This window comes from Seriola aureovittata, chromosome 2 (genome assembly GCF_021018895.1).
Source record: "Seriola aureovittata isolate HTS-2021-v1 ecotype China chromosome 2, ASM2101889v1, whole genome shotgun sequence".
Classification (NCBI taxonomy): Eukaryota; Metazoa; Chordata; class Actinopteri; order Carangiformes; family Carangidae; genus Seriola; species Seriola aureovittata.
In genome coordinates, this window is record NC_079365.1 from 747448 (window position 1) to 817960 (window position 70513).

General features: G+C 41.3%; 5 protein-coding genes across 5 annotated transcripts in view; all 5 read right to left on the reverse strand.

Moving 5' to 3' along the window:
• Positions 1-3746: 3746 nt before the first annotated feature.
• On the reverse strand, positions 3747-13978 carry LOC130184517 (dynein regulatory complex subunit 2-like). The gene is made up of 9 exons (XM_056400467.1): positions 13887-13978; positions 12400-12583; positions 7703-7870; positions 7437-7606; positions 6102-6252; positions 5834-5989; positions 4767-4985; positions 4542-4673; positions 3747-4421 (listed from the first exon to the last, which is right to left on the reverse strand). The coding sequence occupies exons 2-9, from the start codon at positions 12535-12537 to the stop codon at positions 4119-4121; spliced, it is 1437 nt and encodes a 478-aa protein (XP_056256442.1). The 5' UTR covers positions 12538-12583; positions 13887-13978; the 3' UTR covers positions 3747-4118.
• Positions 13979-17894: 3916 nt separating this feature from the next.
• Positions 17895-21685, reverse strand: LOC130184197 (acidic mammalian chitinase-like). Its single transcript, XM_056400071.1, has 11 exons — positions 21632-21685; positions 21509-21535; positions 21211-21415; positions 20913-20969; positions 20072-20237; positions 19842-19966; positions 19621-19744; positions 19286-19468; positions 19085-19201; positions 18863-18995; positions 17895-18218 (listed from the first exon to the last, which is right to left on the reverse strand). Exons 1-11 carry the CDS (start codon positions 21654-21656, stop codon positions 17971-17973), a joined length of 1410 nt encoding a protein of 469 aa, XP_056256046.1. The 5' UTR covers positions 21657-21685; the 3' UTR covers positions 17895-17970.
• A 3046-nt stretch (positions 21686-24731) lies between these two features.
• On the reverse strand, positions 24732-28475 carry LOC130184604 (chitinase-3-like protein 1). Its single transcript, XM_056400579.1, has 11 exons — positions 28451-28475; positions 28300-28326; positions 27962-28166; positions 27702-27758; positions 27079-27244; positions 26791-26915; positions 26562-26685; positions 25819-26001; positions 25602-25718; positions 25357-25489; positions 24732-25180 (listed from the first exon to the last, which is right to left on the reverse strand). The coding sequence occupies exons 1-11, from the start codon at positions 28473-28475 to the stop codon at positions 24849-24851; spliced, it is 1494 nt and encodes a 497-aa protein (XP_056256554.1). The 3' UTR covers positions 24732-24848.
• Positions 28476-36066: 7591 nt separating this feature from the next.
• Positions 36067-42923, reverse strand: chia.1 (chitinase, acidic.1). Its single transcript, XM_056400546.1, has 11 exons — positions 42862-42923; positions 41900-41929; positions 41598-41802; positions 40158-40214; positions 39899-40064; positions 38940-39064; positions 38558-38681; positions 37773-37955; positions 37438-37554; positions 36597-36723; positions 36067-36360 (listed from the first exon to the last, which is right to left on the reverse strand). The coding sequence occupies exons 1-11, from the start codon at positions 42878-42880 to the stop codon at positions 36152-36154; spliced, it is 1362 nt and encodes a 453-aa protein (XP_056256521.1). The 5' UTR covers positions 42881-42923; the 3' UTR covers positions 36067-36151.
• A 6316-nt stretch (positions 42924-49239) lies between these two features.
• cntn2 (contactin 2) overlaps positions 49240-70513 on the reverse strand; it is a 62832-nt gene continuing 41558 nt past the window's right edge. The window contains exons 10-23 of the mRNA XM_056400538.1: positions 69307-69436; positions 68957-69107; positions 65987-66114; positions 65712-65887; positions 62824-62944; positions 61114-61272; positions 60118-60267; positions 59134-59204; positions 58022-58256; positions 56572-56687; positions 54894-55080; positions 53078-53190; positions 51428-51596; positions 49240-49538 (exon numbers count right to left, since the gene is read on the reverse strand). Coding sequence (XP_056256513.1) covers positions 49432-49538; positions 51428-51596; positions 53078-53190; positions 54894-55080; positions 56572-56687; positions 58022-58256; positions 59134-59204; positions 60118-60267; positions 61114-61272; positions 62824-62944; positions 65712-65887; positions 65987-66114; positions 68957-69107; positions 69307-69436 — 2013 coding nt within the window. The 3' untranslated portion in view covers positions 49240-49431. The remainder of the gene's footprint in view (positions 49539-51427; positions 51597-53077; positions 53191-54893; positions 55081-56571; positions 56688-58021; positions 58257-59133; positions 59205-60117; positions 60268-61113; positions 61273-62823; positions 62945-65711; positions 65888-65986; positions 66115-68956; positions 69108-69306; positions 69437-70513) is intronic.

Consider the following 70513-nt stretch of genomic DNA (forward strand, 5'->3'; position numbering starts at 1 on the left):
GACACATGCGGGCAAATGGGAAACAGGTGGACACAATCAGGAATCAGGGAAGACACTCCGACAAGTGACACATGAGGAAGGGCAAGTGACCTGAAACGAGAGGAGAGTTACTTTTCAAAATAAAACAGGAAGGACAGGACAAAAACCCCAACTTGACCTCACCGCGTGACACAAATGTTAGACAGGATGGACATAGTTTTAATAGCTTTAGAAAAAAAGTTTTAATTCTATTTTTATGCAGCTCTTGATCATTATCAATAAACTGTAATACATTTTTGCCCTACAGATCTTTTCCAGAATATTTCAAGTCCAAGTCTAGGTAAAAAGAGGCGTTTAACTTCCACCAAGCAGCTTATAAAGGCAACCAGTAAGACTACTGCCTTCAATTTTTATCTGCTGCCAAAAAACACATCCCACACACCTTTGCCAGACGAGGAGATTGAACTCCTCCAAACTGGCATGGGAAGACAAACAGTGTCTCTTCCTGAAGACAGGGACCACACAGATGTAGTCCAGTTGTTTGACTAAGTATTAAAGGTGGTCATTGGAAGACACATTAACCTAACTCACTGTCAGTTTTCTCTCTCTCTCTCTCTTTACTTTGTTGTGAACTAAGATTTCAAGGCTCCTGGCTGAAACCTTTCCAAAAATGTAAATTCTTTGTGGAGTATGGCTCTTGCATAAGGTAACAGGTTTGTAGGATCAAGATTGTTTTTGTGTGCTTTTTGGATTATCACATCCCATACTTCAGTGTTGTTAGTGAAATGTGTGAGCACTTATACCACACTGATTACTAGTTGTATTAGAGATGGCAGACTGATGGCAAAATGTCATTTTTCCATTACTAAAACAGATTCCTTTTGGGGTTTTTTTCTTTCTTTTCTTTCTTTTTTCTCTTTCTCTCTCAATGAAGGTGGAAGTGGTCGACGAAAGCTCACTGTAATTCCACCAGAAACAGAGGGGTATTCTGTCAAAGCTCTCAACGCCACTTTTTACATAGTGCCACTTCAAAGACACTAGACACATCTCCACTGCCTCCTGACTCACAGCACTTTTCAAAGATGCTAAAGAAGACGTGTTACCAGTGTAACAAAGTGATGCCTGAGGTTGTTAAAAGCACAAATAGTTAAAGTTTAAAGCCAAATCAAATTTAACCAATAATAAGCAAAAACACAGGTTTCAAGTGGCACATGTATATCAGTATAATCAGTAGTGAGGTGAGTGCATGAATGTGTAAAACATGAAATCAATAAAGTGATAAAATAAAGATAAATCAAAACCAAACCACAACTTATCAGGGCCCTGCTTTCTGGGAGGGGAGAGAGAGAACTCCCAATATATATATTACCATGTATGTTGTTTTTATTAACTTGCATAAATAAATAAAATATATTATGTTCATACATAATTTTTCTATGTAAAAATGCATCACATAGATTAGAATAGACTTTTAATATATGTATACGTACAAATTTTACTATGGGCTGTTGGGTCTGAGCTCTACCTCATGAGCTGGACACCAAATATGTTGGATTTCGGTTGTTTATCAATTTATTGGCTATCATAAATTAAGAAAATATTAATATTAAAAATATTAATATTAAATCATAACTTTAAAATTAATTAAAGTTCACGGGGCACCAGCCTAAACTAATAGGCAAAATAGCCGATATGGTTTTAGTCTCAATTTATTACTATTAATCTGGAACTCTGATTAACCATTAGCTTATTAACTATAACCAAATTATCATATCAACAGTAAGTTCAAGTTGAAGGATTGGAATTCTACCAAGTAGAGGTTGGCAATATTCATGCTTGTGCAACATTAAACACACCAGTAGTTATACTTACAGGCATTTATTTACAATGGAGCAGAGTAAAACACAATGTCTAATCTAGTATATACAGGTGTGTGTATGTGTGCGTGTAGGTGTATGTGTGTGTGTCTGTGGGGACACAGACAAAGGCAAGATGGCCGATTCAAAGTGGTCACTGTGACCACATGACCTGAACAAAGAAGACTACACAAGATGGCAGTAAACAAAGAAACTACTCAAAATGGCCGCTGAGACCACCTGGTGTGTGTGTGGGAGGGAAGGTGTGAGTTTCTTTGTTAGCCTAGCTCATGTAATCTAAGTTACCAGGTTAGAGGGGGGAGGTTAGCTTCATGCAGGTTCTAGGACTGAGACGTACTGCTATGTGTGTGAACATACGAGTACTCGATTAACTGTATGACTGACTACGACCTAAGCAAACATTACAACAACAAGACATCAATCAACAAGTACATTAACAAGTTAAGACTTCTGCTGCTTAGCTATGCTGTGCTGTGCTGTGCTGTGCTGGGAAAGGTTAGGCCCAGTCAGTTAACGTTACCCAATCCTTGGAACAAGCAATGAGGTCCTTTCCAGTGTTGTTGTAAAGTCCAGTGAGTTGGGAGGCTTCCTGGTGGAGTAAAGTCCTGTCTGGCTGTGTTGCTTTGCTGTTATCTCCTTTGTTCTCCTCACAGAGTTAGCTGTTCCATGCTAACTCTGCTACGACTCCTGTTGCTTGGAAAATCAGCTGGCCTTGTGTTGTAGCTGCTGATTCTGAAGAGGATTTGGTTCACTCACAGTTAATCCGAAGCAGGTCGCTGCTGTTGAGGAGAAGAGTGTTTGCAGGCTGCTGGTAGCAGGCCGGCGAGGGAGCTGGTTTCTCAGGTAGCAGAGCTGACCTGGGCTGGGGCCTTGTTGCCCTTTGAAGAACTAAGAGGAGAGAGGTGGAGCTGCTCTCCAGAGCAAGCCGAGGAGAGAAGAGCGGGAGAAGAGGTCCAGAGGACTGGTTTTGTTTGGTGACACCCTTGGGGGTCACATGTCACACACTGACCCACACTGGCTGGCCAGTGGGGTCTGTGGGGGGAAGGGTCGTCGCCAGGTGTGAGCCGTGAGGAACTGTGGAGTGAGAGTTCCTTTGTCCAGTTGAGCAAAGAAACATTTGGTCTCTTGAATGGTGAGACACAACAGGGCATTTAATGTACATTATATACTAATATCGTCATATATCGTATGTACTGTATATATGTGATAATATATCCCGTTATAGGTGACATATATGGCAACATCACTCTTGATATAGGGACATATCATATATTACATGTCTGTATGTGATGCACTATTAATATTGTAGAATAGAAAAGCAACTCATAATCGTGGACAGCCATCACTGCAGCTCTCCACTGATCTGGGCTTTATGTCAGAGCTTCCAGACGAAGCCTCTCCTCAGTGATAGTTTGTAAAGATGCAGCTAAAAGACTCTGAGACTGAGAGAAAACAGATTCTTTGGTGTAATGAAACCAGGACTGAGGATTTTGGTCAAGCTTAAAATTGGGTGTTCTTCTGGAAGTTTCTCCGTCTCCACACAGGATCTCTGGAGCTCAGAGTGACCATCAGGTGAGTTTTAATTTGCCTGTTCAGGCACACTTTGTTTTAGTTCCCTCCACTGTTATTGCTTCTTGTGTGTATGATCGATCTCTGTTCATTTTTTCTCTGCATGCCCTCATAAATGCACAATCAGCTGTTTTTGAAAATTAAATGCTATTAAATAGGATATGTCTCATCACTATTAAAAATGTTTTATTTCCCATGATGATCTGTCCCCAGTTAAATTGTGGAGGAGCATTTTTTTTATTTAATCAACACAATACTAACCATGTTTGAAAATCAGTTCATATTTCTGTCAATTATGATACACAGAAAGTTCCTATGTTATTTTAAAAGTTTTAATTAAAGTTTGGACCAGTTATCTGTCTGTTTCCAAACTGCATACACTGAATAATTGATCAATTTAGAGAAAAATCAACAAAATAAATAGATCATTAAGATATTCTTAGCTGCATCACATCAATGGTCAAATTATCAGTTATTGTGTGTGTGTGTTTGTGTGTGTGTGTTGTGACTCCCTCCCTCTCTCAGGCGAGATTTCCTGGTTACAACCAAATGTTTGGTTTTATAATAAGGTCAGACAACCTTTACAGTTTTATTTATATATTTATCAAAGAAAAAAATGATCAGCAACACAATGCCAAAGTGTTTTTCTGGTGGTTGACAGACTGTTAATGATCATCATGTTTCACAGGTGCTTCAGATTTTTTTTGGAGAAGCTGTATGTTTGACGGCGTGAACAGCCCTGGTGATGTTGCGCCGGCTGGTGGTGTTCAGTGGGACCGCAGTGGTCGGGGCTCGGGATACAGTGAGCAAAGCATGGTGTGCATCCAGGGCGCGGTCGCTGGTGTTCATGTCGTCCACCTGCTGACGCAGCTGAAGCCTCAGCTGCTGGTTCTGTCGGCTCAGGTCCTCTCTCTGTTTCTTCAGAGCATGTCGAAGCAGCAGAGCCGTGTTCACGCGCTGCCTCAACTGCTGCAGCTCTGGAAACTCAGATGACTCCTACAGAGAGAGACACAGAGCTCAGTTTGGCCTGTCTGTCTATCTGCCTGTCTGTCTGTCTATCTGTCTGTCTGTCTGTCCAACAGGAAGACCCCAGACCCAGCCTAGATCACAGCCTACCTTTGCAGGTTCCTCCTCCTCAGTCACAGATCTGTGATTCTCTGCTGCTGCTGATGATGATGATGTCAGGACCTTTTCATGCTTCCTCTCCAGCTTCCGACACATTTCAGCGACACGTAAAACCTTTTCCCCCTAAAGCAGCAGAGTGAGGTCAGAGTGAGAACAGATGGATCACACAGTTGTACTGTAGCTCTGTCAGCAGACAGACAGTGTGACAGATTTCACCTTGGCAATCACTGCCTGGAGTTTCCTGATGGCGTTGTTGCTCTGTATGGTGAGGTGCATGAGCTGCTTCCTGGCTGCTGAGCGACCCTGACTCAGCTGCTGGCGAAGCTCGTCAGTCTTTTTATTCACCTCGTTGCTGGAGGCCATCAGATCTTGTTCCTTTGACTCATTTTCTGTCTGACTGGAGTTCAGCTTCTCCCTCAGCTGAATAACTGATTCCTGGCAGAGCAAAGACACAAAGCGACAATAACACATCATATTTCATCATCCAGATGATCAGAAGAGTCCACAAGGATCATCTCCACCACTTTTCACTGTCACTGCAGCCAATCATCACACAGAAACCAGGAGACGAGTTCTTACAACTATCTGTGTGATTTTGTGCGACGTTGTACTTTGTGTTTGTATGTGTGTGAAGTACACAACTTTGCTCACTTTGTATCACTTTTAATCAATCCTCAGAATTTTTTTTGGAAAGTTTTGGAGGTAAAGACATAATAGGGCGCTGCAGGGATGGTGTCTTTCGGATTATTATAGAAAAGAAATGAAAGTTTCTGATCCTGACAGGTTTTGTTCAGCAGGATCATCTTCACTAATGAACACTACTTTATGATGTTCAAAATACAATCAGTAAAAAGATAATGTTAGGCTATAAACCAATTACACCAAAGACACATGACTTTAACATCACCAACACTAAACTTCAACGTGTAGTTTGATTTAGCTCTGACCTCCTCTACAAAAGCCTTTCCTGTAAAGGTGGACTGGTGAGTAAATCTGAACAACCTCTGTAGTCTCATTTAGACATTTGTTAGCAACTGAGATGTAAAAGCTTCATGAAATGAGGAGTGGGGTAATTACTGACTGATTTTATGTTGGAGAATGAAACGTTAATATGTCTTGAGCTTCTGTTAACCACAAACAACCTTATTCCTGCAGAACTACAGTATATATCTATATATGAAACACAAATGTGGCCGTGAATCGTATGCTTTATACATATATACCGTATATATGATATACCAGTCAACAGGTATAATAGATATATGTTCCCTCTCTGCCCTGACCTGCAGCTCTTTAACCTCCTTCATGTTTTCAGCTGTTATGTGAAAGTAAAGCTGCTCTCTGGTGACCAGGTTTTCCACCTCTTCTTTTTTTCTGCAGCAGAACAGCAGAGCCTCCTGGATCTGAAGACTCTCCTCCTTCAGCGTCTCCTTGCCATCCTGGACCAAAACAGTGAGAGGAAGAGACAGGAGACAAACCTCAGAGACTCAGTTGGGACACCTGTCATATACCTGACTCAGTAAGGTTGAGAGAACTGGTTGTGTGTGATACCCTCTGCTTTAGAGCCTTCTCATACGCTCCAATACAGTTACTGTGCAGACTGTGGATTTCAACCATCACTTCTTTGTGTTGCTGCTCCACAGTGAGCACTGCGTCTTCCAGATCAGCTCGCTGCTGCTGAGAGTGTGCTGACATCTGCTTCCTGAAACACACACCATTCACACATAGATTATGAGCATAATGAAGCAGTAGATAATCCATAATGGTTTTGGTGACACCTCCACTTGCACACAACAAATATCAACATCTAAACCTCTCTTTGTAGTCATTTTGTCTCTTTGTAGTCATTTTGTCTCTTTGTAGTCATTTTGTGTCTCTTTATAGTAAGTTAGTCTCTTTTTAGTCATTTTGTGTCTCTTTGCAGTTATTTTATCTCTTTGTAGTCATTGCGTCTCTTGGTAGTCATTTTGTGTGCCTTTGTAGTTATTTTATCTCTTTGTAGTCATTGTGTCTCTTTGTAGTCATTCTGTGTCTCTTTGTAGTCATTTTTTGTCTCTTTGTAGTTATTCAGTCTCTTTGTAGTCATTCTGTGTCTCTTTGTAGTCATTTTGTGTCTCTTTGTAGTCATTCTGTGTCTCTTTGTAGTCATTTTGTGTCTCTTTGTAGTTATTTTATCTCTTTGTAGTCATTGTGTCTCTTTGTAGTCATTTTGTGTCTCTTTGTAGTTATTCAGTCTCTTTGTAGTCATTTTGTGTCTCTTTGTAGTCATTGTGTCTCTTTGTAGTCATTCTGTGTCTCTTTGTAGTCATTTTGTGTCTCTTTGTATTGATTGTGTCTCTTTGTAGTCGCTGTGTCTCTTTGTAGTCATTCTGTCTCTTTGTAGTCAATCTGTGTCTCTTTGTAGTCATTTAGTCTCTCGGTTGTCATTCTGTCTCTTTGTAGTCATTTTGTGTCTTTTTGTAGTCATTTTATCTCTTTGTAGTCATTTTGTCTCTTTGTAGTGATTCGTTCTCGCTTTGTAGTCATTTTGTGTCTCTTTGTATTGATTGTGTCTCTTTGTAGTCGCTGTGTCTCTTTGTAGTCATTCTGTGTCTCTTTGTAGTCATTTAGTCGCTTTGTAGTCACTGTGTCTCCTTGTAGTCATTCTGTCTCTTTGTAGTCAATCTGTGTCTCTTTGTAGTCATTTAGTCTCTCGGTTGTCATTTTGTCTTTTTGCAGTCATTGTGTGAAATGTGTGGTCAGTAACACTGTGGTCAGTAGCAAAACAGTCAGCTCACTCATTAAACACACAGTCTTTGCCGTGATGCAGCTCCACTATAAATCACTGAAGGAAAACCTAAATGATGAGTATTTTGTTTTGTGTTTAGGGGAGCTCCTCAGACTGACCCCTCAGAGTTAAACCTGGAGCTCAGCTGCTGCATGCCATTCTCCCAGTGGTGCTGCACAAACATCATCCATTTTTCATGCAGAGCCCACAGATGCTCCAAACGTTGCAGGTGAGCCCGGCGCCCATGAGCCGACTGACGCTCCTTCTCCTGCAAGTCACACACCAGGTCCTGCACAACAAACAAGGAAACAGGAAGTGGTGTACTAAGAGCAAAGACGTTAATGTCAGTGTGAAGGACAGGTTGAATCGCGCAGCAGCGGCCCACCTTGATGACGCTGTCCAAGCCCTCCAGCTGCCGCTCAAAAGTCTGACTGAAGATAGAGATTTCTTGACGAAGCTCAGGGTCTCGAGTCTGACGGAGAATTGCCCTCCAGCCTTCATTCAGCTTCCGCAGGTTCTCTGCAGTGTTCTTCTCCTCCTTCTCCAACTTGTCCTGATCCACACAGAGAACAATGATGTGTTCAGTAGATAATGATGGAAGAGCTGATCGCCACAAAGTTTTCAATCATATATTACACACTTTGTTTGGCTGCTTTATTGATTTGCCGACATGTTAAGTAGACACCACTTATTTCTAACAAGAAGTAGCTGAAGTTTTAGTAGAAAACTCCCACGGGACATTTTGGAGAGAATTGATAGTTGAACCATTCATGAAATTTATAGAAGAAAATACATTTCTCAGAGTCACACTGGCCTCCCATCAAATTCAAAATCCAGGTGAAGATTCTGCTGATGACATTCAGAGTCTTGCATGGCCAGCTACTTGTCTGTATCAAAGAGCCACTGCAGTCATCTGATTCCAGGATTTTAAGCCCCTCTGATCAGGGTTTGCTGGGTGTTCCTCGCTCCAGGATCAAGACTAAAGGAGGATCCTGAAGCTCCTGAATATTGGAACTCTCTCCCATTGGAATCAGGAGTATTTGTGTAGACTTGTTTGTCTCATTTGTTCTGTTTATTTATTTTTGTGTGTTTGTTCTGTTTTATTGTGAAGCTGATAAAAATTAAATTAAATTAAATGTACTGATGCTACCTTCCCTGGTGTTGATCAGAGATTATCCTTAGAATCAACTAATTTTCATTCTGTGGAGATGTTTGTTGTTCCCGTTGTTTACCATGTATCCATTTTGGTCCTGTTTTAATCACTGTGTGATATTTGCATTGTGGGAGAGGAGAGAGGGGTTGGGGCACTTTGATCCATCACCAATGATTGCCCTGACTGTCACCTCCTTAACATCTGGTATCAAACAACTAAAGCCAATGACACAACCACATGTCAGTCCAATTCAGAGCTGAATAAAGCTAGCAGACGTTCATCTGGATAAACAGCTGATCACCAAAAGTATCAAATATAAAGCTTCTTATCAGCAGATTTTCTGGCTCTGAACTTATTTCAGAGTTATTGTTCAAATCCATAATACTGAAGCAGAAACTGTAGAAAAGACACAAAGACACAAGTGTCACTGTCTGAGCTGCAGAGAAACTGATAAACACATCCTCAAATGTTTCCAGTTTTTACAGTGTATACATGTGTATTACTTGCAAAGTTTTTTTTGTTTTGTTTTTAAAATGATACGCTGACAACACGTAGCAGGAAGTCCACATGGCTTATAGTTTTTTGCAATATATTTGTATATATTAGGATATTTTTTGTCGATTGATTTTTTTTCAATTCTACGTCGTTTCGTCTGACGATGGAGAAAATAATGCACACGAAGGAAGAACTCCTGGCTTTAAAGTTTACCAGATGTGGAGTTAAACATCCCATACTGGCTGAGCTGAAGAAGCCGTACCGTGGATGCAGAGCCGGGGCTAAGCTAAAGGCTAGGAAATGGAGATGTAAGCCTTTTCTACCATCGATCCTCATGGGAAATGTCAACTCCCTGGCTAACAAGTATGATGAACTGGAGGCACTTGTGAAGAGCCAGCGAGCACATTGTGAGTGTAGTCTCATGTGTTTCATGGAGACCTGGTTAAAGACAACACCCCTGACCGTTGTGTGGATTTACCCAGCTTTCACTGCAGTATGAGTGGACCGGGACGCCGGAGCACCCTGATGCATTCAATGCAATATCAGGGGTTTTTAACCATGTCACTCTCACCTCTCACCTGACTGGGTTCACTCAGTATGTTGACTGTCCCACAAGGGAAGGAGTCACAGGAAAATGATAACAGCAAGGACCGTGACCTTGATAGAATGGTTGAATGTACCACAGACAACATTAACTTCTGTATGGACACTGTAATACCAGCAAGGACTGTACACTGCTTTCCAAACAACAAACCCTGGATCACAAGTAACATCAAGACCCTCCTCAACCAGAAAAAGGAGGCCTTCAGGGATGGAGACAGGGAGAAGCTCAGGTTTGTGCAACATGAGCTGAAGAGAAGATTAAAGCAGGAGGATGACTACAAAAAGAAAGTAGAGAGGAAGCTGCAGCACAACAACACCAGAGAGGTGTGGAAGGGGATGAGGACCATCACTGGCTATAAAGAGAAGAACAGCCAGGCAACATCAGGTGATGTGGACAAGACGAATGAGTTCAACCTGTTCTACAACAGGTTTGACACAGCCTCACCTGTTATCTCTCCCCTGGAGCTTCTCCTATGGCATCTCTTCCACAACCTGACACTGCAGCTGCAACACCCTGGGATCAAGTCTCCCGTCCTTTACAGCGGAGGAGGTGAGGGTGGAGCTCAAGAGGCTACATCATGGAAAGGCAGCAGGCCTGGATGGTGTGAGTCCGAGGCTGTTAAAGTACTGTGCAGTCCAGCTGGCTGAGTCTCTCCAGAGGATCTTCAACTTAAGTCTAAAACAGGGAGGGTCCTGTTGAAAACATCATGTTGCGTTCCAGGCATAATTAGGGCGCCCAGCTGAGATAAATGACTACAGACCAGTGGCCCTCACATCACACATCATGAAGACCCTGGAGTGGCTGCTTCTCCACCTTCTGAGGCCACAGGTTCAACATGCACTAGACCCCCTACAGTTCGCCTACAAAGAACATATTGGAGTGGATGATGCCATCCTTTACATGCGCCACCGGATGAGCTTTACTTGGATGAGCCAGGTGGTTACATGAGGATTATGTTCTTTGATTTCTCAAGTGCATTTAACACCATCCAACCCCCCATCCTTAAAGACAAGCTGGAAGGGATGGGGGTGGATCCCTGCTTTACGTCCTGGATTGTGGATTACCCGAAAAGACGATCACAGTACGTCAGGCTGTGAACTGTGTCTCAGGGACAGTGATGAGCAGCACTGGGTCTCCACAAGGGACTGTTTTGGCTCCATTCCTGTTCACCCTGTATACGGCAGACTTAAAATACAACTCTGAGTCCTGCCACATCCAGAAATACTCGGATGACAGTGAAGGGATATGTTATCTTTGTGACTGTATGCATTGTATGATTAAAAAGGCAAATCAGCCTTGAACTGATGATTATGATTGTTTATGAACATTGTGACACTGATTGCCGTTTGAGATTGCAGAATGATGTACAGGGACAGACAAGAAAGTACGACATGTTTAGATAACAGGTTCAGGTCAGAGTGGTGTGAGGAGAGAAGAGGCGGAGTGACCCGGTTACACAGAGAATGTGTGTATAAGAATGAATGTCTGAAACAAGGAAGTACTGCATGCTGCTTAGACGAGACGAGAGCAGGGTGGTCCAGAGCTCTGTAAGCAATCTCAAACTTATCTGCTTGACTATACTTTTAATAAATTAGACGTGTTGAACTTTATCTGTTGTCCTGCATACTTCATCAAACGAATGCGCGAGTCCTGTTTGGTTATATATAAAAGGGTAAAATGAATCTGGACTCAACAACAGCTATTGTGGCATGTATCAGGAACGGGCAGGAAGAGGAGTACAGGGATCTGATGATGGCATCAGTGAATGGAGCGACAAGAACTGCCTCCTTCTAAACACCTTCAAGACCAAGGACATGGTCATGGACTTTAGGAAGTTTAGCCCCACCCTTCAGCCAGTCAACATTTGAGGGAAGGACATTGAGGTGGTGCACACTTATAAACACCTAGGTGTGCACCTGGACAGTGAACTGGACTGGTCCCTGAACACGGATGCCATCTACCAGTAGGGGGCAGAGCTGGCTCTTTTTCCTCAGGAGGCTCAGGTCCTTTGACGTCTGCAGTGAAATGCTGCACATGTTTTGTCAGTCAGTGGTGGCCAGTGGACTCTTTTATGCTGCAGTCTGCTTGGGCAGAAGCATGTCCAACATAAACACCAGGAGACTGGACAAGCTGGTCAAAAAAGCTGGGTCTGTGCTTGGCAGGAGTCTGGACTCACTCAGTTGTGGAGAGATGCATGCAATGTAAGATGGAGGCCATCTTGGACAATACCAGCCATTCTCTCCACAACATTCTGGCAGGACAGAGAAGCAGCTACAGCTGCAGCAAACGTCTCATCTATCTGCGCTGCAGAACAGAGAGGTTCAGGAGATCCTTTGTTCCCACTGCCATCAGGCTATACAACACCTCAGCCAAAGGAAGTGGACTAATCTAATTATTATTGTTTATTTATTATGAACTGTTTTTGTTATTATTATCAACAATGAGCTAATGGACACATGAATTTCCCCTAGGGGATAAAAAAGTATCTATCTATCTATCTATCTATCTATCTATCTATCTATCTATCTATCTATCTATCTATCTATCTATTTAATATTTTGATGATCATTTCCACCGTTGCATTTAAAAATAAATACAAATTTCTACATTTGAATTCAAATAACAAACAATATATAACATTCCATTATATTCACATAGGAATTTATAACAGGAACAAATTCTCCATGAAAAGTTCAAATGTAGTTTTTGTGCTTAAGAAATAAGTCAGATGTAAAATACATGATGACACCTTCTCTCTCCATCTTTAACCACCGCAGCTCTCTTCATTATAGCAGATTAGTAGAGATTAATAGAGATCAATGAGAGTTACCTTCAGAAACTGAGCGAGTGTTTCTTCTCTTTTCTTGGCCATCTCCTCCTCAGCCTGAGCTCTCTGCTGCAGGAACTCCAGCCTCTCCGTCCTCCCACCACCCTTACCTCCTCCACCTTTCTTGGCTTTTTTCGGCATTGTTGCCTCCTCCTGCTCGTCACTCTGACACTGCTTTCTTTAATATCTGACCATCAAAATTAGAACATCACTGTTAGAATCAAAGCTTTTAAGACAGACAATTTCAGCTGATAGGCGTCACGTGTAGCAGGTGGACCAGGAGTTTTTTAAATGGGCTCACAGGGTGGGTGTGGAGGGGCTGACAGGCCTCAGGGTACATTAGTGACACAAGTTTCCTTCAGCAGGTTGCACTAAATAATGACGTGCTGTAATACAGTGGCCTCAGAAAGTCCTCAGACCCCATCACTTGCTGCACTTTACTGTTTAAAATGTTCTTTAAATTGATTAAATCGAGTGATTTGGTCATGAAATTCACAAACCATATGATATGTGTTTATAGAGGTGCTCAGACTCAGGAGCTTCCTGTTTCCTCTGATTATCCTGCAGATGTCTCTAGTCCACCTGTGGTAAATCCAACTGATTGGACACACACGCCTGTGTACAGAAGCTCACACAACTTACAGTGCTCACCTTTTTTTTTTCAAAAATGTCTGAAAACATTTTTGCTCTGTTGTTTTACATGAAGAATTAAGGTCAGTTTAATCCATGTGAAGTTAAAGTGTGTGAAGACGTCTTGAAGTCAATATTCACGTCCTCACTACCTCTGTGTCTGCAGCCCAGTATCGAGGAAATAAACCAGAGCTGAAACCATTGGGTGATTCATTGGTAAGTTTATAAATAGAAAATGAATTGGAAAACCATTGTTTCAATCATTTTTCATGCAAGAACCCCAAAATATCTCTGGTTCAAGCTGCTTCTTTGTGAGATCATTCCTGAAAGTGAAAATCTTTGGACTGTTGGTCGATAGAACCAGGCTTCTGAAGGTGTCAGCTACACGTTATAGACAGAATCATTCATTAATGAACTGAGGAGTCCATAATCGTTAGCTCCATCCCTGTTCTTCACAGTCATTGGATGGTTTAACATGCACAACTATTGAATGTTGCACCAGCTCTCAACAGCTCTCTATTTCCTTATGACAACATCATTTCCATCCCTCCAGAGGTAACACAGCTCCATCAGCTACTGTCCTGGAAATGATCAGAGGTGATGTTTTACACAGATCAGAGAGACGTCTCGCTTTACTGCTGCTGTTGTTACATTAGTTTCACAGAGACAGACTTTGACTGTATCTTAGATATAACAAATAGTCAGACTTAAGACACATGCCGAATTCATCCATTGTAGTTTTTTCCGCAGCGAACGTAAACGTGCATTGAATTACGCGTTAGACGGGGATTTGACGGCAGCCCACCGGAGTAGTATTTAACGGTATTTAACGGCACCGTGCATGAAGTCTTTAAACTCACCTTTGAAAACTGAGAGAAAAACACCTATAAACCTGTCGCACTTTTTGCAGTCTGTAGCAGCAGGCAGTGTGTTTGTCTCTGGTCTCCATAGCAACGCCTCTATTCGTCAAGTATGTCACGTGACCCCTATTGTTATTTATTCATGTTTTTTCGTTTTCTTTTATTCTAGAAAAAGATACATTTAAGAAGACATACTGTGTGAGGGTCCTATTCAAGTAACATAAAGAAGTCCAACAATCGCTTCTGTCCGTCATACATTTAAAGTGATTTTGTGAATAGATTAAGTTCATTTTTCCAACCAGTGATATGGGGCTTAACCTTTAAATATTTGCATCTGTGAATAAAATGCCTACCTAACATAACAAAATTATTTATCAGAAAATCTAAATTCTCCTTAATAAGTGCTCCAGCTTTAACCCAGATCAAATTTAGTAAGTGTAGAAAAATGTCTTTGGATTATAGCTAGCTCTGAAACAAAGCCAAAACTCATGGACAGGTCCACACTGAAAGGAAAATATACTCTACAGTCTCAGTATCTCTGTCACAAAATCCACAGGGATTGTTCCAATTAAATGTTATATGCAAGAAGTGATTGGATGGATAGATGTCATTCAAAATTTGAAATGTTATTTCTTTGGCTTTAGGCAGGACTAGGATAAATAATGTTTCCTTATTTTCTTTGCCTCTTCATCACTGTATTCTTGAAGAAAACAAAGATCAATGTGGAAACCATGAGGCCAAAAGCCAAAACAGCAGTTTCCCTCTTTAACCTATGGATGTATAGTCATATATAGAGAGACTGACAAATATCAATATCAATATGTACACGGACAGAGAAGAGGAATGAATGAATAACATTTATATATTACATCACATTGACTGAAGTAGAATGTCAGTGAAAGGTGAGGTATAGTAAAAGTACTACTACAGTGTAGTATTTATATATGATATCACTGGATTATTACTCATGCATTAATGTAAAAATAACATTTAACTGTCGCAGGTGGGTCAGGTGGATGTAACTGTAACTATTATTTTCATTATTGATTAATCTGCTACTCATTTTCTTGACCTTCTGGAGCCTTGTCAGTTTAAACACACACACACACATATATATATATATATATATATATATATATATATATATATATATATATATATATATATATATATATATATATATATATACACATATATACACACACACACACATACACACATGAGTTACCCTGTTTGATACCCCTGAGCATCAGTGAATGCTCCCCTGCTCTGCCCCTGTGGTACCAGGCTCCTTCCCTTGCCCAGTTACTTTCCTTCCTGTTAGACTGGCCCCTGGATCCCTCTTCCGGAATCTCTCCTCCCACCTGACTCAGTTGTTTTGTTCTGCTTTAGGGTCATCTGAAATCCTAGAACCACCGACTCAGGAACAAGGGACATGTCGACCGGAACCCCCGACGCTGGAACAGCTGATATGTCAGCCAGGGAGGTCAACGACTAAATAGACACAAGGGAGGGCAAGGGTGATTGAACACAGGTGAAACACATTAGGGCGGTGCAGACAATCAACAAGGAGGGAAACAGGACAAAGACAGGAAGTAAAAACATCAAGAGACACAGGGAAAGTAACTACAAAATAAAGCAGGAAATGACCAAACACAAAGTGCAAACAACACAAAAGTTCGAACATAAAATGTCCGTCATGGCGACCCATGACAACAACGACATCTCCAGTCCGGGTCAGCAGTTCTCCTCCCCCACTGAGCACAGCCTGGGTCAAGTCCTGCTTCCCCTTCCTGAGTCACCGAACAGTTTGCCAGAACTTCCTTAAGGCCAACTGAAAGTCCTCCTCCATAGCGTGGCCGAACTCCTCCCACACCTGAGTTTTTGCTTCTGCAACTTCCAAAGCCGCCCTTTTGGACATCTGGTACCCGTCTGCTGCTTCTGGAGACCCCTTGGCCAGCCAGGCCCTAAAGACCTCCTTCCTCACTTTGACTGCTTTCCTTACTGCTGGCGCCCACCAGCGGATCCTTAGGTTGCCACCTCGACAAGCACTGATGACCTTGAGGGCACAGCTCCTAACTGCCGCCTCTTCAATGGAGGCTTTGAACAGGGCCCACTCTGACTATATGTCCCCAACCTCCCCCGGGATGCACAAGAAACTCTCCCGGAGATGTACGTTGAAGATCTCACTGACAGAGGCCTCCACCTATGTTCCCAGTGCACCCTCACTACACGCTTGGGTTTACCAGGTCTGTCTGACTGCCTTCTCCGCCATCTGATCCAACTCACCACCAGGTGGTGATCAGTTGACAGCTTTGCCCCTTTCTTCACCTGACTGTCCAAAACATATGACCGCAGGTCTGATGATACACATTACTGTTCAAAGACGCTTTGTACGTACACAATTACAGGAACACTGTTTCATCCATTTGCTAGTTCAGGCAAATAAGATATGACAGAGTTATCAGATTATGGTCCTGTGAATCACAGCTGAGCTGAAAACAGGAGTTCAGCTGTTAAAAGCTCCTGGTTCAGTCAGTGGCAAAGATGATTCACTAGAGTCAGTCCAAAATTTGTTGACAGAGCTTTGTTTGCTCATGCACTGAAGACTGAATACCTCCACTCTGAATCTCTTTCATCTGAGTATCAAACAGTAACCCCCTGTAGAGCTGAATTTAGATTTAATTAACACTTACTCCATTGTTGACCCAGAGTCACAAGAAAAGATGAATGAAAACTTTGATAGAAACATTTTAAAACTACTTTTGCCGTGTAGGCAGTTTTTCTTCTGTTGCTCCATATGTTCAGTATATTCAAGGCAAACCTCAGTTTTCTAATAATCTGTTAAATACTTTTAGAAGAGCTGTAGGAGAAGTTGGGAGGCAAATACATTCCCCATACTGCTGTGAAGTTTCTGTCAGTTGAACAAAGTCCTTTGTCGATGCCTGCCTTGCAAATAAAACTTTTCACTCACGCTGGCATTAAACTTATGTAGGCTTGATGTGGTTTCTGATTCAGTGACCCTTGTCACATTAATAATTAAGTTCAATAATAAAACACTTATTAATAACAGTGATGTCTGAGCTGTAGTGTACCCTGGACAAAGTCTGCTAAATCCCTCTCACACTGGAAATGAGGGTGAAGGTGAGTGCTGCCCCCTCACACATATCTTATCTCCCAGTTTACTTTTGTCAGTTATTCTTATTCTTATGTTTGTTCTAAGTGAAGTCATTTCCTCTTTTTTGGTTGACTCTAGTGATTGGTTTGTCAGTCTATATTATATCTTTGAAGAGTCGCACTGCAGGCAGAAGCAGAGTTGAGTTCCTATCATGAACCATAAACACCGTTGTTCTTTGTAGTGTAGAGTCAGTAGCAGTCTAATTATCATGTCTTCAGTCTCATCTGCACCTTTGATGCTTTCTTATCTCACCACTGGTCTGACAAACTGACAAGTGATAAAAACCTATCATAATATTCAGACTGCACATTCATTGTTTTCAACATTGAACCTCTGTACTCACAGTAATGTGTATGCAAAGCTGGGACTCATTAGTATCACACTGTAGGTCTTATACATTTATTCATAGTTAATTTCATACTGTATTTGTACAAAGTTCCTGCAGCTTTTTGTGTTGATATGAAACACTGCACTTGAGAGGGTTATTGTGTTAGACATTAACAGAAATACTATACTCAAAGCAAGGTATAAATCAAGTTTTGATATCAGAACAAAAACTAACATATCATACTGTTAGTGGTGCTGGAAAAAAGTGACACCAAGCTTTACGGTTAAACTGTGGTAACATGAGGGTTTGTGGAACAAAGCGTCGAGAAACTAGCAGGTTCAAATAAATAGACTGAAACAATGAGCCAGCACTCAGTGATTAGTACCAAGGTACTTGAATGCTTGTGTTTGCAATCTGCAAAATGTCATTTATTTCACAAGAAAATATGTTGTATCTATAATGATGATGACTCACATAGGTGAATGATTGTAAACACAGTGGATATAAGAGAACTTGTTCAGTCAGTTTAATGGCTGATATTTGAATCAGTTGTAATACACATTGTCTCCATTTGTGGCTCAGGGCCACACGCAGCACTTGCAGCTGTCGTCAAAGACAGATCCGCTCCCACACGGCCTCAAGTGGGAGACGCCGCCAACGCACATGTAGAAGCTGGCCTTGTCGTCTGGGTTGGCATACAGACCGTCAGGTTTGCCATTGCAGAAACCGGATCCTGGGGCGTGGGTGGTGGTAGTGGTGGTGGTGGTTGGGGAAGTGGTGCTAGCACCAGGTCTGGGAGTGGTGGTAGGGGGCAGTGGGGGCAGCTCTGGATAAGGGAGGGAGAAGAAATGTTTGTTACTGAATGGATTTGAAAGAATAAATGTCCATTAATGTTTGTCTATAACTTGACACTGAATAATCCAGGCAGCACTGCACATTATTATTCCAGTATATTTCAAGATGTGGGATATTGTCAAGGCTCACAGTCAGGCAGATAGAATCCCCGATGCCGTTATCTGCAGAATACTACTTTTTGGTACTGCATTTTTGTCCTCCGCCATGGAGGTTTGTTTGAACTCAACTGATTTGCACCGAATTTGATAGAGGGATGGCTCATGGACCAGAGAAGAACTCATAAAATTTTGTTGCAGATCTGGTCAAAGGGGCGGATGCAGGAATTTTTCACTTGACTTCACGAAATATTGTGAGACAGGATATTTTTTGACACTTAAATCAATTTCTCAAGGAATATTGTTTGGCTCTTGATGTAAAAAATCTGAAGTATTTGTGGTGTTAAGATCTATGACTTTGTACACTTTGGTGATAATAATCTGGATCTGGGAGAAGTGTAGGATTGCTTTGGCGCGGGTATGTGGTCTACTACCATATAGAAACCTTGAGGGAAATTTGCTTCTGATAGGATAAAAAAGTGATAACTGTTAACTCTGAAGAATCATGCTATAAACTTACCAATATTAAGAAGTTTATGAAGATGAGCCAGCAGAGGGTGGCTGCCCTGTCCGCAGAATCGTCCAGCAAAATCATCCAAATCAAGGGCCCACACAAAGGCACCACCAAACCTATGCTCCTGCAGGTAGCGTACCTATTGGAGCAGAAATAAAAAGACTGGTGTAACTATCTTGGACACACTGTGAATGTGATGTAAAAATATAGAGATGATGTTCCACCTACCTTGATCTCATAGCTCTCCATGTTGTCGAATCCCACCCACTCATTGTTCTTGGTGGCATAGGGAACTTTCTGATCCTCAATCCACTGAATGGTGGTGCCCTTCACAAAACCACAAATCTAGGCCAAAGACAACATGATAAGCCATTAAATCCATGTGCATGATGTCATAATGAGTTTACTTGAGCCTCATCTAAACCTTACCTCATAATAGGACCAGAATCCAGCTTCACGTGTGAATGGACCAGCCGATGCAGCACCGCTAGCTGGGGCTCCAATGCTACTGTTTGATGATGTCAGACGGAAGGTGCGACCATAAGCAGCGAATCCCATCCTCAGCTTCTCCACAGGGGCGCCATTGTCTCTCCAGTACTTCATGGCATAGTCCTGCAAAGGTTGATGGAAGAGGTGAAGTGAAGCTAAAGTAAAAAGTAGAGTCCAACTGATACTGTCTTTTTAAAACTGTCGACTGATATGTCGGGCTCTATTAAAAAGGTCCCATCCAGTTCATCTCTCTTTAGTCCACAATGTCTACTTACTGTGTTGAAGTAGATTAGGTCACCGAAGTCCTCAGAGCCACGGAAAAGAGGGCTGTTGTGTCCAGTGAACTGCTCCCAAGTTCCATGGAAGTCATAGGTCATCACATTGATGAAGTCCAGTTCCCTGGAAACAAACAGGTACAACAGAAATACTAATTTCAAAAACCTCTCCTTAAATCCCAGTTTTGTTCTTTCAGAGGCATTCAAGGAAACACACTCACTTGGCAATCTCAGCAATCTCATATCCACCATCGATGGTTCCCTTCCCAGCTGCAACTGCAGCAGTCAGCATGAGCTGAGGATTGCCAGTGGCCTTGGCCTCAGCTGCATAGGCAGCAACCAGTTCCTGCAAACACACATCGAAGAAATAAGAAAAAAGTACAGCATAATCTAAACTGCGTAACAGAAACTGTGAGTTGCAGGCTGAAACTAAAGAGAGATCTGTCCCCACCCTGCAGAGCAAAGTGAACCTCTGTTTGTCCTCTGGGGGACTTCCACGAGCACCAGGGTACTCCCAGTCCAGATCCAGACCATCAAATCCATGAGTCCTCAGGAATTTGATAGAAGACTGGATGAATGTCTGACGGTTGGCTGGAGTAGACACCATGATGGAGAACCTGCATGGAACAATGAGCTCTGTGAAACCTTTATGTAAAGCAAACATCCTTAATTAGGTTTCAGCAGCTGTTAACTTTTGGGAAATAACTGATTGTAGTTTTAAAGGCATGGATGATTAATATTGATTGGAAATTAGTTATGTTATTAATACATTTTCATTTTTACGTGTTATCTTGATATCTCCTAAACCATATTATCTGGTTAACTATGCAGTAAATCACCTAGATGTAATTAGAAGTGGCTAGGTGCTAGCTTGGTTTAGCTAGCTATCAAAAAGAAAACTGTTATATCTAGCTTGCATTTGTCACAATAAAAATTTCGTTGGACCTTCAGGATGTTTCAACAATGTAACTACACAGAGAGCAAAATTATTCTGGCAAATATTTGGTTTACATATTGAGTTTCTCGTGGCTCAGTCTACGCCTGGTTTTGACTGTCTGGCCCACATACAGCATGATTGTCAGATGCTACTTGCACATCTGGACTAGTTCTGGCACACACAGAAAATCTTGGCTGTCAACACAAACCCAGATGTGTAAGTTTAGGGGCCAGAGTCGATTTGAGGTTTCATTTTGCTATCTGGGTTATAGGACATTGCTAACATAACTCCTAGCACTATGTACCTGAATACAAACAACTGATATTTTGTGTTTATGGTGTAAAATGTTACTCACTGTCTTGAACCAAAGTTCCAGCCACCAACAGCCAGCAGAGTCTTCAGATGAGGATTCCTGGAAGCAGCAGAGAGGATCGATTAAATTTCCATCTGACTTTATTCAAGCATGTAATTGCTTGAAACAGGCTCAAGTGAAAGAGGTGCATTTGCATTTTACAGTTGGAAACATCTTCAAGCTTGAATCAGCAACATCACCCTGCTGAAAGCTTCTTCTGAAGGCACTGAACTTCTCTTAGTTCATGGATTCTGTAGCTTAGCGTGACCTCTACAAGGGTACCTCATCTTTTGCCACTTACTTGGTCTTCAGAGCGTTGAAGGACTTGTAGAGGACGTCATCATTCCACTCGTAGGTAACCAGCTCGTTGTTATGGTTGATGATGGAGAAGGCATAGATCAGAGTGGTGCAGAGGAAGGGGTCCACATCTTTTGGCATATATTTGCCCTCACCAGGTCTGTACTGGGACCAGTTGGTGAAGTAGCACACCATCTGGGTGGCAGATCCTGTGTTGGAGTGAAGGATCGTTAAAGAGGCATTGATTACAGTAATGATATAAGAGTGAAACATCAAATCAAATGGTGAGTATTAGGACTTACCCAGCTGGCAAATCACCAGACATAAGCCTAAAGAACATACATAAGAAGAAAAAAAGGTTAATGAAGAATAATTTGCGTGTGTGTATACATACATACATACATACATACATCATTATGAACTACCTGCAAGAATAGTGAGCCTGGTCATCTTCAATTCACTTCTCACACCTTCACTGGATTACTACAAGTAACAACAAAAAACAGACCAAGGTCTATGAGTGAAGCAACACAACAAAGCCACCATTCTCAAGATAATCACAATCAAAATGATAACTTTCTTTCCCTTGTGAACGTACCTTGAGATCAGTTGAGAGACCCAAACTACAGCAGCAACTTTTGTTCTTTTATACAGCTGATTGTGCCTGAAGGAAGGAGGAGGTGCAGCAGCCTTGTCCAATCAGAGTTCAATAACTGTAATGATTATTAGAAAATGATTTGATAAGATCTTGCAAACTAAGTGCTGTTCACAACATGCACTCGACACATGACCTGGTTGTAATTTAGGTCAGTGGAAATATCACTCATTATCATATCGTTAATCACCAACAACATCCTTTGAGCTCTGTGGATCATAGTCCTGATATTCGACTTTGGTTTGACTTTAATGTCTTTTTCTTATGTTTGTTACTATTTGTTATGTTATGTTGTCATGGTAACTTGACTAGAGATTAAAAGGTAAAGTTTAAACAAAATCCATTAATATATTATTCAGAGTAAGACTAGTGAAGAACTCATTAATCATAAAATGAAACTGACAGATGATGTTACGTCATCTGTTTGTTCTTGATTTCATTGAAACTGTATGAAATAACAACTGTGTGAAAATACTTAATTTTGATATCTTTATTTATACAGCACTTTTATTAACAAAGTTACAAAGTGTTTAACAGAAAAATAAACCAGAAGGCAAGGCCAAAGAGCCTGAGTAGAGTAAAAAGAGTAGAACAGCTTAAATAAAAACACACACAGTGCTTATATCAACATGCAAAATTATTTGACAATAAGTGAAAAGAAGCAATAAAATATGTAAAAGCAAAATTTGGGATTAACCAATAAAGGAGGAGAAGAGTTATCTCATTTCAGCTGGAAGAGCGCTCCAGAGTGTCAGGGCTCGAACATAGCGAACATCCGGTCACCCTTTGTCAAAAACCTTGACCTTGAGGTGACCAATGGGTCTCCCTCTGCAGATCTCCATTCTCTGTTGGGCACATACCATGTCAATAAATCAGAGATGTAATTGGGGGCAGAGCCATTTAAAGCCTTAAAAAATCAGTAATAAAATTTTACAATATATCTAAAAGTAGGGAGGAGAGCACTGGAGTGATGTGATTGCAGCTGTTCCAGCAGCAGCATTTTGTAGTAGCTGAGGAGGGAGGATGAGGCCTGCTGATGCCCGGATAAAATGCATTACAATAATCAAGACGAGAGTGAATATGAAAATGGACATCTTACTGGGACAGCTGGGAGCATGTTTTTAAAGATGATTGGATATTTTACACTGGAGACAGAGACGCACTCTGGAAAGATGAGGACAGAGAGGGAACTCTTCACCAGAACTGAACCAAGGATTTTTACACAGTGTCTTAGACCACCAGGTCACCAGGATTCCCCGGAAGTACAAACATAATAAACTGATTAATAAGTGTTTGTATTTAGAAATGTACTTCCTTTTTTATATTTTCTTATAAATGTATGATTTTCCAAATAAATTCATGCTGTATTTCAAAGAAATCAACTTTTTGTAAAAGTTTTTGAACTCACTACCACTGAAAGCAGCTACTGATAAACTTGTTTTGACTGATTTGACAATGATAATCAAAACAAATAAATATGATTCATCATGAAATAACCAGTTCTGTTCTAATTCCTAGCTTCAACTAAAAGGGCACTCAGAGAGCGCAGACCACCACCACAACCAATATCAAACAACATACAGCAGACTCTGGCCCCTCCCCCATCCTTCCAGCAAGTCTGGTGCAAATCATTTCAGTTGATTTTGTGTGATCCTGCTGACAAACAAACTGACACAGGTGAAAACATGACCTCCTCGGTGGAGGTAATTACTTTATCTCTCTCCTTTGTTGAACACAGGCCGTGACCGTTGACCATCAAGATGTTCCACAGACTGCCACTTGTCTTTATGCTCCACAATAATCTCTGATTGACACTGAGATAAGTTTGGAGCTGACTGTGGCACCTTGGGATACACAGAATGGTGTGAACAGCTGTACCATTTATAAACGTGTATAAACATGGAGACGTTACATCTACAGTGACAGAATAAAATATTCACTTCAGTGTGACAGTTTCATATGACTGCTCATACTTCAAGACTAAAAAAAGAAATGTTGTTACAGTTAAAGATGTGATGATTCAACCCAATAGTTATATAACATCATGTATTGAAGTAGAAGTAGAGCTGAAACTTACACTGATGTTTTATCTATAAATCTACACATTTAATAAATGGCAAATGAACTGTATATTTATTTTATAAAATCATTGAAATAATTAATTCAGTGTATAATCTCAACCATTGGTCTCGTTTAAATAAAACTCTTGCATTGTACCATTTTAGTCATTGGTTTAAAGGGATACACTCAGTTTTGCATGATCTATCGCTGGCTACTTTGTAGTTTGATTAGCCTTTTTTTTAAGTCATTTTGGACTGAAACATCTGCTAAATGAATGCAGTGTTATGGGATGTAAAAGTAACACAGCAGTCCTTTGAAGCAGATATATCTACACAGCAGTGATTTGAAGGTGCACTATTATACAAAGGTGCCAGGCTTTAACCTACATCCAGTAATACTATACTTCATCCTACCTTTAACCTTTGGCTCAGCTTGTGTTAATGTGTTGTGTTTTTTCCACACCCAAGCAGGACTCCTTACACTTTGTTTTTAACTTCAGAAATGATATTAAGGAATTTGAGTGAATGCCACCACTGCCAGTTAACTTGTTGGAGAGCAGACCTACTCACCTCCAGACCAGTGGAGTCAGTCTAGCTCCAGTTTTAACACTTTATCTGCATATTTATTCTGTCAACATTTCTACAATCGATATAATTCTTCATATGTAACATGTAGAAATGAGGAAGATGAGGTGAAAAGGTGTTTTTGTTTTGAATTATTTATCAGACAAGTTTTTGATTTGTCATCATATTTTTATTCTGATGGAACAGACGTGTTCAAAATTTCACTTTTGACGTCCAATTTACAAGCTTTTTTCTAAAATCACAGTTACAGCCTAATCAAAAAGAACAAAAAAGATGTTTCTCCAGATGCATTCAGCTTGTTTGGTCAGATCTCAGATGTCAGACAGTGACAGTCCTCCACACTTAGGGCCACACACAGCACTTGCAGCTTTCCTCGAAGACAGTACCGTTTCCACACTTCCTCAGGTAGGTTCGGCCACCTGCGCACACGTAGAAGCTGGTCTTGTCATCTGGGTGGGCATACGTGCCATCGGCCTTGTCTTTGCAGAAGCCACGTCCTGGAATAGGGATGGTGGTCCTGGTGGACGGAGCGTTGGTGGTGCTACTGGGTTTGGGCGTGGTGGTGGAGGCTGGTGCAGCAGTGGTAACAACTGGTTTGGGTGTTTTGGTAGCGACTGGTTTTGTGGTAGTAACACTAGGTTTCTTGGTTGTGGTCGCTGGAAGTGGAGGCATCTCTGTGAGAGTTGACAGACACAGAAAGACAACATTATACCTAAAGTTCAGATACGAATTGAATTAAGGTACCACTGTAGTTCCCTAAAACATTGCGCATATTAACTTGCTTATTCTTGTCTTGCCTGAAAATCTGGGTAAACATTGGATCACCAAAAAGAAGAGATGCAAGACTCACCAATGTCGAGGAGTTTGCGCAGATGGGACAGCAGAGGATAGTTTCCCTGTCCACAGAACTCTCCTTTAAAGTCATCCAGATCCAGTGCCCACACAAAGGCACCGCCATACTTCATGTTCTTCATGTACTGGACCTGTGGATTGAACAAGATTAGTCACAAAGTAAGGAAAATTAATTCTGTCTTGAGTTCCACTGTGCAGTTTAACCCTCAGTTGGTAATCCCTATGTATAGATGTTCCACCTACCTTGATCTCATAGCTGTCCCTGCTGTCAAATCCCACCCACTCATTGTTCTTGCTGGCATAGGGAACTTTCTGGTCTTCAATCCACTGAATGGTAGTGCCCTTCAGGAAGTTGCAGACCTGAGGGAACAGATTATGGAAATGTCATTGGATTGTTCCATGGTCTGTTTCCTCTACTTGTGTTAGAGAGATGTTGTATTTCATTTTGTTCACACTTCACCTCGTAGTAGGACCAGAATCCAGCTTCACGTGTGAATGGACCAGCTGATGCAGCACCGCTAGCAGATGCTCCAATGTTAGTGTTTGATGATGTCAGACGGAAGGTGCGACCATAAGCAGCGAATCCCATCCTCAGCTTCTCCACTGGGGTGCCTTGGTCTCTCCAGTACTTCATGGCATAGTCCTGAAATAGGAACGTAGGAAGTCTAGAGACAAGAGGCCTAGACTTTTTTATGAACAGAATCAACAGGCTATCCTCATGTTTTTTGTTAAAAGGCCATAAAGTTCGGGAACTCGTGAGAGGTAAAGCGGAGAGGTTGAGGTATCCTGTTCTTTTAGATGAATCTGTCAAGCTACAAATGTACTGGATCCTACATTTCCCATAAAGCAACCAATTGTATTTTTCATGTTAAACACTCCCTGTGTGGTCAGTTCCCGCTTTTTCTAAATTCAACAACCCCATTTTGTGAAGATATGTTCACACTGGACTGTCAGGGCTGCTTTCAGTCTGAACACCTGTGAACTATTTCTAGTCTGAAACCCATTATCACTCTGCTGTCCTCAGAGTTATTTTGTCAGTCACAGAAGACTTAATATGTAGTTGTAGCTGAGTAGTATTCCTCATAATCAGTAACAGGCCTTTCTGTGTAAAACCAGTTTGGCTATTTTAAATATTGTACCAATCTGCTATAATAATGTCTTTCATCAATATTTAAGGCTCCATAGCTCTACTGGGTCTCTTACGGTGTTGAAGTAGATAAGGTCACCCTTGTCCTGTGAGCCACGGTACAGAGGACTGTTGTGTCCAGTGGATCGCTCCCAAGCTCCATGGAAGTCATAGGTCATCACATTAATGAAGTCAAGGTGCCTGGAAATGTGTATGGAACACTGATTAAGACCAGCTACTGAGCCAACCAATCAATAACAATGACTGATTAAAAGTAACAGAATTTTCAAAAAAAGGCTGCAGTACTTGGCAATCTCAGCGATCTCATATCCAGCATCAATGGTTCCCTTCCCAGCAGACACTGCAGCAGTCAGCATGAGCTGAGGCTTACCGGTGGCCTGGGCCTCAGCTGCATAGGCAGCAACCAGTTCCTGCAGATGAAGACAATTAATAAGACATGGTGTGTGTGTGTGTCTGTATGTCTGTCTCTGTGTGTGTGTGTGTGTGTGTGTGTGTGTGTGTGTGTGTGTGTGTGTGTGTTATTGATACAATACACTGTATCTGTTCCCTGTGGCTCAAGAGTTTATGACCCACCTTGCAGAGCAGACTGAATCTTTTCTTGTCCTCTGGGGGACTTCCACGAGATCCAGGGTACTCCCAGTCCAGATCCAGACCATCAAATCCATGAGTCCTCAGGAATTTGATAGAAGACTGGATGAATGTCTGACGGTTGGCTGGATTGGACACCATGATGGAGAACCTGCAGGGAAATTAGCTTGATGTTAACTAGAACTAAAAACTAAGAGAACTCATGCAACATATAACGAGATTAGCTTCTGTGGCAGTAGTTCATGTGACTTATTCTTATTGACTTCCAACACAAATACACATTAAGTGCAGTGCATTATTATAAATTCAAAGTAATACTCAGTTGTTGTTTTGTCAGAATCTATGAAGTTAATGTGACTCATAGGTTTAGAGTTGTAACAGCCTGAATTTGACTGTTTTGATACATGAAGTCACATAACGCATGTTCACACTAAACACATGATCATCTCACACAACTTGACACAGTTGAGTTCTTTTACTTTTCCAAAGGTAAAGGATTTCCTAATATTTTTAAACTAATCTTTTACAGTGTGAGATTCCAGTCCATATCCAATGTCAGAGATTTTTCAAAGAAGCTAAATTTCACTGAACAGAGCAGAAATACTCACTGAGCTGAGCCAAAGTTCCACCCACCAACAGCCAGTAGTGTCTTCAGACCAGGGTTTCTAGAACACAGATGTGATGTCATATGATTTGCATGATAGAGAATATTTGAGTCAACAAAGGCTTGTTGATCACACAGCATGTGAAAACAGCCGAACAGAGAAATGTTCCCATTATTAAAGTTCACATTTCAGTTTCAGTCATTTACACTCAGATTGAAGCTTCAGCAGCAGAGAGAAGATTTTACACTGTGGAAAGTTCTTACTTGCTCTTCAGGCCGTTGAAAGTCTTGTACAGTGTCTCGTCGTTCCATTCATAGGTGACCAACTCGTTCTTGTTGTTGATGATGGAGAAAGCATAAATCAGATGGGTGCACATGAAGGGATCTACATTCTGGGGCGTGAATTTCCCAGTCCCAGGTCTGTACTGGGACCAGTTGGTGAAGTAGCACACCATCTGGGAGGCAGTGGCTGGAGACCAGTGAGAGAAAACTTGTGGTCAGCATTCAGTGCAGGAATGCATTCAGTCTCTATTATTTTCAGACATGTAGTCAGTGTCAGTACAAACTTCACAGTGCCCAAGTTCTATTTAGATTTAACTTACCCAGCTGGCACATCACCAGGCAGAGACCTACAGAGAGGAACACACTCAGATGCATTATTTATATTTTGAAACAGATAAAATAAATATTGATCAATGTCATTTATGAATGCATTATGGTGATGTAAAGCACTGAGGTCTGACAAGAGTTTACCTGCTAGAACAGTGAGCTTGGTCATCTTGATTTCAAAGCTCACAACTTCAACTTCAACTTTCTGAGAAACAAAGTAATAAAAATGATTATAATATGATCACATATTTACAGATATGAGCTCTGAAGCAGTTTCATCTTGGTGCTTCAACAATTCCTCTTGTGATGCTGAAGATCTTTAGAGCTTGATGTTTATAATACAATCAAGCTAAGTTCCTTCAGTTACCTTAAGGATCAGTCACCCTTTTCACAGCAGACATTCAGCAGGAAAATCACAGGTGCACTTGATAATATTAAAAATGGCTGCATTCCATTTAGGTGAGCTCCAATTTCAAGGTGCTGGTGCTGTGCCTGCAGGCTCACTGTCTGTCTGAGACACTAGATGGAACTGAGCCGTCCTTAAAAACATTTGTTCACCCTTTTCTGCTTTGACCACTCAAAATTTCTGCTGTGAACTGTTTCACATTATTTCAAAATCATTATAATGACAACAACATAACTAACAACTGTGGCATGTTCATAATGACATTACTGAAGAAATGCCTTAATGATTCAGATCTTTGACTGCAGTTCAGTTTGTGAGCGTTCAGAGCACTTTCCCTGTCACAGCCAATAAGCCCCTGGTTGCAGGTGTTGCAGTTTAACTGCCACATTTCTATTCCAGCCCTAAATACAATGTTAGATGACAAACACACTCAGAGGAAACCAGAGCATTCACTTCGGAGCTTAGTGCTTACAGTCTACAGTCAGGTAGAGAGGAAATGAACTGTTGCTGCTGAATTCCTTACCTTGGGATCGCCAAGGAACCAGTGAGTTCTCCGGCTTTTTATATACAGTACATCAGCACCTGTGGAGGAGGGAGGTATCAGTCCTCAGATGTCCTGTGGGCAGTCATGACACATCGAGTATAGAAAAAGGGATAAGATAAGTAACTTCAGATATCAGCTGACATATGATGATAAGCTATAGTATATGGTATAGCGATAGTGCAACAAAGCAGCACATTACTTAGAAGACATCAGGCCATGTTACACACATACTGAGGAAGATGATTACAGATGAGGAAGGCCCAGTTAACATTGAGAGGCAAATACATGAATGACAGGAGAAGAATATCACTGTTCATTATTCTTATAAGAAGGATTTAATTGAGTCAAGACAAGGTTAGTCTAGCTTAGAATAATGACTTAAAGCAGGGGAAACAGCTAGCCTGGCTCAGTCCAAAGAGAAATTATTATTAAACTAATTGTCTCTGCATGTATCCTATTTCTTTAACCTACAATTGAAAAATTATATATATATATATATATCTGCCCTTGGATACAGGGAACGTACAAGCATGTACCAGATCTTTGCCTTCATGTCGATGATAATAAGGTTGTGGAACATGATTTGGTTAGGTTAAGGCAAAAAACCTCCTTGGTTACATTTTAGGAAATTTGCAAGTTTGCAAGTTTACTGTGCTGTTGCTGTTCAAACTCAGCATCTTTCCTTTGTTTTCCAGCTCCTGTGCCTTTGGTACCATTGTAGCGTAATGGCAAATTGGTGGGTCTGCTTTGTTGGTTTGTGCCTGATAATTGGTGGGTACACAGACGTCTGCACCAGAGCCTTGTGAAAACCTTCCGATGATGAAATTAACACAACATGTGGACCTTAGCAGACCCTCATGTACTCGTGGATGAAACATAAAACTGGTTTAATGTGGACATCATCTGACTTCCTCCTTCCACTGCACAGATGAGCTAAGGACCTGTTTTTGGCTGGACTGCAACAGCAGATTGTCAAGCCCATGTTGCAGTCCGCTTCACCTGTCTATTGCACAAAGTGCTGCAGGTTCTCTTTGCCTTTTGCTGTTGTATTTTAATCCTGCTGTAGACAGATCACCTGCTATTGCAATGGGACACCTGAAAAAAAATAGACAACGATGCGGTCCAGACAGATACAAGGTTTTGGTCTGATCTTATTTTACAGGACAGTCTCATCTTCAGCTACATGGATGGTACTAAACTTCCGGAAGCTTCACACATTCACTGCTCTAACAAGAAACAGACCAAACTTCCCTGAAAACCACAAGTGGACATTTTTTGATTCTGTCTTACAAGTTATAAGTTAAACAAACAAGATACACCATGTTAATCAGTGAGGATTGATTTTTCTACTTTGGACACAGCTGTCTGCCCCCACCTCCAGTCTTTACTTTCCATACAGACATGAGCTGCATCTCTTCATCTCAGAGAAATCGAATAAGCACATTTCCAACAACGTGGCATTTTTAATGCAAATTTCTAGTGGCAGCTGTCCAAGATCACACAGGTGATCTGAGTAATGATCACTGACTCTCCTTAACTGATCCATGTACAGTTTATCAATAGTCTGTCCATAAAATTGCATAAGTGTAAGGTTTAGAGCTAACATGTAGATTACGTAATCTTTCTTTTGTTGTCAGAAGCTGGAGAACATAATCATTAAGAATCTTTCTTATTAGTAAATATTGCTGCGTGCCTGATAACACACTGGAACACAGATGAATTATTAATCTGTATTGATAATGTGGTTTTATAACTGTCATCTGCGTATGCTGGGTGTGACAGTTTGGTTTATTTGACATGGTTTTGTGTTTTTCAGACCTGTTTCATAATGAATAGCCACCAAAGTCCTCAGATACAGAAGTAAAGATCAGTGTTATCAGTGACTGCTGCAGATTCAGTTCCTGCCTCATAATCACTTATCTAAACTATAGCTGCTCTCTGATGTTTGATGGTCTGATCGAGTCACTACTGGAAACTAGGCCCTTTAATGATTGTGCTTTGTGTCTTGGTTGTGCTTGTCCTTGAGGGCCACTGCAGACCCCTGACTAAGCACTGTGCAATAGATCTGCAGATGAAGAGTGTTATATCAATAAAGTGACAATCAAATAACAAGGCCTCTCTCATCGTTGTATTTGCTAGAGTAAAGTCACTGGGTGAATACTTTAGATCTCAGGTTAAATTCAATTCAAGAAATTTTATTTGTTCCCAGGGAGAAATTTAAAGGGCACATAGAGTAGACATTAAAACCACACAAAATACACAAAAAAGAACACACCCAGTGCAAGACAAACTGTACACATGAAAACAATGACAGTCAGTCCTCATCAGCGCAAGAAAACAATCAATCATGATGCAAAATAATAACCTGTAATACTATAATGAGACTGACAAGAATGACTTTACTATTGCAAATAGATAACTGTACACAGGTGTTTCTGCATCTACGGTCACTTTTGACCCTCCCAAACTTTAAAATGAACTTTAACCGTCGTTAAGATTTTAATCTGCAACATGTTTATTTTTTATGGTTTTCATCAATTGTTCCTACCAAGTATCCTTAATTGATCAACATTACAAAAACATTCATTTAATACATTTACCTTTTTCAATTTATATAAAATTTTAATAAATTTAAATAGATTTTCATCAGCCTTTGTGTATCATTGTAAACACTGATATAAAAAATAATAATATAGAATATAGGATTTCATGGTTTTCTCTATGCCACAGAAAGTTTAGACAGTAACCTTAGATGTCAATTGTCTTCAGATTCAGAAAAGATAAAACACATTACTTTTTATGAAAGATACTGCAGTTCTAATTTTTAAATCATCTCTGGTTAGGTGTTTAAATATTTTTTCCAAATAAAAGCATTATAATGATTATTAATAATAATATTAATAATGTAACCTATTGTAGAGAACAGTAACAGACAAAAATAGAAAGTATGACATTTCTCGAAGATGGCAGAGGTGTTGCACTAAAGACGGGGTCAAACAGATTTTCAGCTTTGTTCTCTGTGAACAAAGGTCCCTTCTCTCTCCTCTTAAAACTGTGCTGACGTGGCTGATGGTGCTTTGGCGAGGTCCCCAGTAGAGCTCAGGCTGTGGTGGTAATATATGATATGATAAGTTTCATCCACTGTGAATGGTTCTGAATGTCAAAGTGCAAAATTCCAAATTACATGGACTGAAAAGCTCAAGGTTCATTTCCTTAATTCATAAAAGAATAAAATTTGCGTTGCTCCTATCAAGAGCATTATGCACTGAACCAGGATGAAATAAATTTAAACAACAAAAATACACAGTTCATTTCTATCAGTTCATCAGTCACAATAAATGATTCAAGCTTCCTCAAGTATATGAATATAGTATATAAATGGTTATATTAACAAACATCCACATAATCATCTGCTGATTGGTTGGTTGGTTCCTATTGGAGATGTTAGAAGATTAAAACCTGTGACACAAACAAAAAGCAGTCATGGAAAATTGAGCATGTTTGTCATATTGACCTTATGCAGCCATTATTGACTTCTTGTTACTGTCACTGACTATGGCAAATACAAGTAAGGAGCCATCCTGATTGGTCTGTACGGCTTACACATGTCCACATTTATGAGTTCATGTGAGAACACCACAGATATCAGATTAAAGAGACGATCGTCTGGACAAATGAGCCGTTTGTACATTACAGTACATCAGCTTTGACTTATCACTATGATGATTATTTTCAGTTCCCATAAATGATCAGTGAAACTGCTGAGTTTTTCTTTGTTGGAGGCTGATTTATAAACATGAATTGAAACATGTGCTCTCTTTTTTAATTTTATTGATAATATCATTCGGAATGAGTTTGTTACACAATAATAAGATGATATCATGGAAACCTGGACTGTGTGTTACAGTGTAACTAAACAGTCAGATGAACAATATGTGTTGACATCATATTGTTATAGACAATTACTAATTAAACACAAATATTCTATGACGATAACAGCACCATGATCAGCTGATCCCAACTAACCAGCCATGCTACAGAAATAGCAGTCAGTGTTTGTCAGTGTCTGTTTCTTCCAGTTCTATCTGTGCATTACTTTATAAAACTGGCCAGATATTTGTTAAATCTACCATCACACTTCCAGAGCAGAGAGGGAGTTAAGAACATTAGCTGGAGAACATCTTTGTTGCTGAAAGATATAAAGTTAATAAAAGTCAATGTGCATCAGTAAGACTGATAATCACACCCAAAGAGATAATTAGCATGTGATCTGGACTGGAGGATTTCCTGAACTGCAGACACTTTACTGAGCTCTTCTGTAATATCAGGTTACATGTTCTTTACATCACATATCACTTGTTGTAGAACATTTACAGGGAACCTGTTGCCAATTATGCTCTGCAAGTTGTTTCTATACTAGACTGTTTTATACTGTAAAGCCTCCCACAACAGTGTGTACCTTCGAAATCTTAATTTGTCAGTACTAGAGTTCATCAAGGAACTTTTTTCCAACATAAACAAGTAGAATGAGTTGGGTTCATCGTCATCATGCTTCCTTGTAGAAGACCTTCTCTTGATATCCTCTCATTGTTTTGTGAAGTATTCACATTCATTAAATCTGTGGTTTCTAACCTTTTAATAATAATAATAAATATAAATCATGCTGAATTTCCCACAGAGTCACTGAGTTACAGATAGATCTCCCCTCAGCTGTGTTGTTCATACTGAAGTCCCATCTTACGTTACAATAGCTGTGAAAGTTTAGATCCAGAGTGCTGTTTTCTATAAATTTTATATTTTCTAATGTCTTGTGCTTATAATGTTCTTATAACAGCTCCAATCCAAACTGACGAAAACAGAGAGAGACCTGGTATAAAATATGGACATGTACACAGAGAGTGACAGCTACGCCACTTAGTGACATAATGTGTCAGTCACACACACCTCACACCTCTGACCAACAGTGGAACTGCAGCCAGCTGGGCTTGAACATATAAAAACCAAGGGTTGGATTCACAAAGACAGACTTTGACTGTGGCTTTCTCAGGCTTCAGATAAACATCTACATTCATCTGTTGCACAAAGCAGTTTAGTTCTTGACAATCTTAAACCGGACTGTGGAAATTTTTTTCAATATTAAAAAATGGCCGACAGGGGAACCATATCTAACTGCTCAGCTCCATTTACCCTCAGCAGAACATGTTTGTTTTTTGGAGGAATTCAACAGGTACTAGGACGTTTTACATGAAGAGTGAAACAATAAAAAGAGAAATCACTTCAGTCTTTAAAAACTCTTTCCTTTCTCTTTGCTCAAATAATTAGTGCCACGGGTGCTCAGCTCAGCGGGCGGAGCTTCAGTTCTGCTCAAACCTACCAAATGTTTATTAGTTTTCAGGATTTTAACCCTTTAAATGCCAGTTTGAAGACATGTTGCCTCTTGCTTTATTAAAAAAAACAACACACAATATGAGATATTTCCCACATAATACATGATGGAGGGATGTGACATTGTTTTATATCAGAGTCTTTTATATCAAGACATTTCTCAAAAGCAGAACATGATCAGGGTGACTTTTGAACACTGGAAATAAATCATGTACTCATCCCGGCAGTAGCCCCCGTGGCACTCAAAATTTCCCTGGCATTTTCTAGTTAGCCATGTTCTCCTGTTTTTTGTTGTTGGGTGCTACTGGTCATCGCAGGTGTTACTGATTACCATGTTACCATGGTAACATTGGTCTTAGGCCTGAGTTAGCCTGGGGTTAACGTGTCCATTGTTTTTGGCTTAAAATGAGTCTGTCTTTATTTTTGTGAAACAGTCTGACTAACATTAGACTGATCTAGACCAACACTACAGACCAGTCTGAGATATCTGTGTGAAACGGGCCCAGGACTGGGAAGATGAGAACTTTGCTATATTTTGAGTGAAAACCACAACAGCTCTTGTCTGTGCAGTGTGTACAGTGATCAGGGGGAGTAAGACTAGTACATGCTGAAACTGAGATCACTAAAAGTAAGTGCAGATAAGGTCTTCAGACCTTTAAAGTTCTCCTGCTGGTATGTTCAAAAGGCTCCTATCTACAACTGGTTTTAGGTTTCTCAGCACAACTTTTTTCTTATTACAAATTTCCAACATGATTAAAACCAGACAGATTTCTTCTTACTTGTACTAAATGGATCCCAGCAGAGGATTAGGCTTCCTGGTCAACATGTCTATGACTGTGAATAGTTCAGTTTGTAAAAGATGATCTCCAAAATCAAAGATGACCAAAGATGAAACATTCTTTTGAACATTTTAATCATGAGTAGTTTTATTAGTACTAGTAGTAGTTTTATTTTTATTTTGAGTGAAAAAAAGAAAAGGAGTAAGTTTGAGCTATTGGATAATGTTCACCAAGGTCTCAGACCTTAATTAGCTTGTTAGGGCTTGTGCACAGTCTTCGACATGGTGAATGAGCCACTGATCACTGACACCAATCAGCTTCAGTGCTAATGCTACACTCCCTTCAGAGTGATAACACAGCTGAGTGTTTTACTGAGGAGTGGATATGAATAATGGGAACACACCAGTAACCTTTGCTACAATTAAGAATGGATTTACGGACATATAAATTGTATTTAATAATGCGATTAAAAGTTCAAGATATGTAGAGAATTGTTACGTTTTTTTTTTGTTTAATATAACACAAGAATGAAAGGTACATGTGATCATGTGTATCTAACTGTAAATATTTCACTGAGACAGCAATTTGTTCAGGTTCTGTTCCTGCTGTAATCCAGCACCATGATTTGAATCAGTGTGAGCTGACAGTCTGTTAAATAGCCTTTATTGAGACATATTTCACTTTCTTTTACATTCATGGACTCAATGTGTTGTAGTTCATGTTTGTGTGGCTCAGGGCCAGTTGCAGCACTTGCAGGAGTCCCAGTAGATGAGGCCGGGCTGGCAGCGGTGCAGGTAGGTGTTTCCCTGGAAGCACTGGAAATAGGTGGTCTTATCAGCCAGGTTCTCATACAGGCCATCAGGGCGGCCGCGGCAGAAGTCGACCATGGGGTCCCTGGTGGTGGTAGGACCCGGTGTGGTGGTGGGCTTTGGGGGGAAGCCTGAGGAGTCAGACGTGGGGACAGAATCAACAGAGGCTAAACCAGCATTTGATTACACACTGTGCCAAAATTAAGGAGAAGATTAGGAGGATTTTATGAAACACAACTTTGAAATTCGCAACTTATGAAATACAGTATTGTTTTCAGGTGTCTGGAATTGCTAATGATCAATCAATTAGTGTAAGGCATTAGAGTGAGCAGGGCTAGCTCTCGGTCGGCCAAGCTTCAGTATTTACCCATGGACATCCTGAGGTGGTTGACGAGAGGATACGGTCCAGCTGAGCAGAAGGATCCACCGAAGTCATCCATGTCCAGAGTCCACACATGAGCACCTCCCAGGTTGTGGGCTGTCATCCACTGGACCTGCAGGACGACAACATCAGTAGCAAAGGTGAGGAGAACAGTAGCATCCTACAAACCTATGACATGGACCTAGAACTACTTTTTCTTTTGCTTTATTTATTCTATAGAGCCAGCAGAGGCACTGAAAGCACCCATGTGTGGGAGCATGCAGTTGGGGCCAAATTTACATTGATTGGATAACAAACTCCAAGTTGGTGTTAGGTTGGATGAGCCATAGAGACTAAGCTGCTGTGGGTGTTTAGCTGTCAGGCCCCTCCTTAATTGTAACCACCAATCATAGTGAGACCCTCATATTGATCTAATCTACAATCTATCACACTCCGTTTCATGTTGTGTATCATTACTTACATTTTTCATTTTCAATCCCTCTGTGTGTGTGTGTGTGCTTGTGTGTGTGTGTGTGTGTGTGTGTGTGTGTGTGTGGTGTGTGTGTGTGTGTGTGTGTGTGTGTGTGTGTGTGTGTGTCGGTCATCGCTGTTAATTTCCTACGGTGCTGAAATCTGTGGATTTGACTAACTTTTCCACATCTGTATAGCAACAAGTCACATAGCTGTGGTTTTTGTGGAAGGTTTATCTTTGGTGTGAGGGTGGGAACTTCAACTGTTTAGAGGACCCACTGGCAGAAACATTATTGGCGTCTATGAAGGCTAGTGCTCATTAATAAAGAGAAAGAGACTGTAAATGATACAGAGTTAGTAGCAATGGAGCTCGTACCTTTGAAGAATAGCTCCGCTTGTCGTCATAGCCGACCCAGGAACTGCCATAGGTGGCATATGGAACCTCCTGCTCAGAGATCCATTCAACTGTAGCACTGGAGGTGAAGTCACAGATCTGGTGGCACAGAAACATGAGTTAGATCAGACTCCTCAGGGTAACTCTCGGTAAGGTTTGCAAATGTGGCTTTAGTGCTCACATTGGTGCATATCCGCACCAGTGGGTGAGATCTAAAATTGTCATCTTTAACATCAGTGAACACAGAGGCAGGAATCATTATTGAATTTCAGCACAAAACCCAGCTGAATATTATACGAATATATATATGACTGTACCTCATAAAAGGCCCAGAAGCCGGCAGTGCGAGTGTAGGGCCCAGCTTCTGCGGGGCCGTTAGCTGGTGCTCCCAGGCCAGTAGCAGCACTACTCAGGTGGTAGGTTCGTCCGTAGGTGGGGAAGCCCAACAGCAGCTTCTCAGCTGGAGCTCCCAGAGACAGCCAGTGGGACACAGAGGAGTTCTAACAAAAAGCATATGGCTGTAACAAAAACTTGATCTCTATATTCAGTATTATATCAGGGCTCATTGTCTGGAGGTTTGTGAGACCTCCTGCACCTAAGTGGTCAAAAATCAGGTATTGCAGGTTTAAACATAGAAAGACTAGAACAAAACTCGGGTATACTGTGAGGCTAGGGCATGTATGGTCAATATGCAAAACTGAGGACGAACAATCACATAATTGCATAAGTAGCATATACATGGATGCGTAGTTTTGGAGACTCTCTTCTTCACTAAGATTTGTCCAAAAAGTTGCTTGATTTGATGCCAGGTGCTTTTTTGAAAAAAAATCTAGCAACAAAGGCAATAAGTTGGCAACACTGGCTGTAAACACCCCCTGATGATGTATTTGAAACTGTTCATACCAATTCATTTTTTAAAGAGCACTGACCAATGGTGTAACTTCATCACTCAGTAAGTCAGTGACCTTCATGTTCATAGATCTCTGTTGCGTTCTAGCCAAAAAGGTTAAAACCTAAACTTTTTTAATTTGACAATAAATACACAGTGAAACTAACACATAGACTAATGTGAAAGTGTGTGTGTCATTTGTGTGCATCTTACGATATTGTGATGACTGTGTGAGCCGGAGTCCGCAGAGCTGGGGTACAGTGGGCTGTTGTGTCCAGTAGCTGGCTCCCAGTGTCCATGGAAGTCATAGGTCATGACATTCATGAAGTCCAAGTAACTGTTGGTTTTCAAAGGTTTTCTTTTTAGGTCAGCAGTAAAATATTCCATATCACTGGTGAAGGACATAATATTTCCTACCAAGGTGTCCTTGCGCAAGATACTGACACCTGTAACTGTCATTCACATTCACTAGAGCTGGTTTATTTGAAATTATCAGTACCAATACAATACCTGTGTTTTACTACTGATACCAAAACTGTACCTTTTTGGATAGGCTACCTTAACTTTGAACTGAATCCAGTGAAATCAAACTCACGGTGAAATCTTGTTGACTTCATAGGCTCTGTCGATGGTGGGACGGAAAGAAGCAACGTTGGCCGAGAGCAGCAGTGGAGTCTTCCGGTTCTCTCTGGCATCTTCCTCAAAGGCAACTGACAGCTCCTGTAGGCACAGAGAAACAACACACCCCGCATCTCATTGTTTATGTCTGTCTCACACTATAAGACTGAGTGGGAAGAGTTTGTTCAGCTGTTAATTGTCCAAAATCAAAATTTTTTCTTGCATTTCCATTAGTTTGTCATACAATATCGAAAAGTACAATAAGTGGATTCATTATTATTCTTTTTTTGAATAACACTGATTGGCTTGAGGGTGGGGTCGTACTTACAGGTAAACAAGGCAGTCTAGAGTCTTGTATAGTGCCTCTTTCAAGACTTATTTAAAGGAGCCTCTTGTATTGTAAATGAAAAGATGGCTGAATCTCTTGGCAAGACTGGTAAGTAAACAGCTGTTGATGCTAATGTTAGTCATGTAGCAATAGCAAAACTTAGAAATAGCTCCTTTAAGTACAGCTGTGCTTTGAGGTAAATGCTCATGTCAGCATGCTGACATGTTGATGTTAGGCAGATAAAATGCTTTGATGTTCACCATCTTTAGTATATTAGCATTAGCTGACATCCTCCAGGGACCTAGAATTCTTGTCAATCCATTGAATAGTTGAGATTTTTTGATAAAAAAACAAAAATGTCAACCCTCTGGTTGACAGAGGGTGATGTCAGTCAAAATCAGACAGGATCATCAAAGTCAGTAGGATTTGTCCTCTGGGTAACATGAAAATCAGCTGAAATATTTCAATCTGGACAAAGGTGGTGGACAGTTTGATGTTCTACAGCCATGATGCTAGCATGGCTAAAGATTGTGACATATCTATTACTGGCTTTTAAATGAAGGTCTAACTCTCAAAAACTATTACTGAAAATTGGGAACCATGCCTACCGTGACCAGCAGAGTGAACCTCTCCTTGTCTTCCTGTGGGCTGCCATTGTGTCCTGGATATTCCCAGGCCAGGTTCAACCCATCAAAGTTATGGGTGCGCAGGAAGCTGATGGCCGACTTGATGAAGACTGCACGTCTCTCAGGCTTGGCGACCATGGCGATGAATCTGGTGGGATGGAGACAACACAAACTGTGGCGTCCATTCTGGTAACACAGCAGCAGAGTGTGTGTGGGAGACTGGCGTAGCATTTGAACTTACGGGCTGACTCCATTGACTGTGCCTCCAACTGACAGCAGAGTCTTCAGTACAGGATTGCTATAAGCAGAATATTACAGTTTCTGGTCAAACATATGCTGATGACATCACTATATTCCACTTTTTGTGTATTACAGCTTTACTTGATAGGAATACCTCACTCCTACCAACAAGTCCTCCTACCTAAACGAACATAGAGGTCACTTATCCCTACCATCAGATATGCACCAGGTGAACCAGACCTTTGTCATCATGTTGACAATAATAAACAGATGTTAAACATTGTGGAACGGTGACAATTTGGTTAGGTTTAGGAAAAGATCAGGTTTGGGTTAAAATAAGTACTTTCTTAAGGTTAGAGGACTTTTGTGGTCATGGTTACTATAACAAACATATAGTTAAGGTTGTGGAACAGACATGATTAAAAGAAATAACAATCAGTTTCACACTGGAAATGATCAGCGGTCTCAACGTTGACAGTCATGTGTTTCCATCCATCCATCCATGGATGGATGGCCTTTAACTTTCTATTGCACTTTCAGTAACATAAAGTTCAGTGATAGTTGTGTCAACTCCAGTAATCTTCATTTTCTTTACTTCACCTGGTTCTGTGTATGGCGCAGCCTCTCTGTTCTGCTGTTCACTCTGTGTATATGGTGTGTGTGTGTGTGTGTGCGCAGCCCCTCCCCGAGAAAGCAGAGGATAATATTAATATTGTCCAATATGTCCTATATAGCATATTATCAGGCAATTGTTGTAGTGCTTTATGTCAAAACAGAAAAAAATTCTGGTTTTGCATCCCACTGTAATTTTACCACCTAAAAACTTGTACCATTGAGGTCGATCAAGAACAGTTAACAGTGGATGTTGGAAAGGGTTAATATCTTATGGAGTTGTTATTCATTCTAAGACATAGTTGACATGGGGATGGTTCCTCCCTGGCCATCTTTAAAATAGATTTATAGGTTTATAGGTGGCTAGAGAAATTATTATGCAGAAGCATAAATATGCATCATCATTAATCATGTTGAAACTGAGTCTTTATTTCTGTACAATCAATTTGTGTGTTCATTACAATGCTGCTACCTGGGGTGCCTCTGTGGCTCACCTGGTAGAGCGCGTATCACACAGGCTAACCACAGCGGCCATGGGTTTGAGTCTGACCCACAGCCCTATGCTGCATGCCCTCTTTCTCTCTCCCTGACTTCCTGTCTCTCTCTCATTGTGCTATCACAATAAGCGCAAAAATACCAAAAAAATAACTTAATAACCCTAAAAACAGGATACCGGCAGCAAATGGTTCCTGACCAAATACTGTTAAAAAGACTATTTGTCTTGTCTTAGTTTGAACATAGAAGGACTGGACATGTTGAATACAGTTCTGAACACTGTGCTGTACATGTGGGTCCAGACCAGCCGCCTGCACTCACTGTGTAAACTTACACACTCTTGAGGCTGCTGAGTCTCTGGTACTGCTGCTCGTCGTTCCACTCGATGGGGCTGAGCTGGTTGAAGCTGTTGATGGTGGCCAGGGCGTAGATGACGTGGGTGCACAGGAAGGGGTCAATGTTGTCTGCGGTGAATTTGGCCACGCTGGGCCTGTACTGGGCCCAGTTGGTCATGTGGCACACCAGTTTGTTGGATGACGCTGAAGGAAAGTGTAGGCACAGCAGAAATGAGACTCTGACTCATTTGTTCTGAGTTTGATGAAGAGTCAACACCCATCACATGAAGCAGATACTTACCCATGTGCAGAGTGAGCAGGACGCCCAGAGCTGATAGAAGAGAGAAAACACAGGTGACACACACATAAAACACATCTCATGTCCAAGACAAGAAAAAATAGCTCAGCACAAAAATAGCCAAACACAAATTTATGACTAATAGGAAAATAAAGTAACCTGGAAATGTACAGTTCACTTCCCATGAAAATGTATTTATTTATTTTTATGTGGCTTTTTTTTAAAATCAAATCTAGAGAATAAAGCATCATATGTTGTTTTAGACTATATCGATAAAACTGGTTTATATAGTGAGAGAGCAAATTAGCACCGTACAATTATACTGTAATATAAAGTTTAAATAACATAACAATAATGATTTCTTTATCAACATTATGATCATTATTTGTTCTCTTAGTACCATTTTATATTACTGTAATATATTATCACCACTGACAAACAGAAAAAGCTGAACATAGTTCAAATTAATAGGTGAATAATGTAATTATTTAATAAATGCACTAGTTAATATAAATATGAATCAATGCATGAGTGAGTGCACTAACACCTCCACCCCCCCTGCATAACCCACCACCCCCACAGAACTTAATTCAACCCTTACACACTTACACATCTCTGCTCTTATTGCACAGATTTCTTTATATTGTATTTGGTATAATTCTTATTGTGTACCTTATTTGTATGAATGTGAGTGGAAATATGTATATATACAAATGGATGCATATGTGTGGTTATTTATGTCTATTAATATTTGCTTTTGTCTTCTTTACTAATTCATTTTATCTGATCTTATTTTATTGTAGTTTGTGGTGTGGGGTTAGGGTTTTTTTTTCAGTCAGATACAATAACTGATGACGTCAGGATACAGAGACAGAAAACTAAGAATTTCATCGCATTGATAACCATTTCTGTATATAACAAAAAGCGTTTGAATTGAATTGAATGAATGAATGAGTGGTATTTACCTGTGAGGAGTCTTGCCATCGTTCTCTCTGAAGATCCAAACAGTTTTCTGCTGAGATGATGAGCCTCTGATTGATGAGAAAACCTATTACTTCATAAAATACCACTACTAACAACTAGACTATTAATTAGTCAACAGACAATTAACTGATGGAACATGTTTCTGTATTTTATATACAAGTCAATTTGATACCGCTAGTTTATTTCTCAGATAAAATAAATAATTTTAAGCTGATTCAGTTTGATGTATTTTGATGGAACCTTTTTTTTTGCCAAACAGTTGACTGATTACAAAGCTATTGCAGTGACTTTGGATAAAAGCAACTGTCCAATGAGCAAATATAAACATAATGTGATAAATTTCTTCCCTCTTTAATGTAAAACATTTTAATATGCAACAAACTGCATCAAAATGCTAATATATAACACTATTCCAGACATGCTGACATGCTCAGGATGATCTCATTACCTTTCTTCAGAAGGAACAGAAGCAGAGTCCTGGACTCGGTGGAGCTGGGTCAAATTTATATTTTACTCATTAATGAATAATATCTGGTGGCAAAGTTCAGGAGATAAGAGCTCAGTGTGGTGGGAGTCTGGCTGACGTGCCCAATAGCCTCACTTCCAGCTAAGACTGGGAAAAACCTAGGGCTGCTGGGAAACCAACTATCAGCTCAGTGATAACAGCAATAAGTGGAACCTCTGTATTAATTAATGACAGGAAACAATGATCAGTAATGATGAAACAGTGATGCAGACAGACTAAAATCCAGCTCCCAGCGTCCTGCTGGGAACCTGGTTTTGTCTCCTGTTCAATGTCAGTCTGAACCTCCAGCTGGATGAGGGTCTGGACCTCTGGTTGGATGAGGGTCTGGACCTCTGGTTGGATGAGGGTCTGGACCTCTGGTTGGATGAGGGTCTGGACCTCCGGTTGGATGAGGGTCTGTACCTCTGGTTGGATGAGGGTCTGGACCTCTGGTTGGATGAGGGTCTGTACCTCTGGTTGGATGAGGGTCTGGACCTCTGGTTGGATGAGGGTCTGGACCTCTGGTTGTGACCCAGGTGACCACAGGAACCCTCCTGTACTTTAATAAATGTGTTTGTTTTCTCACACGCGGTTAAATGAATTGATTCATGTCAGTTTCATCTTGTCCAGTAGCTCTATGTTTATCCTAGCTTAGCACAAAGACTGGAAAATGGAAGCCTAGCTGTCCTTTCTACTGAACATGTTACATCTTTTCAGCTGCTGAACTCATCACCAGTCCATCCAATAGTTTCAGTGTTTGGACAGAGGCAACCCTGATCTTTTGTTCATTATCAATCAGCTCCAGTGAGTGTGTTTACATGCATATGAGTATCCTTTAAGTCAGCCTGTTGGTTATGCTGCAGATATTTGTAAATATTTTTTATTAAATAATTAACCAAAGCCCAAGGTTTTGGCTGTGTGGATCAGATTTTGGCTCTAAAAATTCCATGTGGCTGACTGACTCAGATTTTTTCATGTGGGGTTGTATGAGGTACTTATCCATAGTCAGTATATAGCCTACAGTAGATGGTCAGCATGCCCCCCAGTATGGAGAAGGACATAATGCAGTGTACTGCTGTAGACCTGGCAGCAGCAACCTAAAAAGGTCCATGTAAAAAATCGGCATCAATTTAGGTGTTTGTTATATTTAGAATATTTTCACTACCTGACGGGGCTGAAGCTGCTATATTGTGTTCTTGAAAGCAACGAGACGCCTTTGACAAAAACATTGATTTTACCTCAGTGCACGGAGCTGCTGCTTTACTATTGCCTACATCACTTTTGTGTTGTAACACATTAGTCCGGATCTGAACTAAACCTTCCACAGCACAGTCAAACCCTGACATGTACAATGCACCGTGTTTTCCTGGGAAGGTTGTGTAATTTGTTTTATCCTAGGGAAACATCACTTGCAGAGCTGACAGCTTTTTTCCAGTACTTTGATATGGTTAATACACGTAACACAGGAGACACTAGAACCACACCAACTTAACTGTCCCCCACCCTCCATCAGCAGCTTCAGGACCCTGTCCTCAGTCAGACCTTACTCAGGGGACATCTGCAGTGCAGGGTGTTTTCTGCTTTAATCATCATCACAAGATGACTCAAGAACTACTGGATATTCATGGTCCCCAGGGCATGAATCCTCATGACCATGAATCATCTCTCCCTGACTCTTCCTGTGGTGCAGCCAAGTGTTTACTTGTGCACAAGAAATCTAAAACTCTGATGAGCTCATCGGCTTCAGGATGTACTGTTTCCTTTTAGGTAACACATGATCTTTCCTCCCATCCACATCATTTATTTGTTAATCAATGACCATGATTGTGTTTGTAGTGAAAGCACACGTCTCTGAAGTACAATTTCAATGTGTTTATTTTAAATCATATTTACAAGTAGCACCCCCTTCCCCTACAATGTTGAAAAGGCCCAAAGGCAACAGAAGCCACTGCATCTCAGCCCAAACACGTGAAATACAGACTCACTGTCGCCATGTGAAGTGATGACACCTGTCAGTCAGTCCTCCAGTAAACCTGAACATGACGCAGACACAGTGAAACACAGAGGAAAGCACAGGAACACAAAACCTGGACCTGGATGAAGCAGCTGAGTGAAAGACACTGGTGTCGTTTAAATTCAGGTTCAGACCAGTTCAGGTTTTTGAAGATTGACACCAGGAATGAAGCTGCCAGCCAACCCACAGTCAGTGTTTAGAGCATGATGGGAAAAATACTGTAGGTTTGGAGGTGGACCACAGCAAACATCAGCACACTGAAGATGGGACTAATCAGAGAACATGTGGGCAATAATAATAATAAAAATGATAATGAAAATAATGTTTGTTTCCAGTGTAAATAGAAGATGATTTTTCCTAAACCTTGTCTAATTCACTGTTTTTACAATAATGTCAGTTCAGCCATTAACAAGGGGCATGTCTGTGTAAAATCTGATGAAGTTATAAAATAAAGCACAACATCGTACAATCAGGCAGTCACTCATTCAACCACTCACACAGTGAAACTGTACACAACAAGGTTTTGGTTTTAAATACTGTACAACAAAATAAAAACTGAAATCATAATAATGATAATTAAATAAGGGAAGTTAACAGGTTACAGAAGAACTTTGTTCACATGTTGTTTCTCTGATCTTTTTAGGTCTTTATGGTTTCTTTCACTCAGACGTCAATGCTGTGGATTCAGACTCGTCTGAGAGGCAGGTGAAATAAAAACCACGTCTGCCACCTGTCTGCTGGTCTGTAGGAGTCCTTCCTCAGACTGACCTCAAATCAGCCTTGTGCAACTTTATCACAGTGGTGAGAACACATCTGTATGACGCTGGCATGTTTTGGTTTCTTGGAACGTGTGTGGGTTCAATACAAATTATAAAATGATCAATGCAGGATTGTTGAGGTGATTATTGATATTTGAAAATCTGGTAAACACACATTTGCTCATGTTCCACCATAGAGTCCCATGTGGACAACTGATCTATCGCTATGACAACTCATCTGTCTTGAAAAGAACTATATCTCCCACACTGCTCTTGCTTAGCATTACAATTTATTGATCATCCTAATGTTCCAGTCTCTCCAGTCCTTTGTCTGAAGTATTTGAAACAGTTCTTACAACCATGATCTTACATAGATAACGCTGCTCCACCTCTGTTTCAAATACATCAGACGAAGGTCTGCAGAGAAACGTTAGGATCATCAATATACTGTGATGCTGAGCAGGAGCAGTGCGCGCGATATCTTTCTCTTCAAGACTGAAGTAACACTTTTCCATGGTAATGGGTGACAGGAAATACTCAGGTCATAGCAACTGAAATATGGGCAGGGTTAAGTGAGGATGATGTCATATAATAAATAATGTTAGTGTGAGATGGGTCTGAACCATGTAACTGATTTAAAACACAAGAACATATGACATATGAACTCGTCCATCACAGTGACATCACAGTCTCACTGTTTAATGCTCTACATCATCGCCACACAGACGGTGATAAATTACAAGAGACAGCAACACAGTGTCTCAGTGAGCTTCACTGCTCCTCAGCGTTGGTGTTGAATTTTGGCAGTGGATATAAACCAGCAGGAGAGAACACAGAATCATACTCAAACTGGACCGGGTGGTTTTGTTGGCAGTAAAAGAAAACCTGAGTCTGAACCCACAGCATCAGTTCTGCTTCAACTCATTCAGCTATTGACAACAACACAGTTTACACAGGTCCGAACAAATCAACTAAAAACAAAAAAAAAGACACAAATTAAAGCACTTGAAGTCTCCTCTGACCTGAGCTGGACCAGATACCTGTAGCTGGACTCAGGACACTGCAGTGGGTCACAGACAGAGCGGGTCAGCTGGATGTCACACCCTTCCTGTAAACTGCAGTGAACCAGACATGTTACATAAGAGCTAATAGACGCTGACAGGTTTACAGTGAGGACGATGTATGACCCTGTTAACTGTTCTCTGATAACCGACCAACTCTTTGATCTGTGATGTCACAGCGACCTGCAGTGAGACTGAACACAAGCTCTTTACACTGTTGTCAGAATTACTCAAACAACGCAGGCACAACAATGTAAACACATTCTCTGTCACTCCAGACTCAGACATTAAATTCATCAGGAGCAATGATGTAGCTCTGCAGTTTGCTATAATTACAGCCGATGCAAAAACACTAACGAGCACACAGATGTGAGCAGGAGCTGAAAACCAACCATGAACAGATCTACAGAGGAGCAGTCTGATTCTGTGTTCACACTGTGAGCAACGAGAGCAGCAAGAACCACTCCAGGTTCAGAGGGACAAGCGTCAGTAATATCTGCTTAACAAGACTGATTTTAATACTGACGGATGAAACCACCTTTATGAACTTTTCTACAGGGGGAAGTAAAACTTTCACTCTTTTCCACCTCTAGAAATCAGAATCATTTTCAGATGCAGTAGCTGGATGTGTCGACCCAGAGAACAGATAATCTTCTGTCCTGACCTGGTGTTTGACGTTTGGGGAAACACACTTACTCTCTCCTGGCTCTGTGTGAAGGACACACTGAATTAAAAACAAAACAAGATATAACCTGTTCATTAGTGAGCTTAAAAGGGTGCAGGTGGATTTAATTATCTCTGGAAAGAGCCAGGCCAGCAGTGTGTCTCTGCCTCCATGGTTTGCGCTAAGCTAAACTAAGCTAAGCTGAGCCAACCACCTCCTGGCCCCAGCTCCATATTTGACAGACAGACATGACAGACAATTCTCACATACTGCACCTTTAAGTTATACTTAATAGAAAACTGTAGAATTCACAATTTTTCTCTCGTGATGCAGATCTGTTACTGATAACATCCCTCCCTCTGACTGCTTCATGTCAAGCTGTTTCTTTTCTACAGCACAACCTCAGCTGCTGCATTCATGTTCATCACTGTGGCTTCTTTAAATCTCATGTGTACCTCTGATGAATTCATTATATTTAAGCTGCTGGTTTCACACTGGACATGAAAGTTTATCTTTACAGATAACCTTACAGAGCAGTTGGTAATGATCAGATCACTTGATCACCTGATGAACAGGAAATTATCGTGCAGTTATATGTGTCCATCCAAAGCTCAAAGAACAAAGAACAAAGTAGTGGTTTAGATAAGCAATATGAAAATGTTGTTTCATTGGATCCAGGATAATTTGGTCTTTGAGTCGTATCTTTCTGTTCCTGGATGTTATAAAACTTTTTGTGGGGATGTGCTGAACACTGACTGTTACAGTGGCCCAGAGAGCTCAACCAGCTGCATGTTAAGAAAACACATGCAAATAAAACACAAACACATTCAGAAAACATCTTCATCAGTCACTCACACAACAACAGAAGTGCTTCCAGGGGACACTACAAAGTGAAGAACCAGGCTGGGACTCACTTGTTGTTCAGTGCTTTTCACTTCAAAAGTCACAAAGCATTAAACAGCCTGGTTCATCACTTTGTAGTGTCCCCTGGAAAAACTTCTGTTGCAAATGATTTTCTGAAGGTGTTTGTGTTTTGTCTATTAACATGTGTTTTCTTAAGTTGCGTTGTGTTGACCTCTCAGGGCCACCGTAGGCCGTGCAGTTAAAGCCCCCCCCCTCCAATGCTCAGTCATGTTGCTCTTAGTGTGAACACACAGACCTCTGTCACATGGTCGTGATGTCAGAGGTGACACACCTGAAGTCTGTCTGGAGGTGCATCAGCCACAGATGTGATGGTCCCCATAAGGCATGGTTTTATGGACACTTGTACACGAACACACAATCAGACAGGGCTTTCCTGCCCCTCTCTCCCTCCCTCCCTCCCTCCCTCCCTCCCTCCCCGCCAACCCATCCAGATGTTTTTTAAAAAAAGACCCTCTTTGTTTTCATTATATTAAAAAAATGAAACCTTGACCCCCACCTTCCTCCCCCATCCCTCTAATCCCTGCAGTGCTACGACCTCCCCCAACAACCAGAACCCACCCCTGACCCAGAACTCAGGCTGAGACACAGGAGAGCTTCAGTTTCAGAGTCCAGAGACCGGCTAAGATCACAGGCCTGACAAAGACACAAGAGCGAGGGAGACTAGGGCCGTGAGGAGGTGCAGAGACGACAGGTTGGGGGAGGAGGCCTCGTTCTGGACCATCATTCCAGTTCCTGTGAGACACAGACAGAGGTTATGTAACCACTCATTTTCACAAAGTGTACTGTTGCTGAATGAGTCTGCAGCTCACACTGTAAACAGGTTCCAACATTATGACCACACACATATGAAGTGAATAAAGTTGATTAACGGTGCTTCATGTCCTGGTCTGGGATCAGACCAACAGGTTTTCAGAGTCACAGTTCGGGATGTGGGAGAAAGTGGCAGGTGTGAGGAGCTGAGGGGGTCAAAGAGCTGTGGTCAGTGCTCCCAGTCTGCAGGGGGATGAACCCATGCTTCATCACTGTGTCAGAGCAGGGACAGCTCTCCCTCCTGGTCCAGACCGACTGAGGAACAAGTTTAAATTTAGTCGATGGTTCTTGGAGGAATGTATTATAACCCATAATGCATTGCAGCCTGCTTTGGGCTGTGTGGCTGCACCTTTTTTCTCCTGACTCACATAGGTGTTTTCAACATAAAAGACCTCTTCAGGCTGCAGTCAGTGGAGACGCCAGTGTGTGTCTCATACTGTGAATACAGTGCTTCTCTTTACTTTGTGTCTTCAGTGCAGATTTTTGTATGAACACCTTCGACTACAGATGCTGCACTGAGCTCAGTCACTGGTGCTGTATGAGCAGACGTGTTGGTGAAGATGGAAATGTACCAGGAAGTGAAATAAACTCTGAGGCTCACACTCAGTCCTGGTGTTTGACCTTTACACCTTTGCTCTGTCACTACAGAACTAAATCTAAATATCAAACTGTTCCATGTTTGTTTTAGATACTGCTGACATATTTATGATCAACATAACAGATATCCTCTCGTCCATATCTCTCAGATAACACGGCCTTGGAACAAAAACAGTCTCTGTTTCAGTCTCTGTAGAGGGGTCACTCTGTATCAAGGCACCGCCCAGAACTGAAGTATTATTAAACAGAAACCTAAAAAACTTTACACAATCATGTGAGAACTTTACTGTACAATCTGCAAATAAACAGACTTATTGTCTTATCTTATCTTTTGTTAATTAGAGCCCCCCCCACCCCTCCAGGAGTCGACATGCAACAAAGTCCCCTGGTGCATGTGAAGTGGGGACGTTATGGTCAGAGGTAACCAGGATGCTTCTGATAGAGGATTTTATCCAATCACAACTTGGACCACAACTCATCCATGAGTTAAATCATAAAATGACAGAGACAGAACAGGGAAAGGTTTTCACATTCCTGCCTTTTAAATCTGGCTTCCTGACCTGTATTAAACATGTAGAGGAGACTGGTGGTTGAATAAAAAATCACCTGATGCACTACACCTGCTCAATTTAGTGCTGATTCCACATGTGAGGAAGTAGCACCCTGCGACAGACACTGACAGTTTTAGAGGGAAAAAATACATTTTGAGGTAAGAAATTACTTATTTTTTTTACTTCATTTATTTCTGTGACAGCAGCCTACTGTGTGTAGTTGTAACTATACATATACATGGACACACACACACACACGCACACACACACACACACACACACTGAATTGTAACATTTCACTCCTTGTGTTTGAGACACAGACTGTAAATAAAGATGGGACCCTATGGGGATTGACTCACTGTTGGAGCCAGACTCTAGTGGCCATGAGAGGAACTGCAGGCTTTGGTACTTTGCATGTTGCATTTGTGTTTAAAACTATTTCTCTTCTCTTTGCTCTCTCCATAAAAATGCTACCAAACCACAAATAATGTTTGTTGTTGTTGGGTGCTACTGCTCAGTGCAGGTGTCACTGATTACAATGTTCCCATGGTAACATTAGTCTTAGGAAAACAGCACTCTGTAAAACCAGGTGTCCTCAGAGGACTGGAGTGATGTGGTACTTCTACAGATCCAGCTGTGGTGTGTGTGTTCTGGGTATCTCACCTGAGTCACGGGACACTATGATCTCATGTGCTGGCCCATCCCCTCCCTCTCCCCAGGACCGAATCTCCAACACAACGTAACCGTTGTCTTTTGGCAGCGGCAGACTGACGGATGTCTTCGCCTTGTCCAGAACCTTCAGCGCCGTCTGGCCCTCATGTTTGTACAGGACCTGATAAAACACAGAGAAACTGAATCATATTACGCTATTAAAAACATTACACTAAGAAGATGCATGTTTAGTGATGTTTGTAGGAGTTAACATGTTTAGTGACGTGTGTAGAATCTAACATGTTTAGTAAAGTGTGTGCTGCAGTGCTGTTGTTACAGCAGTTATCTTGTGATGATAAGTTGGTCCAGGGTTTATAAAGGTGATCTTTGATTTTGTTCAGCAATATTTTTACTGCTGCTCATTTCTCACCTGCAGAGGAGATTCTCATGTTGTTAGCTGTGTGTGTGCACCCAGGTGCTCTCCACAGGTAAAACTGTGTGTATGTTCTGGGCTCAGATGGTTGTGTGTTCACACAGAACATGAGGAGTTTTTACATTGTTCAAGTTTAAGTCAGGACACTGCAAGTCTGAATTCCCCAAGTTCTTCAACACAAACAATTTAATCATTTAATATCCAAATTGTGCAGTGTAAGGTAATTCTCATAGTGTCTCTTTCCCCTTTTTCTTGTTCTAGCCCTTCAGACATTGGTGCTTTGCTCTCAGGTCTCAGGTCAGACAAAGTCAAGCCTCAAGTTTTCTGCAGCTGCATCTTAAATCTTAAAGCTCCATATTTCCCTCTTCTTCTGTGTTTTATTTGAAGTGTTGATCCATAAGAAGACATATTTGTGGTCTTAAGAACCAAAAACCATCTCAATGTAGATTTACATCTGCTCTCTCAGGCTTCTCTCTGGAGTGCTAGTAACAACAGGTCGGTGAGCCAATCAGAAGAGAGGAGGCTCTGAGCCTCTCTTCTGATTGGCTGAGTGATCAAATAAATATAGCCGATTTCAGGTAAACACTCAGAGAAACCAAATCCAGCAAGGTTGGATGGTGGGTCCAGGTAGGCGGGGATTGGGGTGGGTTTGGGGCGTGGCTGATAGTGGTGACTGCTTTGTTGTGACATCACAAAGTTTCAGAAGTCCTGACGGCTGGTTTTAAGGCTCAGTTTCTGAATACAGGCTGTGTGCATTTCTCTGTGGACTGAGGCTTTGATACTTTCACAGTGTTAATATAGAAGCTAGACCTGCTTGATAATCAAACAACACATGGACATCTACCTTTAGTCTATATGGAGTGTTTTATTTATTAGGTCAGCCAATCAGCTTCTTCAGGACTATGTGGGTGTGGTTTAGCAACATGAACAAACAGCCTCACAGACATCATCAGTGTTTGAATAAAATATTGTCTAATCCTTTTTGGTCCAGGGAGGTACATGACACCTGAGCCCCGCCTACTTCAAACCAGTGAGGATAGCACAATGACAAACTCAAACAAATACATAAATCTGTCACTTCAAATAACCAGAAATGAGTGAAAGTTGTCCTCATCACTCACAGACAGAAGCTAATGGAGAAAATGTTTTAGGGTCTTCAAGTCAACACTTCAGTAAACTGAAGTACACTCAGTACTCAGTACACAAATGTTCAGTCAAACAGCACTCACTTTGTAGCCCAGCACAACTGACTCGTTGTGCATGGCCTTCACGTGGTCCCACCGCACCATTACCCATGAACCATCTGTCTTCCATGACACGTTGCCTGGGCGACGATTAGGAGCTGAAACAGAAACACAGACCTGTTTAAAAATGACTTTTTGAAATCATTAAGACTAAGATTAAAAAACAATAATACCAGAAGAGCAGTTCACCTAAGAAAAGACAATCACCTGAGAGTGAAGGAAAATGGAAAATTAAAGTCCTAAGATTATGTGAATATGACACATAAACAAATACTATGTTCTTTGCAGAGGATACAGCACATTGCAGCTAGTACTTAAATCCATTCACACTTTTCAAAATTCAACTTTTAGATTGTTGCACCAAGAGGAGAATCCCTTATCAAAACAAGCTGTTTCAGTAAAAGGTCTGTAAACTCCCAACATCCACACTTATACTGACTGCACAACTAAATAGCTTCAACTGACAGGTCTACTTGACGATGTGGCTCCAGTAAGAGGAGGGATCAGGTCTAATCCTACTGTTTCCTACTGTTCTGCTTCCTGAGCACTGACATCATCCACTGGCTGCTGCCTGAGGGGAAGAGTCCTGTGTGTGACGTTGTGTGTTTCTATGGAAGTTAAATGATGACAGTGAATCAACATCTAAGAGTGGAACACATTTGTAAACACAGAACTGGTTTAGAGATTGAGGAGTGACTCAAGCTCATCACCTTCAAATGATCTCACACTTTGTAAAACTTTGTTTGTAGCCTTCACATGAAAGTTCCAGTTCAGAGCAGAGTGACCAGCACCAGGTGACATTACCTCCCAGTGGTGTCAATCCCAGCTGACACTGGGTGAGAGGTGGGGTCCACCGTTTACTCCTGACCTCCACATGACTCCAGAGTTTTAACTATAGCAGAGACTTTCAGAAACTCTGCTGGACCTGTTTTATTTTGAAAACTCTGGGGTTGTGTTTTATTTTGAAAACTCTGGGGTTGTGTTTTATCAGCCTTGACTACCAGTGGTGAATACAACATGATAATGAATCACAGTGTTACTGACCTTGTTTTCTTTGCAGCTGTTGTTCAGTTACATTCTCTATTTTAATGCTACAACTGTCTTTGCTGTTCCTCCTACAGAGGATTTACTGTAACTAACCAACTGCAGAGAAGACAATGTTTATTGGGGGTATTCAAACCTGAACTTAGAGCTGTCCACTTGTGATCAGATCACATGAGATGGATGTTAATACCAGGTCTGAATAAGCCTGAACAGGTCTGAACAGGTCTGAACAGGTCTGAACAGGTCTGAACAGGTCTGGACAGGTCTGAACAGGTCTGGACAGGTCTGGACAGGTCTGAACAGGTCTGAACAGGTCTGAACAGGTCTGAACAGGTCTGAACAGGTCTGAATAGGTCTGAACGGGGCCTTAGAGACAAACAACCATTCACACTTTAGAGTCTTTGGACAGTGGGAGGAGGCAGGAGGAGAACATGTAAACGCCATACAGAAAGACCCAGAATCCTTTTCACTGTGAGCCTCACTGCTGCACCACTGTCCAGAATGTCATCATGTGTTCCATTATAAAACAGATCAATTGAATGTTTGACAGCAGAGCCAAACGCACCGCAGTGTGTTTGAAGACACTCCACGGATGAAAAGTAAGAGCAGCCTCTTGTTAAGTCTGATGAAACTGATATAAAACCAGACTCAGGTTTGATCTGCTGGATCGCTCTCACTCATTTCTAACTGAACACACAACACACCAGGACGTTGTTGTTGTGAGTGCTCATGTTGTGCGTGAGTGTTGCAGCCGTACGTGGTTTCCTGGTGGTGACGGTGGTGCGTGGTGAGGGAGGCCCGGTGCCGGCGCTATTGTACGCCAGTACAGCAATGTGGTATCGAGTGCTGGGTCGAAGTCCAGACACCCTGGCTGTCGTGTCCAGTCCTGCCGTCCTCACTCGGTCCGCCGCTGCCTCCCGCTCGTGCTGCCGCCAGTACCGGATCTGATCACAGCACATGATGCCAAACACACACTTACAAGCCTGAGCTGAAACACATTAGCCTCAGTGACAGTTTATTCTTCTTTTGACAGCATCCATCCTCATCAAGAAAGACACAATGAAAGTGATTTTACCAACAGGTAATGATCCTGCTGATGTCAGCACTGATAACATGAGACTGGAGATTAAAACAATCACAATAGATAAACTGAGTTTGAACTGTTGTAGAAACAACATTACAACCTTTTATATGAGACCAAAGGTTTTTTAAAACAAACTCTGTAATAAACTCTAATCAAAAACAAATCGGCATCCAAGCAAATTACTGGAGACATATTTTTCAGACCTGATCAACAAATCTGCATAGACGGACTGATTTAGGTCCCTCGATGGTGGTTCTAGGAATGACAGACTCTAGTAGAGTAATAGTAAGAAACAATATTATGATGTGGTATCATTTGTCAGCCTATTAGGACGAAGACTGATCTAACTGCACCCACACATCTGAATCTAATGAGAGATGTAATTAAACAAATTCTCTCTGAAGAAACAAGAAGAGAAATTTTACAAAATCACATCAATAACATGAAATGATCTGACAGGAGCTGAGATAGTGTCTTAAAGCAAAGTAAACAAATGACAGGAGGGAGTTCTGTGTTTTCTATTCTCATGGATGCATATGTCTGTAACATCTGTAACAAATGAGGGTTGTTACACACAGCTGGGAAGCATGTGGTGTTATTCACCTTTTGTGTGTGTACATATTGAAAGTGACAGACAACTGCAAATAACCAAGCAGAAGTCAAGAAGGACATTGTGACACTGTTTTAATGTTTATTCGACAAGGACTATGATTCTGACAGTGGTGCTGTGGACATTGGACAACCTAATGGACATTTCTATTCTATGTTTTTGTTTGTTTGTTTGTTTGTCTGGAGTTGATATTAATGTTTCATGTTTATTAAAGTAATGAATTACTACTGGTTGGAGACTGTTGTGTTTTCATATTGTGGAGTTATGGAATGTAACAAAATTTAAGTCATAAAAAAAGAAGAGACACTGCAAACTGATAACTGTCATATTTTGTGGTGAACAAGCTTTTTTAGTTTTTGTAGGCCTTTATTCTGTGACAGTCAGAGAGGCTCCGGTCGAAAAGTCAAAATAATCTCCTCTCTAACCACATCTCCTCGACCTCGATGGAAAACGACATGAGGTCATGGAAAGATCTGAAGGAGAACTAATAAGGACTCAGGAAAAGACAATCGCTGTGCGGAGAGAATCCGACTGCACTCACACTAAGGTTTTTTTTTTTTTTTTGCTTAGTTTATTTTATAACACATGGAGGATAAATCATCCTTTTCTAACCACAAAAACTAAACCACTAAACCACAAAAAAACTTCCTGGTATGCACTCTGCGCCCCTGTTGAAGGCTACCTCTGCTTTTACATTAAAGGGAGCCATGGTACATTTCAGATCATGTCTGCTGTGCTCACCTCGTATCCTCTGAGGATGCCGTTGGCACTGAGCTGCTGGACGGGCTCCCATGAAACCTGGATCTCAAAGGCGGTCAGTGCTGTGGCGTTGATGCTCGACGGTCCCACTTTTGGCTCTGAGAGGAGGTCAGAGGTCAGAACAGGCAACACACAGTGTACACTGTCTCAATATGTCATTAATAGAGGAACAAACTGATGTTCATGTCACTGTCAGCAATAGTGAGTGAGCTGACTGTGCTGAAAGCTGATGTGGCCCTCTCATGGCTATAAGAAGTACTGCAGGTGCAGGCAGTTCATGTTCGCTGTAAAGTTCAATATTACAGTTTTAATTTGTCTCCACCTGTTTCACTACACAATAATATACACAATATGACAATAATATCTTATTAAACCATCACTGATAGCAACATCTTCCTGATATGGCTGATAAAGCTACTGTAGAGTGATCAGATTAATCCAAATAGTTCATGTTCATAAAAATAATAATTATGACAATAATTTTAATTATGTTACAAATAATATGAATAAGTTGCTGTGTAATGCAAAGTTCGCTGGAGTTGTAACATTAGACATAAAATAAATTCAATAGTCTGACTATTACGTATTATTAATAATGCTGGTTACTGTGATCACACTGATCCATTGTAGTGAGGCAGGGAGGCAAACCAATTGTGCATTTTATGACTAAAGCATGAAAGTTTCAGGATATAATCTACATACCCCAAGGTTTTATTTCACACGTTGAAGCAATTTTTATCTGACCCCTGGTGACATTCAGAGGTCATTGATCTCAGCATTGCACTTTTCCAGTTTTTGCCCCATTCCTCTATTATAATCATGTACTGTATATCTTGTTCTAATAAAGATGCTTATTTGCTGTTGGGGCCATGTAACTTCATTTTTCTGAGAGAACCAATTTTGCAGGGGTTAAAGTAGCTATTTAAGCAATTATATTACATAAATATTCAGTCCAACATCACAACCTCGAGTGTGATATTGCTTTTATACAACAGTTCTGCAAGCGCCATATTAGTTAAATAAGCAACAAAAGATTATGATTTGTTTGTTTATTTCTACGCCAACACAAACTGAACTGGTACTAGACTGTTGCTTAGCAACACATAAACCTTGTCCTGACCTGTACAGCGCACACTGGCTTGCTATTCTGGCTACACGTTACCTCAGGTGTGCGCTAAAGTATCCAAGCTTCTTCCCTTCATCCTTTTCTGACGACCAGACATCATTTAATTCAAATGTTATTTCAGGAAATATTTTCAAATGATCAAATATACTGTATATTAAATGACATGGTCGGAACTAACTGTTGTATAACAAGCTTTATGCAACAGTTAGTTCTGACAAGTATGTTGACCTGTGTTGATGACTGAATAAAAAATACTTCAACTCTAACATAAAGACTGGAGGTTGGGGTCAGGGGTCATTGGCTCACCTTCCTCTGCAGAGTGGACCACAGCGATCTGGCTGAAGGGACCTTCTCCTCTGCGGTTGTAAGCTTTGATCTTCACCTCGAAGGGACTGTACGGTGTCAGGCTCTCATTGTAGTAAACATAGCGGGACGACTCCACGTAGGGAATCCGCACCACCGTCCACGACGACGTGTCTTTCCTCCTAAAGGCCAGGACATACCCGAAGCTGTCCCCATTCTGGTACTCTCTGGCCATGGGCTGAGGGATCCAGGAGAAGACTGACATGTGAACCTCTACAGAGACGAATGGGAGCAAGCCAAATGTGTGTGTGTGTGTGTGTGTGTGTGTGTGTGTGTGTGTGAGAAGGCTGTCCAACTGTAACATCAGTATTAATGGTTCTCTCACAGACTGTCCACAGTCCTGCAGACGTCCTATGATGATGTACATAAGAATCACAATTTTTGGATTTAAACTGAGGGTATGAAGTTTGAAAGTCATGGTTATTAATCATGGAACAGCCTTTCTCAAAGTGTGGTCTGTAGACCACTAGTGGTCCACAAGTAAATGTATTAAACATCATGTCTTAAATGTGTTTTTCTCAAACTGTCTGAGTGACCATAAAGCCTGGTAGTGAGTGATGTATATGTGTTGTAAATTCAATACTTTATTATTTGAATTGGTTGTTTTACAGTGTTGATGGACTTCACTGAAACGACTGTTGTAGCTGAGTCACATAGCTACTTTGTTTATTTTTTATGATTCACATCAACAATGATCAGTGTGACATTTGAAAGGAAATGTGATGAAGCTAACAGTTAGCTGACCTGGGACTGAGCTACATTTCACCTGTTATCAGCCTGTTAACTATCAAACACAATGTACCTGAAACCTCAGACACAACAGGACAGTGTTCAATATGAAGTTTTACCAGTAATGTAGTCACCACCACTGAAACTCACAATAAACCCACATGAATCCAATTACCAACTGAAACTACAGGTTCTGCAGGTCATTAGATCAGATGACTCACATTAATAAATACTGACAATTAAACTGCTTTCTATTATGCTGCAGTGCACATATGTACACACACAGCACACACACATACACAATGCACTGTGAGTCATCCACTCACCGTCCAGGTGACAATGAGCTCATTGCGGTCTCCTCCTCCTCCTGCAAGTCCACTGGGGGCCACTGTGGGAGCTGGGGGTCAAATATACAGACACAAGTTGATACACATGACATAATCCACAGAAGAAGAACAGGTAGGGATACCTGACTACAACATTAACATTCAATAGATACTGAAACTCACTCACAAGTCAAATCAGGTCTGTGCAGAGATTAATACAGTGTGACATGTATAGCAAGAGGGAAAAGAATGAGGAAAAATAAAGGGATAAAACATAAATTATATTTAAAAAAAATAATTCATTAAATTAAATTGAATAAAAACAACTCTCTCACAAAAATTAATACTATTGCACAACTGTTGTATTAGACGGCATTAGCTTTAACTAGGTGTTCCTAATAAACTGCCAACTGACTCTATGTCAATAAATAAATACTTCAAAAATATATAAATAAATATGTTAAGAAAAAAATGAACAAATAAATGATTCTTTTATATTTGGTTATTTCTCTTTATTATTATTATATTATTTCCTGCTCTGGGGTTGTGGAGCGGAGCAGACCTCTACACCACCGGCTACATCAGCTGCTCGCAACATAACACACTGAGTTTGAGTTGCATTGTGAGTAACATACGTAGACTCCAGGTTGTTCTGTTGCATCGGTTTTGATCGTTCTGCTTTTTTTAAACGTCCAATCTTAAGTGTGATAATGTTACAGGGCTGAAACAGACTGCCACATGTTAGATTCATTTTTATGATATTGATTTTTCTAACTGACTTCCGAATAAAGCTGTAACTCTCTTGTTTGTGCTCAGTGAGGGAAGCTACAGTTCAACCACTGCATCACTGCTCCTGCTCTGACCAGACTACAGAGCCGCAGTCAAAGGAAACTTGGATTAAAGGTGAAGTGACTTCCAGTGACCACTTCTCCATTCTTTTCAGAGAGTGTGTATGCTGACTGGAGGCGACCTGGGGCGCCTCACCTGCTTGCTGTGTGCGGATGGTGTGCGAGGGCATGCTGGGCTCTCCGCTGCCCAGGATATTGCTGGCGATGACCTGGAATTCATAATCCATCCAGGGCATCAGTCCCATCACGCGAGCCGACTCTGCGTTCCCCTCGATGTTCACTGGGTCTGAGGCAGGAGACGTGAGGAGATGTTACGAGGTGAGACATCAAGATCAAACTAAACCTGTGTTTTGTTTTCAATATGGTCTCTGAAATATCAAAGATATTGACGAATGTCCCTCATAAAGAGTGGACATTACAGGGTGTCCAGGGTCAGTTTCCATTTCCAGCTACTATAGAGGGGCTATTCAACTAGTTTGTTCAGGGCCAGATTTTCCCCGAGCTATTCTCATTATGTATATACACTGGACACAACATGGCACCACATTTTCTTTTAACTTTTATTTTGCCAAAGAAAATAAATAGGCCTCCGTTAAGGAATCAGGCCAAATGGTTCATTTGATTTTCTGTGCAACACAAGCTGTGATGTTAATAAAAGTCAACACATCGTTTTCTACAACACGTCATGTCAGTTGTCTGACATATCATTTGGTGGATTGTGACATCTCTTACAACACTACATCACAGCATTTTCTAAGTGACAGAAAGAAGCAAACAACAGAAGAGAGAGAGAATTCAAAAGTCCAAGATGAACTAATCTTGCCTGAGCGTTTGATGCCACACAAACATGTACCTCTAAAACTGAGCCAAACCTCAACCACTAGATCTAGATTGGTTTATTTATTGGTCTGTTCTGTGATTCAAGACTTCACTTTGTATGTAGTATGAAGTAGCTCTTGTTCACATGTCACATTTCTTATGGGATGTTTAGGTTCACCCCCACAACACCTCTGTGACCCAGCTGCACATCTCTAGTCACTATGTCCTGGATCCACTGTGTATGTCTTCACTGTGCTTATTTAGTCTGACCACACACACACACACACACACACACACACACACACGCACACACCTGTCCTCATCCTCTTCCACTGTGATGACAGTGATGAACGGCCCATGATGATGTATTTGCCAATAGGACTGTGATTATCATAGCCTCGACTCCACCTGAGCTCCACTGACATCTCAGCAACGTTCTTCACCAGTAAACCTCCAGGAGGTCCTGGGGGTCCTGGGCACAAGGAAAAAGGAATACCATCATTTATCATTCTCATTACAACTCTCATCTATCAGTTGTTCAAGCGACAATAAAACCATGAATCTGACATGTCCTGACACCTCTACCTTTACCTGATGATGGGTTCAAAATAAACTCACTGACTCTACTCTTATTTTGCTCTGTATCTTAATAATAATAATGATAAATAAATAAAAATGAATAAATAACCACAAAGGATACAGATAAATAATTGTATATAAGTAGTTGAATGACATAACATTTCTTTCTTCCTTTTTCCCTCTCCCCTCCTCTATCCTCTTTCTCTCTTTTTTGATCTCTTCACCCCAGGTAGTGGACAGTAGTTCATTACAGATGTTTCTCTGCCACACACTCTTTAACACTGTCGCATGTTATCATTATAGAAGTATTGATTAACCAGGTGAGCTAGCAGCTTTGTTTCCTCTGAAGTTGTGCAGAGCTCTGACCACTCAACCAACCTCAACGATTCAAACCCTCCTCTTTCTCCTCTGACCTGATGCCTTCAACCGACCAGGGCCTGGGACCAGGTCACCAGGTCCACTACCTGACAGCCTGAATTCTGGGGAACAGTCTCACCTGACCAACTGTTCAACAACATCATACTGTATTTGCCTACTTGAAGAGCAGGTGTGGAGGAGGAGCTGCCTCGGGGGGAGGGGCCTGTTTTCATCAGAGGACTGAGTTAAGGTCTTCTTCCTCTTCTTATGCCCCCCCCCCTTTCTTCTTCTGCTGCTCCTCCTTCTTCTTTTTCTCCTTCTCCTTCTTCTGCTTCTTCTTCTTCTTCTGTAGAACATCTGGTGGTTTCTTGTCCTCGTTTGTCTGATTTATTTAGGCTGCTGCACGGGTGGGTGGAGGCTTTAGGAGAGGTTTTTTTCATTTTCACATTTTTGTTTATGGCCCAAGGTACACTGTTAAAAAGAAAGACACTGGTTCTTATCGATTTCTTGTTAGCAAATGCTAAGCTAGCAATGTGGAAAAGCCGTAAGAACCATATGTCAGGTGTGGGCTGGATTGAGCCGGTGCTGTGTCTGAAGGCTCTGGTCTCAGCTGGGCTCAGAATAGAGCGCTCCTTTTACAGACCGACCTGCAGCCTGGATGTTTTCAGGGATGTGTGGGGGATCAGGCCGGTCCTGTGTTCCACTGGGGATGATGGGTCACTGCAGCTCAGCTTTTAGTTTTTTAAGTTGTAGGTAGGAGTGTGTTGTTGTTGTTGTTGTTGTTGTTGTTGTTGTTGTTTTGATTGTGGGGTTTTAATTGTTGACTGGTAATTTATTAGAAGCTTTGAAATGGACCATTTAAGATTTTTGGCATAATGTGTCCTAAATAAAGTGAAAGTCAAAAGTATTCTTCTTCTCCTGCTCTTCCTCCTCGTCCTTCTTCTTCTCCTGCTCCTCTTCCTCCTTCTTCTATTTATAATCCTGCTGCCTGTATTCTGCAGGTCTGCAGGACTGAACTCTGTGGTGTCGCAGGTTTTTTCTCTGACAGTACCTGCAGTACAGTTAAGAACGAGATGACTCTTCTTACCTCGAACCACCAGTTTAGCCGATGCCGAGGCGCTGTCCACCACAGTCTGAGCCATACAGACGTAGACCCCCGCCTGACTCAGCTGAGTGTTCACAATCAGCAGATCACCAATGTTTTCTTTCTGAAACAGAATAGGCAGAGAGATGGAGAGTAACACACAGAGGAACTAGACCACACATGGCTAAGGTACAGACTACAGGAGTCAAGCCCACCTCCAGCTAATAATAGTGTCTCATCACATCCACACTCATTATTAAACACATGAAGTGAATCTGGTCCAGCAGCTCAGTTCCCTCTGGCTCTGTGCTCGGGGACCATGAAATGAAGCGGTTACAGACTGTGGAGCTGGAGCCCGTTGTGTCTGTTCATGCTCAGGCCTCTGTTCTCTGTTCTGGTAAGAAACCTCCAAACTCTGGTGTCAATGGAACATTTACTTTTGACAGCAGACCTCAAGAAAATAAATAGAAGTGAAAGCGTATATTCATCAAGTAACAATTACACTCCTTTCTGTAACAAAGTCGTATCTTTGTGTAAATCTTTACTCGTAGTGTAGTATTTCGTACATCAAGTATTTTACTAAACTTTAATTGTTACTGAGTGAAAACAAAAGTCACCACCTGGCAACCTCGACAAGTAACTAAATAACAAACAGCTGTCTGTATAATGTAACACAGCTCAACAGCTCCACACACACATCCTCCACAATGATCACACAGTTTGATCAACAACTATACAACAATTAATATATGCAGGATTGTTGTAGTAGACTACATCAGTTTTAGCTAAATGTTCCTAATAAACTGACAACTTAGTGTATATGTGTAATTATCAGTTGTATGCACAGGCTGCAAAGAGCCTGACTGGAATATATTGGTTGCTTTCAGTGCTGTTCTCCTGTGAAGTGTAATGAAACACCACTGCATACACACCTTGCAGCCTAAACATGTTCTTTAATTTCATAGTTGTATCTATGTAATTGTTCTCACCATATTTTTACCCCTCATCTTCCCCACTCATGTTGAACATTTTTACAGTGATTTTACTTGTGTAGTTAAATCTCCCAGTACTCTTTCCACCCCTGATATTCACACACATTAATGACAGTAGAAAGTAAGAGCAGCTGTGAGGGGACCAGACTCTGGACTGCACCTTATCGAGATCTATAAGTGTTCTTTACATGAGGGATCAGGTCTTTCAGCTGAACTGAATCCTTAGTGTCACAGCAGCAGCTTTCTGAGCTGATGCTCTTGTCACAGAACCGGTTCAGCAGCAACACACAGCAACTAATGACTGTTTTTCAGTACAGCAATCATCAACAATTTGTAGATTATCTTCTCCATAAATCGACTAATCGTCAGAAAATCAGGAATAATACTAGTTAGAAAAAGCTCATGTTGGGGGCGCCCTGGTGAAGGCTCACTCCCAACCCTCAGCCCCTTGCTGCATGTCATCCCCTCCCTCTCTCCCTCCCTGACTTTCCTGTCTCTCTCTCACTGCAACTATCAAATTAAAGGCAAATGATGCCCAAAAAATAACTTAATAAAGCAAATAACCAAAATCAAGAAGCTGGAACAGGGGATTGTTTGTTTTAATAGTTGTTGATACTTTTCTGTCATTCATCTAACCAATGAATCCACTGTGTTGCAGGTTATAGGCGTGTATTGATCCCATGCTGATATTGGATATTGGTCCGATACTGACTCAGATAGCTGGATCAGGTATCAGTGACAACAGGGCTGATGTATTCAATCCAGTCCCATGTTATTCTATGTTTACATCTATATGTGTGCACTACATCAGGAGTGTGCTGGTAGACTATGAGGAGCGCTAAGGTAGCATGGAGGGAGCTAAAAACAATGCTTCAGGTATTTAACCCTTTCTACGCCAACAAGTTCTACAGCTACTGACAATATCTGCAAAGCCAGTGTTTTGAGGTGTGACAGCAGCACTGAAAATTATAACACAACCAACAACTGACACAACAAGTAACCAAAAGTTCAATCAAACAAACAGGACGATTCGAAAAACAAATGTTCCTCACAGATAAAACATTGATCCAGTCTCTTCCACACAGTGAGGCAAACAGCTGATTGAATAAACTGGTATGGGATCAGTACTTGGTATCAGCTCTTAACCAAAGCCCAGGTATCATATCAGGACTGAAGAAAACACATCGGTGCATCCTGATAGGCTGACAGGGGGTGAGTCAGCCCAGCAGCACAGTCTCAATGAGAAGTCCTCAAAGAGAGACGCCACAGAGACTTCTGGACCGATGCAGCAGGATTTGTCCCGGTGTGTCTGATGGCCACTGCGACTATGGCTGTCCTTTTTCTATTATTGAGGGCGGGTGCTCATCAACCCAAAGCTGCACGGGTCGACAGCGACGCAGTGTTTCAACCAACAGATGTCACAGCTGGGCTTTCTAACAATTATATCTTAGATTTCCAACTGAGCTGCTCCAAATGAACCCATGCTCAGGCGTGGTGGGCCAGCAAGGCGTAGAACACACTGGCAGAAACCCTGGTTACTGAGCTATGAACCTTAGAAACAGTGTCTAGATAGACCTGGTTCTGTACCAGAAGCTGACTGAACCTTTAAGACTGACTGAAGACAGTCTGAAAGCATCTGTAAAAGTCTCTTCATATTCTATATTTCTGCTTCTTTTCATCAAATCCCATGAAAAGACCCACTACAGCTCCAGCTGCACCATCTTCTCTAGTTTGAGCAGAATGTGCTAAAAACTAGTGTCCAGCAGTTTTAGGAATTTTAAGATAAACTATATATTTGTGTGGTGTTTTAAAAGATTTACACCCTCATTTTACCAAACAGTTGTACAGACAAAGAATTGTCCCAACCACCTTCTCTCCACCATACACCACAGGACTCACCCCTTCCACCCGATGGTACGGCCCGGCAGAGTCCTCCACGTCCAGCAGGACCCCGTTGAGGGCCCAGGTGAAGGTCAGGTCCATGGTGGGATCATGGGAGGCGTGGCACTGCAGCGTCACATTCTCGCCCTGATTGATGTCAGCGTTGGAGGGAGCCAGTGTGATCTTAGTGGCATCTGAAAGAACAGAGCTGGGTCAGATGAAATCCAGCAGAAGAAATGTTTCTGGGTAATTAATAAAAGAATAGTCTGAGATTTTGTCATGTATGTGTGTACCTCTGACAGACAGGTGTCCGGTGCTGTTGGCCTTGCCCAGGTAGTTTTCAGCAAAGCAGGTGTATTTTCCTTCATCTGCCCGGCTGATGTTGTAGATCCACAACACTCCATCTGATGTCACAGTGACTCTGAGGAGACACAGGTGGGTCAACAGCGCCTCCAGCTGGTTGCTCACAGTACTGCTCTCAGGTGATGCAGTCCAATACAGTTTCACTAACTATGGCTGTACATATGTTCGGTACTGACATATTCTTGAATATGTCACATGAATTTCATATTTACACTGACAGAAACAACAGTATCACTCATTATATCCAGTTCAGTTTAGCATCTTGTTTTTGGTTCCTCTTTGATTCAAGTCATATCAATTAATTAAATTCTGCTTCTGATGATCTTCATGATTCAATGAGGTGAAATGAGAACAAACTAGAATATTAGAAAACTAGAAATAATTTCACTCACAAAAGTGAAACTGAGGATAAACTGTAAATAAGAGCAAGAATTATCATTTATTTCCCTCTTCAGTCCGATGATGAACAAACTGTTATGAACATGTGATGCAGATAAAACAGTTAAAGTTCATGTCAGACTGTTTCTGCTGCAGAGGAGAGAAAGAAAAGAGGAGAGGAGTAGTTGATGTCTGAGTCAGTCTGACTGAAATGTTTTTTTACAATAAAGGAAATATTGAACAGTGTGTGGATCATTGTTGGTTTAGTTTTTCTCATTTCTCATGTTGTTCTGAGTTGCAGTGATGAAGAAGAGAGTAAAAGCATCATCACTGTCAGGAGTCCTGTCAGATTAAAGAACCTGTGTTTAGGTCAAATGAAGTTATAATAGTTATTTCGTTTCTTAGAATTCTTAGAAGCTCTGTTTTAATCCATAAATATCTACTGATCTTTGTTATTGATCAATTTATTGCAAACTCTTTTGTCCCTGTCAGGATCCTTTTAGGTTAGGAGTTCAGCATCAGTTACTATGGTGATTGGTGACCAATGCTGTAGGACTGAAGGCTCAGAGTTAAACTTGAAGTTACCTCAATGACCTCAGATCCTGCTTCATGGTACAGGACTCAGGCATCTCTGCATGATCTCATGTTTGTACTAAATAATGGCAAAATGTGTTTTATTCTCAACAAACTACAACAGCAGTTCACATCTCCGACATCAATCAATCCAGTTTTACACATATGTGGGAGCTTGACTCGACAGCTATCTGTCTACATTATTTGAATGAGGAGCACGGAGTCAACAGATGGAGGCGGGGCCAGCTCCAGAAATGACCAATTACATGAGTTCCTCTCATCCCCTTTAAAGGCAGCAACAGGGAGGGAGAGGCTGAGAGAGAAACGTTCATCTCCATTAACCACCTGACAAACACACAACACATCGCCCCAAATCTGCTGCCAGCGTCACAAGTAAGTGATGTGTGTTGGTGCATGCAGCTGCTGGAACATCAGCAGGGTGGTTAAACTGTCCTCATGTTAAATGACTGGTGAACACACAAGCTAGCTTGCAAACACATACATAACATTAGACTAACGCTAGCTTCATTCTAAAGCTGAATGATGTGAAAAAAACATCATACTGTGATGATTTTGGCAGATATTTCAAATTGTGACATGAGTCATTTTTAATTTTCACTGGTAAAAAATATAAAAGTAATGTGAATTTTGTTGGGTCTGTACCAAACAAGCATGTTAACTTATGTCTGGAGAATATCATTTGTCTCTGACGCACCACAATGTTTGTCTTTATGAAGGTCTGTTGTGACACGTTTTTATCTAAAATATTGCAGCTCCTGTAATTTGGATATTGCACTTGGTCCTGCTGTGATTTAGATAAGATTTTGTTAAATTTTTCAGCCCTAATTAATTCACATACTCAAATGTCCATGTCCATTTACCTTTGCAAAGGAGTTCAAAGATCTGTCCTCACCTGAGGAACCAGTGAGGCGGGGGAACCAGAGAAGTGTTGCTGTGGATGTATGGATCCTAGCTACTGTCTACACATTTGTCAGTGATCCCTGCTTGCAAATATTTTTTTCATAGGTGAGTGCAGGCAAGGGAAATGAATCCAGCGATGTGACTGGTCAAACTCTACTTGTTTTGATTTTAGATTGGCCGGACGCTCATTGACCTGAGGACAACTGGTCAAACTCATAGACAGCTGCAGCTTTTTGTGTTCCTATCATCCTTACCGCGGACAAACCTTTATTCTAAAGCCCTTACATACAGGATAGTTTTGAGCTTTAGCATACATGTTGTATTTAGTGATATCTCTGAGCACATGTGTTTCTTAGGATTGTCTTTTTCTCTAAGTATGAACGTATGCTTTTTTAATATGTGCTTTTATTATTTTGAATCCATATTGTGCTTAATATTTCTTACTTAGTAACAGTGAGATGGTGCAGGTTTATATATTAACATCTAATAACATCTAATAACATCTAATTTTACAGTTGTGTTTCTGATGTCATGTAGCCACTCCCCCTATGGTGGTTCACAGATGCACTTCATCAAATAATCAAGCAATTATCTTCTAGCCTCAGATGTTTATATATACATGGTCTGAGTTACCACTGTCTCTTACGCTGATGATGGCTGATGATGGCTGATGATGGCTGAGGGAGATGCCAGCATCTCCCTCAGCTTTTTGTGTAGTTTTGACTGACACATGGTCCCAGTGTACTCTGATGTCAGAGTGTGCGCATGTTGGCCGGTCTTTTAATGTTAAATCCTGACTGATAGAGATTTAAATCACTGAAGAGGTGATGCTGCTGTGCTTCCTGTAAAATCAGAAACTGCAGATTGAAGACAGATCATTTCTACTGGTGTGATGAACTCAGTCCACATGGAACAACAGTGCTGATGTTTCTGCTGAATTCCAGGTCACAGGATTGCAAGGTTTTAAAATGTGAAGTGATTGCAGTGCACTGTGAATGAAAACCACATTGACCCTGTTACTACTCTACCTGCTACTGTTGGTGAGCAGCTCCGTCCCACGGCTCCAGAACAGGCTGGGCTTCGGGGCGGCTCGAGGGCGACACTCGATCTTCACCTGCCCCCCTCTGGCTGCTGGGATCAGCTTCCGTACCGGATTCAGTCTGAAGTCTGGGGCCTGAACTGGAGGAACAGGAAGCAAGATGGAGGAACAGAGTACAGAGAGCAGAACAGGGAGGAGGGCATGAGGTGATGGATGGATGAGATGCAGAGAGAGGGAAGGATGGAGAGAGTCAGATGAAAGAAGATGGAGGAATAGTGATCTGCATAAAGAAAAATCTGTCACAGCATCAGTCTCAGGGACAGCGGAGCCTCCTCCTACCTTGGACTCTGAGCTCAGCGGTGGAGTAGATGGTGCCATGTTTGTTTTCAGCCACACACTGGTACATCCCAGAATCCTCCAGGGCCAGGTTACTGATCTTCAGACGAGCTCCATTCACCTCCACCCGGTCCTTAGAGAAGAGAGGGAAATGAGGGGGGGGGGGTGAAGCACATGTTTAGGGTACTCCGTGTGTGGGAATTAACATAGTAACATAGTCTTCTTCACTCAGTGAGGAGGAAGAGCCCTGTTCACATCCACTCTCTGTCTGCGGATATTTCTTCAGCCTGTACCTGCCCCATGTAGATTTATTTCTTATTATCATTTTTATAATATTAATATGGGACGACACGGTGGAACAGTGGTTATCAATGTTGCCTCACAGCGAGAAGGTTCTGGATTTGACCCCTGCCTTTCTGTGTGGAGTTTGCATGTTCTCGCTGTGCCTGTGTGGGTTCTCTCTGGGTACTCCGGGTACACCACAGTCCAAAGACGTGCACATTATGTTAATTGGCCACTCTAAAGTGCCCATAGGTGTCAATGTGAGTGTGAATGGTTGTTTGTCTCTATGAGTCAGCCCTGTGATCGACTGGCAACCTGCCCAGGGTGTACCCCGCCCTTGCCCAATGTCAGCTGGGATTGGCTGCAGGCCCCCTGCAACCCTATAAGGATAAGTGGTATAGATAATGGATGGATGGATATTAATATAATATTAATATGATTTTGTACTTCTGTCTGACTATTATTAAGTCTCTATGTGAGACATCATTTACTAATAAACTTTATAGTCTGGTTGAAACATGAGTTTTCCCAGAATTTAATTCTTCCTCTCTGCTCTTAAACAGTAGCCTACACAGGAACTTGTGCTGTGTAGCCATTGGCAGCTACTGTTAGAGCAGTGAAGAAGAACTTGATTTCCAGTAAATGGTGTGACGTTAGCCATTAGCAACATGTTAGAGTGGAAAGGCCCATCAGTAAAAAGACAACATGTTCAGTATGTAGGGCTTTAATATGGAGGAGTGGCTCAGTGCCAGGACAACTGGTGAGGGAAGTGACTGACAGTTCCGTTAGAGTTCATCATTCATGTGTCTGTTCACGTTACAAAGAGTTTATCCTGAGTTATAAAAACATGACAGACAGGGTCAGTACTACACAGCTGTTAAAATAACTTCTTTAATGCACTGGTATCAGATCAGTTCCCAGGATTGGC

What these genes read in the sequence shown, in the direction of transcription:
- LOC130184604 (XM_056400579.1), bottom strand. Translation starts at nt 28,475, where the DNA reads ATGACCAAGCTCACTGTTCTAGCAG. An exon ending in CCTGGTGATGTGCCAGCTGG is followed by an intron (nt 28,167 to 28,299) that starts GTAAGTTAAATC and finishes ACTGGTCTCCAG; the next exon opens with CCACTGCCTCCCAGATGGTG. An exon ending in GATTCAGTCTGCTCTGCAAG is followed by an intron (nt 26,916 to 27,078) that starts GTGGGTCATAAA and finishes CTTCATCTGCAG; the next exon opens with GAACTGGTTGCTGCCTATGC.
- LOC130184517 (XM_056400467.1), bottom strand. Translation starts at nt 12,537, where the DNA reads ATGCCGAAAAAAGCCAAGAAAGGTGGAGGAGGTAAGGGTGGTGGGAGG. An exon ending in CACTCGCTCAGTTTCTGAAG is followed by an intron (nt 7,871 to 12,399) that starts GTAACTCTCATT and finishes TGTGTGGATCAG; the next exon opens with GACAAGTTGGAGAAGGAGGA. An exon ending in AGGAGGTTAAAGAGCTGCAG is followed by an intron (nt 4,986 to 5,833) that starts GTCAGGGCAGAG and finishes TTGCTCTGCCAG; the next exon opens with GAATCAGTTATTCAGCTGAG.
- chia.1 (XM_056400546.1), bottom strand. An exon ending in CCTGCTCACTCTGCACATGG is followed by an intron (nt 41,803 to 41,899) that starts GTAAGTATCTGC and finishes ACTTTCCTTCAG; the next exon opens with CGTCATCCAACAAACTGGTG. An exon ending in GGTTCACTCTGCTGGTCACG is followed by an intron (nt 39,065 to 39,898) that starts GTAGGCATGGTT and finishes CTGTGCCTACAG; the next exon opens with GAGCTGTCAGTTGCCTTTGA.
- LOC130184197 (XM_056400071.1), bottom strand. Translation starts at nt 21,656, where the DNA reads ATGACCAGGCTCACTATTCTTGCAG. An exon ending in GAGATTGCTGAGATTGCCAA is followed by an intron (nt 19,745 to 19,841) that starts GTGAGTGTGTTT and finishes GTTTGTTTCCAG; the next exon opens with GGAACTGGACTTCATCAATG. An exon ending in TCATAAACTTCTTAATATTG is followed by an intron (nt 18,219 to 18,862) that starts GTAAGTTTATAG and finishes TCCCTTATCCAG; the next exon opens with AGCTGCCCCCACTGCCCCCT.